The sequence below is a fragment of the Malania oleifera genome, chromosome 3, assembly GCF_029873635.1.
Source record: "Malania oleifera isolate guangnan ecotype guangnan chromosome 3, ASM2987363v1, whole genome shotgun sequence".
NCBI lineage: Eukaryota > Viridiplantae > Streptophyta > Magnoliopsida > Santalales > Ximeniaceae > Malania > Malania oleifera.
The window spans coordinates 46,597,881-46,669,969 of record NC_080419.1 but is presented as its reverse complement, the minus strand read 5'-3'; the positions used below and the strand labels follow the sequence as shown (position 1 = coordinate 46,669,969).

The window sequence follows — 72,089 nt, the reverse complement described above, 5'->3', positions numbered from 1 at the left end:
TCTTGAAAATATTTTGATGACTATTCCAGATGCTAACCCTAATCATCCTCCAAATTATAGGTCCTTCAACCTAGAGGCTAAGGTTGTGCATCATTTCATTACTTATTGTATCTTGCCTAGAGCTGGTTCTAGGGTCCATATGTCCTATTTGTACTATTTTGTCATGCGGTTTCTTTTCACCAGAAAGAAATTGGACATGCCAAGTTTGATGATTAAGTGGATGTTCCTTAGGACTATTGGTCCTAGGATTATCATGCCATATGGAGGGATATTGAACGAGGTGTTCAGGAATATGGAAATGACTAGATCAAATGTTGTTGTGCGTAAGAGAATGAGGAATGCAGACATTTTCTCCTCGGTCACTCTAAGGCTTATGGGATATGAGTTAGTTGGAAATATATGGTTAAAATTCCACAAGATCAACCACCACAGCCACCGCAGCCTCCATAGCCATCCTATGCTAATTTAATGGCTGCCATCACAAGTATTGCTTCTTCCTTCACCGAGTTCAAAGAGTCTTAATTCCTGACCACGTAGTCTCTTTAGACAGACATCAGGGAGTTGGCCTCGTCATCTCATGCTCAGTATATAGCTCTGTAGAATGAGTTCAGAGAGTTTGTTGTCTCCTCGGAGTAGAGAAACGGAGAGCTGGAGAGCATCATGGTTGTTCACTTCAACAAGTTGAACGATTGCATTCATGAGTTGAACAATGAAGGTGATGATGAGATGGACATAGCCAGAGATGAGGCGGGATCTTCTAACGATGGAGACGGTGCATAAGCCTTGGGAGAACACCATGAAGCAATTTGTTTTTCTTATCTCTTTATTTTCTAATCTTTTATCTTGATTTGTATATCTAAACATCATACATTTTCTTGTTTTCTTTCATCGATTGCACTACACATTCACCCACTATCTATTTTGCATATTTGATGGTTGGGTTATTATTGATAGCTACTGTTGATGGTTGAACTAATAATATTGATGACCATATTACTTTATCATGCATCAACTGTCACAAATATTTTTGCTTTACTGATTATATCTAGAACACCACTTGCATGGCTGATGTAGTGATGTGTAATACTAATGCATATTCTATATGATTTTATGACTTACCGATTTGGGAAATGTCCATTTTACAGATGGCATGCTGCCAAAATTTTGATAGAAATTTTCCTAAATATAAAATCTTGTGCAAAGATGATTATGTTAAAATTTATGTTAAATTATTTTTTAAAGGATGAGTGAAAACCAAATGATTAATAAACTTCATCCTCACATTATCATTGAATATTTAGGGGAGCTAAGCTCCATCCCTAGAGAAAGGAGCATAAGAGACTCACATGCATCACGTTTAGTATTTTTTTTTTTTAAATATTGAGGCTCTTCTGAAAAACACTGAACACTATAACCAGTCTATGAATTGATATGAATTGTTCAAGGTTATGAGTATCATTTCATGCCTTCGTATATATTTTCTGATGCATTTGAAGGCTCTAGGAGACTATACTGGTTGCAATGCTTGAAATGAATTAATCAATATCAAGTATAGTTATGATAAAGAAATTTTAAAAGGTTGCTTATACTTCTTGGTATGCTTGATGAATTAAAACTTGACTAGTATAAGCAATTTATTTTATCTAAGTTAGGATTCAAATCGATAGGGAGAGCATCCAAAATTAAATCCTATTTTGTTTTGCTCACCAATATATTTAGCTTAGATCTTGAATGAATTCATTGTGGCATGTGCTAAAATGTATTGACTTTATATATGTTATTTTGCCACAGTCATCTGTTTGTCATATGATCTGAACTTAAATTGCTATATTTTTCTTAGATCCATATAGTTGTTATTTGTCATATTTTATTCTGTGCCTAAAATGAACACCAGAAAAATTGTGCTTGCATAATCTTTAAAATTCTTTTTCACCAAGCACACCCCAATACTTCTTGATAATATCAAAAGGGGGATATATATTTATACACACACACACACACACACACACACACACACACACACATATATATATATATATATATATATATTAATTACTTTATTTTGCAAGAAATGGTTTTATGTTAAATTTATTTTGTTTCTTGCATATGTGCTTAAATGTTATACCTTTGTTGATCAACTTTTATATGCCCATATACTATATGATAAAGGGGGAGGAATCATTTGAGCTTAAATGCCTAATCGGGGGAAATGTTTTTCAAAGGGGGAGTTCTCTTTCGCTAAGTTTGTTTTCCATGACAATTTTTTTTTACTTATCCCTTTTTGCTGATGCCAAAAGGGGGAGAACTTTTATGAGCAAACTGTTTATGTTGCATGCATGTCTGTATTTGTACCTTATTACTAAAACTAAATGTAGATATTTTGAATTGTCTTCTTTCGTTAATATATGTGTGCTATATTGCTTAAATTTAATTTATGCATATTCTTAGGGGGTGCCTTTTTTTAGATAAATCTCATTTTACTCTGATGCGTTAGTCATCATAAAAAAGAGGGAGATTGTTGACTTTTTAAGTCTGATTCCTAGTTTCGATAATAACAAACCGCAAATTACTAATGTGTGTGTCTAAGTACTTGAATAGGTTAATCATTTCAAAACACACACATGAGAGTAATGTGGTTGCCAAAAAGACCTCAAAGAGCACATACTCCTAACATAATCCATAAGAATTTGAAGAGCAAAAGAAAGAAGAAGAAGATTTTCATTGTATTGCTTTTAGTTTTTAATTTGGTCTATAATATAATTGCATGACATGCATGATAGATTGCATAAGTTCAAAAAGACCATAGAATGACTATAGGAATTCTTCAAGTAATTAGGTTAATAACTCAAATTAATATGGATTTAACTTGGGTCTTTATTTGGGCTATATATGGTTTGTGGACAAATTCAATCAATCGAACCTTGGCAATGTTAAATGCTTTAGTCGACTGAACTGGGTGGAAGTCAACATTTTGACTTCGCTCGATCAACTGTATCATTTTGAACGTATCTTCCACAGTCGACCGAACTCACATGTGTCTGGCCCCCAAATACTTAGTTGACCAAACTTCTAATTCATTTGTGATTCAATCGACCGAACCATATGAATAGTAGATTGAATTTCAAATACAGATGAACAAACCTCGAAGGGGTCGTAAATCGCCCAGAGTCAGTCGACCGAACCTTCAGCTCAAAATAGCCACGATCAATTGAACTTCTAGAAGTAGTCGACCAAACTTAAAATATAGTCGATTGAAAACTCTCAGGTTGAACATTTTTAACTGCAGTAAAACAAGGTTAATTTTTATTAACCTTCATTAATATTTTCTAATAAGACTCCTATATCCCCCATCGATCATAATTTTGTGGATGTCTATATATACTAGTTCATTTGGAAAGATTAACAAGGGATTAGCAAACATCATTAGCCAAAATCCTCTGAATTTCCAAATACTTATATAAGCTAAAAATCCCTCTCTTACTCATCTTACTTGCTAAAATCCTTTGGTAAGAGTATTATTGAGATTGTTCATATTGGCTTACACTCTCATTGTATTTGTTTGATATTGATTTTATTGAGAGTAAGCTTGAGGGTTCCCTTATGATTTAATTCATAAGTCTTCAGTGGGAATACTCTCTAGAGCTTATGAGTCTTGCATTATTGTTGCAAGTATTCAAAGACTTGTTTTTTATGCTATTATGAAATACTTTTAAAACAAACTTGATATTCAAATATCTCTCATACTTATTTGATAAATTGTCTTTGAGATATTTTCTTGTGCTCTTGAGATCTTTGAGGATATTTCTTGTGATTGATACACGTACATATCTTGACTCATAGATTCATTTATAACACACTCTCACATACTGCTTGATAATATTGACATTATCTTGAGAGTTGTCATATTTAGACTTCACTGAACTTATACATTCATATCATATTGAAGTGCAATTTATAATTGTATTGAGCTTACTGTTGTACATCATCTGCTTAGTTTAGAAACACCTTTGTTTGTACATGAATTTGATACTACTGGTTTTATTCCTAACGGGTTGTCAGAATAGGGAGACTAGCCCTGTGAATAATCCTGAACTGGTTCAGAACCAGTTAAGAGAATTAGGTGCACCAGCCTGTGAGGTGTTGTAAACGGTGTCACTCCACTTGTTAAGTGAGCAATAGTGGTAATCCTCGGGCTTGCGAGCTGAGGCAGGGATGTAGGCAGTAATGACCGAACCCCGATGACATTTCTTATGCCTGCTTTTAATTTTCGCATTTCAAATTTTAGCACTTGAATGTTTGCGTTTAATTGTTTAAATATTTGATTGGGTTTATGATTATATAGAAAGACCCTAGGTTTGTGCAATACTGTTTGAAGAATCTAAATTGACCTTGGAGAAAGTTTTAAAATTCCAATGCAGCCCCCCTCTTGAGAATACACCAATTCCAACAAGTTATACAAAGAGAAATACAAAAGATTCGAGTGCTTTTGGGGTTCGAGAAAGAGTTCCTTTCTCTTTGGGAATTTTGAAGAGTTTACATTCATCCACTCTTCTCATCTTTGGCTTTTGGGATGTGAGTTAAGGTATAATCCCAAGAGAGGGGTGCATTAGGTATTTTAAAGTTTTATGCAGGGAAGCTTAATTAATTTTAAGACTAATTTTACATGTGCTCTGACTTCTTAATAGTAGCAGTATTCTCAAACGATAATCTTATCAATTTATATATCCTTAAGCTCTAAATAGCATGAGTTAAGATTTAAATATGAAACCAAACTACAAGATATTGACAATTCTTATAGCAGATTAATATTGATAAAAACATGCTCAACCACACAAAAGTTTATGCTATAACTTAAATGACTAATGAACCAATACAACAAAAATCCAGCAAATTAAATCAAACTTATATTCGTAACTACAACAAAGCTTAATCAATAAGAGTATTCAGAACATTCACAACATTCACAAATCAACATAAATATGCTTGAAAATAAAGTAGATAAGGGAAAGAGTGACACCAAAATTTTTTAGAAGGTTCGGCAGTCATGCCTACGTTCTATCCTCAAGCAACCAACTATGAGGATTCACTAATCCCTCCTTCAGTAGGTGGGGACACCTCTCTCCTTCAATACATAGAGAAGCCTCTCAAGCGAAGCAATCCTTCTGCTTGTCAATGACTTAATCACAGAGCCGTCATTTTACACAAACAAATAAGAATGGATTTGTACAAAGATAACTCTCCATCTAGAGTGGATTCGTACACAATAAGAACTACAATACTCTCTGAAGATATTTTCTAAGAAGCTCAAGGAGGTTTTGGGTTTTGAAAGCTTTGAACTTGAAAGAATAACTCAGAAAATCAATTTTTGCAAGAACGATGCACAACATGATTTTTCAATATAAATTGATGTGTTCTAGTTGCCCTAACATGATTAGGGTTGGCTATATATACGTAGGTTTGAATTATAGCTGTTTGTGCATGTTTTGGTGACATGATATGTAACACCCTGATTTCCATACAATTTTTTTTATAATAAATAATTAATTAAATATTCACACATCATCCATAACATTTACAAATCAGCCACGTCAACAACCTTACTACCATTCGTACGACCCGATCTGCATTGGGTACCGGGCAAAAAGTCATTTTATTTATAAAACCTAACAGCGGAAGACAATGTATTTATATCATTCAGAATATAATACCCAGAGTATCTATATACATACATATACATCACTATCACAAACTCAAAAACTACTCAACACTAAGGAAATTACACCTCCCCTAGTCCAGAAACTCACCAGATATGTCAGGGTCTCAGTTCCCAGTGGTCACAGAGCTCTATCGCCTAGCCTATCTCTATCCCCTAAAAAATTTAGATAATTTGGGTGAGACACATCTCAGTAAGAAGGAATAAATTATTCACAGTGTGTGGTCATATGAATACAATTATAATACACTTTACTTTTCAAATCATCATTTCACTTGAGAAAATACATTAGCAAATATATTCTCATAGTCATATAGATATACAACACAAGCTTTTATAAGCTTTAAAACCATTTCTCAAATTCAATGATTTTCAACACATATTTACCCACAAAGTTCCTAAGAATAGGGAAGATTACCGCCCATACAGGTAGCTTCCCTCTACCCTAACACGTTATGTAGCCGGGTATGACCACATCTGATACCTATTAGGGCACTCACCTTACTTAGTAAGCCCTTAGGCGGAGAGTTTCACTTCACCTCAATTATTTATGTCATTAACTCACACAGTTCATTTCTCATATTTAACATTCTTTATTTCTCAATTTCCATTCTTTCTTTAATTTTTCATTTTAGCCAATTTTATCTTTCTTTCACTTTCCATTTTCATTTTACTTTCTGGCTCATGAGTATCCTTAGTATCAAATACCAACATCGCGTCTGTAACTCATGGCCACCCTGAGAATCTTTCTATCCATGCCATGCTTCCCCCCATGGTCAAGGTTGTGCGGCCCGAAGGCTAGATCTAATCGCGGTTGGCCAACCCAGTTAGATCAAAGTATCATATCACATATCACGTTTGTAGTATGACTGGTCGGCCTATAACCCTGATCCAGACTCAGGGGGCCCAACAACCCTACAAAATAGCTCAGTTGACTGTCACGCCACACGCTCCAAGAGTTTGTATGGTTGCACTAACACCACTAGCAATGGTACCATGTTCAATATCATAACCATCCATCAGGGTTCACTGCCACATACCCGCAATCATTATGCGGTAGTGGCATTTCATCAATCATACTCCAGTATATCACAATTCAGTTCAATATAAATATTCTCATTATTTTTTGTACACATTTCATCATCTCATAATAACATATATTATATCTCACGTATTTTTCACATTTTCCCAAAATAGTTATATCAATAATTTGTACAAATTCGATTTCTCATGAAAATAATTTTCACTCACAAATAAATGCAACATTTCATTATTTTCCACTAATCACATCAATCATTCTCCCTTCAATATTTTCTCAGAAAATACCCATCGTTATATTTCACATTTTTCAACACATGTCATGTGCCACACAATTTTCATTTGATATTTATATCATAATAATTTTTAGGCAAAATACAATATGCTCATTTTCATATATTAATTCAAACGGTAATTCTAAAAATACTGCTATAATTTATTCCACTTACTTGACTTACTGAGAGTCTCGTTAGGACTCAAATCCTACGCCCTTGGCGCCCGAAATTCAAATCCTGAAATTTGTATTTTTTCCAGATTAATTAACCTATTTCCCCAAAATAATACTCTTCTAACATTCCCTAGACTTCATATACCTCAAATTAACATTTAAACTAATATTTAATGCCCCCACTTAATTTTCTGAATTTTACCCGTGGGTCCCAAAATTACACTCGCGACGCTCACCTAGACCCTAAATTTTGAAAATTCTACTTCAACTTTACATGCTCAACATTTTAGCATTTCTAAATTAATCCTAATTAATGAAAAATAAGCCACTTAATAACCCCCGTACCCCAAATTTGGAATTTTGCCCACGACGACCCCACGAGAATTGCGTCCCGCTAGACTTGTAAAGAATCATCCCTAGATTCTCGTGGTGGTGTCCATTCGTCAATCGGACTTATAATTTGTAAGAAATTAAAGAAAAAAGGAAAATTGGCTTACCCAAGGAGATACGTCTATGTCGCTCCTACCACTGATCCGCTCCGGTAGAAATGACGGCAGCGGAGAATGGAGTCCAATGGTATCTTCGGATTTTTGATCGGGCGAAAATCTGCCACGTAAGTGAGGAGAGAGAGAGAGAGAGAGAGAGAGAGAGAGAGAGAGAACCTGGGCTCCTGTGCAGAACAATGGAAAAATGGAAGGGGGGAGGCTTTCTAGTTGCATCCTGAAGCTTCAAGCTTCATAATGTTAAATTTATATATAATAATAATAATAATAATAATAATATTTAATTAATATTAATAATAATATATTTTATTAATAAAAATAAAAATAAATTTTCATTATTATTTTTTAAATAAATTTAATTAATTAATTTATTATTATTATTATTATTATTATTATTTCATTTTTATTTTTTTGATTTTATTTTATTTTTTTAGGAATCACCCCACTAATCTTGTATAGCCCTTTTTAGGGTTATTACATTATATTTGAAAATCAGAAAGATTTCTTGCCATTTGCTAAACGTTCCACAACACTTTGATCGACTAAACTAGTAGTTCAGTCGCTCGAACTACTTGACTTATGAATTTCAAAACTGGCAATAGTCATTCAGTACACTGAACTCTACGTTCAGTCGCTCGAACTAACACTATCTAGAACTTTAACAGTGGCAGTAGCCATTCGATCAGTCGACTGAACCTATGGTTCGGTCACCCGATCTCTCTGATGCCAAATCAATTTGTTCAAACTCTTGCATTCGATTGACTAAACATTAGCCTCAGGTGCCCAAACATACTAGTATTCAATATTATTTTATATTTTGATTCCAAAAATGATTTTTAGCCTTTTGAAATGACATTTGGACTTCAAAAAAATATTTTCCAAGAACTGAGAAGGTATTTAGGTCCAAGTAATTATCCTAAGAGCTTCATGACAAAAACCAATTGAAAAGTGCTTACATGAGACCTATTTTACAATACACATGAGAAGCTAACTAGGTCTTTATGTTCTTAAGCTTGGTCTTCATCCAAACTTTTCTTCAATAGCCATGTTTGATTTACTTGAGTGCTTCATGGCTTTCCATAATTCATCTTTCATTGTACTTTCATATAGTAATACCTGTAAATACACTTGATAGCACAATTAGATGCTTTGGTTTGTCATTATCAAAATGATATTAAGCGTGTTAGGCCAACAATCTCCCTTTTTTTGAAAATGATGAACAAATAGCAAAATGAGGTGGCCTTGATAAGGCTCCCCCTCACAATAAGCATAAACAATAGAAATAAGCAATGTAAAATTATTCATTTAAGCTCAATTGTGATTAAATTCTCCCATTTTCTAAAAAAAATAAATTCTCCCCCTTTTTACTTAGAATTCAAAAAAACATATTTGATAATTTTTTTTTTTTTTTTGCACTTTACTCAAAAATTTCTCCCCCTTTTGACATAGAAATCAAAAGTATTATTAGAAATTTCATTTTTCTTAGTATTCAAAAAAAATTTCTTCCCCTTTTGACATAGAAATCAAAAGTATTATTAGAAATTTAATTTTGCTTAGTATTCTCCCACTTTGGAGATTAGCAAAAAAAAAAAAAAAATTCAGCATTATAGTACAACCATGCAAATGAACAACAAGAGCAAACATATGTTTGCCAACAACTAGCATGTAGTTCACGAAGATATGACCACTAGCAATACGTGATAAGAATACATGAATCAGTCACAATCAGCCAATATTTAACATTGCATCACGACCAACATTTAGCAGTCAGCATGCATACACAGTCAATATTTCAACATAGAGCTCATAATGGCTGCAAATAAAGCATACATACATTAATATCAATAATCATACATGATTAAGTTGTTTTCAACCGAACAAGAAACAAAACAAGTACAATCAAGGTACAATTATTAGTTACAAAAATTGCTCTCTTTATCAAATAATTAGCAAAACTCTCATTCAGTCCTCATCGATAGGATCTCCACTGAATGAGCTCTCATCGTCCTTATCATCATCTTCATCCTCTTCACTCAAACTTGCTTCCATGGGTGCCTTCCATTTAGATGAGGATGCACCACTCGTGTTGCTTTCAATCCTTGTAAGGCGTTGATTGAAGGAGCTGAAGTTGGAGTGAATATCTTGTTGCATAGTGTCAAATTTGAAGTCCATATCTTGATGAAGATCATTAAGAGTTCCTAGGATGGAGGTATAATCAGAAGGAGTAGTAGCTGGACCAGCTTGAGCAGATAGCTCCGGATGGTGTGGTTCATCCCTACATGCATATTCAAATTCCTCTATTATGCGTACATTCACATCATCTATCAGAGGTTGACGGTATTTAGTGATCCAACCAAGTTCCCTATCCAATTCATAACCCAATTGTTTGATAGTGGTTGATAAGAATTCATCAGATGTTTTCCTTCTAACAAATAAAGTGGAAGGACATGCAACGCCAAGGTGTTCAAAAATGAGGTTTGGAGCCCCTCGATGAGGAAGAATGACTCTATGAGTTTCCTCTTTGATGATCATCCACTTTATGACGAGAAAGGGAAGATCCATACATCTTCTAGCATATAAACACCACATCACAAAATAGTCCAAGTAAGACACATGATCCCTAGACCCGGTTCTAGGAAGGATGTTTTATGTGATGAGTAGGGTATTATTTTGGCTTCAAGATTCAGATTTTTATATGAAGGAGAATGACCGAAATTATTGGTTGGCTCTATTAAAACAAGAGGCAAACATGTTTGGGGGGTGAAATCATGTTCCATTATCCAACTAGGTCCTACTCTAGGATACTTGAAAGTCTCCACAGCGAAGGTTGAACCTTGCAACAATGTTGCTAGGAGTGAGCATAAAGGTTTTGGACGTGACTTGTGTAGTATATTGGTGACATTCCCTTCCTAAATTAGCATAGAATAGGTGTACTAAGTTTGGATATACCCTTTGGGGTTGATAAGTCTCAAACCTATCCCAACCTAAATCAAAAAACCTACAAAGAATATTTAGAAAATACTCTTGCATGAATCGAATGTCAAGAATCTTACCTAGAATAGGTTCTAAAGATGGAAGATACTCATTGTATATTTTCTTAGCTCCTGGAGTCAAAAGCCATCCATGAATAAACTTAGTATCATCTTGTCCTGAGGAGGGAGTTTTTCGTGCACCGCTCTTGTTTCTAGGCATGATTTTGGAGTTTGAATAGAGAGAAAGTATGAATTTGGAGATGAAATATGAGATTATCAAGAGAAATTGGAGCTTAGATATGAGTTTAGGAAGAGAAATCGAAGTGTAGAAGGTTCGAATAGGTTGATATGCACCTTCGGGTGAGAGAGAAATAGGGTTTGGGGAACTGAAGAGGCAAAAGTTAGGGTTTTTACACACGTGAGTTTTTAAATGATTGTGGTTCCGTCGATTGAACGGACAGATCGGTTGCTCAAACATCCTGGATTTTTAAAAACACAAACACAATGGGCGTTTAGTCGACTGGACAAGGGATTCAGTCACCTAAATGCCTTGAATTTTCATATTACTTGAAATTACCCCGAAATGCTTAAGTTGATGAACTAATTCTCCTTAAACTACTCCCTAAGCATGCAATAAGCCTTTTCATGTCTTATTAAAATGAAATGATCTTCTTGAAGGGGTTTCGTGAATATATCGGCCTATTGTTCATCCGTGCTCACAAATTCAAAACTAATATCCTCCTTTTGCACATGATCTCAAAGAAAGTGATATCTTATATCTATGTGCTTTGTTCTTAAGTGTGATATTGGATTTTTAGAGATGTTTATGGCCCTGATATTATCACACTTGATTGTCATAGACTCATAATTCAATTTGTAGTCTTTAAGTTGTTACTTCATGTACAAGACTTGAGCACAACAACTATTTGCGACAATGTATTCAGTCTTAGCATTAGAAAAAGCCACAAAATTATGTTTCTTGGAAAACCAATATACCAGAGAACGTCTTAAGAAGTGACACGTACCCTTTTTACTCTTGCGGTCAATTTTACACCCGACATAGTCCACATTGGAGTAGCTGATTGTTTCAAAGGATATGTCCTTTGGATACTATAAACCTAAGTCTATGGTACCAATCAAATACCATAAAATCCTTTTAACAGATATTTGGTATTATTCCTTAGGTGAGGCTTGAAATCTAACACACGTGCAAATGCTGAATATGATATCTGGTCTACTAGCCGTTAAGTAGAGCAAACTCCTAATCATACCTCGGTAGTACTTGATATCTATTGGTTTCCCTTTGTAACGACCCAAAATTCCATACCATTTTTTTATATACTTAAAATCATACTACTTTGAAATTTTACTATAACATCTCAATCCCAAAGTGGGCATCGAGGAATACCTGTTCATAAGATAACACACCTATGCAGCAAAAAACATAAAATCATAAAACCATAATTACAATACCAAAATTCAGTATTTTCCCAAACATACATATATATATATATATATATATATATATATATATATATATATATACACATCTCTCTAGTATTCTCCACTAGGTTATCTAGGATCTGCACAAAACTACATCTCCAAGCACTTACTTACCCTACAGACAAGGCAGTACAAGATCCCCTCTATCTCCAAACCTGATTTGCTCGTCTAGTTGGATTACCTGAAATGTGTTAAATTGCTAGGATGAGACAACTCTTAGTAAGATGAAATATGTTATTACGAGTGTGTGACAACTGAGTTTACATGAACAATATACTTTTAATCAACTAAAACTAAGATATCATGTAAAATAAAATACAATATAACTCACACATATGTGGCTTAAAATACAACTATTTTTTAACTTTCTATTTAATCATACTTTTAGTATCTATAGGTATATCTGCTGTTTTTTGTAAAACTATATATATATATTACTGTGAAAACTTCCCTGGATAGAAAAGTGTAAGTCATGATTTAACCCCTCATGACAGGGTTGTACGGCCCGTGGACGGGACTAAACACTAGTTGGCCTACCAAGATAAGTCAACTGAAACCTCTGTCGTCAGATCGGCTGCCTCAACCTGGACTACCAAGGAGCTTGCAATCTCTCCTAAGGTACAATTGAATACTCATAAAATTCACACACTATCTGAGATATGTAATCGCACTCTGAACTGAAATAGCTAAGGTACCGTGCTCTAAGATCTGATCTAGTCCATCAGGGTCTAATACTATATAATACTATTATATATATATCTTATTGTTTTACCATGATTCTATTTCAACTGAATTTAACCATAACACTATAATAACTTATTTGAATAAACTGTAATATCTGAGTAAATTGTAATATCTAAATCAACAGTAATATTTGAGTGTTATGGTTCTGTAATCTGTATATCATGGTATTTGTAAATGTTGTAAGATATCTTTCTGTGTGTATACTATAAATCATGATTCTGTGAATTCTATAAAACATCTTTCTATAGACATATTGTAAATCATGATACTTTGAAAGCTGTGTAAATTCTATACTGAACTGATGTTTACTCATGCCATACAATTAAATAAATAAAACCCATGTACTGTAACCAGTATTTTCTAATAATAAAGATAATTTATAATTGGTAGAATTTCCTTGAAAATACATAATTTCATACCTTAAAACATCCATAATTCATATCCCAAAATACATATATTTTACTGGTAAAAATTCCTAAAATTACTAGCATAACATATTTCCCTTACCTAACTGACTGGAAGGCCCAACTCCAACTCTATCCTTACACCCGCGGCGTACCAAACTCAAAACCCTGAAATAATGTACATTTCCTAATTCAATCAACCCACACTCAGAATAATAACTATACTCGTTTTTTCCCCAGGGTCACATTTCTCTTTTATCCATAAAATTCTAAACAACTAATTATTTATCAATGTTACCTGAGTTCCTGAGAAAACACTCACTGGGATCCTTAACCCATACCTGTGGTGTTCGGAAACCCAAACCCTAAAATCACAACATCATAGTTTTATCAACTCAAACTTCAGTATATTTTCATCTAACACAAAATCTAGGTTTAGAAAAGCCTGATAACCATGAAAATCCTAAAATAACCTACTTACCTTGATTTTGGGATGGTGCCTAAACTTCTTAAACTAAAATTTTGCTCCAGTTAAGTTGTAGAGAATCACCCTAGGATCATCGTGGTAACTTCTGATCGTCGAAACGGGGTGAATCGGAGCGAGAAATGAAGAGAGAAGGAGGAAGATCCGAAATGTAGAGAGAGAGAGAGAGAGAAATTTTCTCACCAAAATCTGACTTTTTTCGTATTTATAGATGGCTAACCACTTGGCTTCATCGACGAGACATGTGGTCTCATCAATGAACCGAAGAAGGGAGTTCGTCGAAGAACCCATGGACCTCGTCGCTAAACCTGAATGTTCTGAAACCCTGCTCTCTATTTCTCTTCGTCAATGAGACACGTGTCCTCATCGATGGGTCAAAGAAGGTAGTTCTTCGACAAGCTCAGGGCACTCGTCAACGAAGCCCTATAGATTCCCTTTTAAAATTCATTTTTCCTTCTTTCCTCCTTTCTTTTCTTTCCTTTACTCTTTTCATTTATTAATTTCATAATTTAAATTTTCTGGGTCTCTACACCCTTGGTCATCCTTATCAAGATTAATGGAAGTGCTCATTGGTGTTCCTAATGCCTTGCCACCTTCTATATCAAATTTCTTGAGCAGGTCTTCTATATTCTGGGATTGGTTTATGAATGTGCCATTCTTGGCTTGCTTGAGTTGAAGTCCAAGAAATGTAAGCTCACCCATTATACTCATCTCAAATTTATTTTGTATACATTTAGCAAACTCTTTGCATGGATTCTCATTCATGGCACCAAATATGATATCATCAACATAAATTTGAATGATAAGAATATCATGTGCCTGGGTTTTGATAAAGAGAGTACTACCTATCTTTCCGCTCAAGAATCCATTTTCTAGTAGAAAACCACTTAGTCTTTCATACCAAGCTCTAGGAGTTTGTTTTAAACCATAGAAGGCATTTGACAATTTAAACACGTGATTTGGAAAATGAAAATCTTCAAACCTTGGGGGTTGTTTGACATAGACTTCCTCATTTATGAAACTATTTAGAAATGCACTCTTCACATATATTTGATAGAGTTTGAAGTTTTTGTGGGATGCATATGCAAGTAATATGCAAATGACTTCCATTCTGGCTACTAGTTCATAGGTTTCCTCAAAATCAATTCCTTCCTCTTGATTGAAACCTTGTGCTACTAGTCTAGCCTTATTATGGACAACAATGCCATTTTCATCATTTTTGTTCCTATATACCCATTTAGTCTTGAAATTAGGAATAGCTTCCCAAGAGGGGGGGGGGGGATGAATTGACTTTTTCAAAACTTTCTCTTTAGTTCTTTTAAAGTCCTTAACTCCTTTTAATATTTAACCAATTCATTGACTTGTTTATTTATTTTGTCAATCAAACAAGAACTTGATTTCTTTTGAACAATCAATCAACAACACAATTAAACACAATTAAACATTCAATATTCAACCACACTTTGAAAGTAAAAACAATCAAACAATTAATCACAATTTCCAAACCAACACAACCACAATTTATTTACCAAATGTAAGTTCACTGCAGCACTATTAGATTGATGAAATCATTCAAGATTTAAGACTCTTGGAATATAAAACAAATATTTATACTATCCAATCACAATCAATATAATATATGTAACTTTCAGCTTTTGATGTTTTCAGCCTTGTGGTGAATGTGAGTTTTGAACAAAGCCCTGTATATATGAAATTTCTTCTTCAATATGATGTTCAATATAAAATCCAATTACTCTTTCCAAACTTCAGAATTCAAATAAACTCTTAACTTAATTTATCTTTGGGATGTTTAGCCAAGTAACGTACTCCCGTATGGTTTCCGCAAAAAATGGTTCAACCAACGTACTCCTTTTCGGTTTCCACAACCCAAATTAAAATCAAACTTTAAGATTTACTTGATTTCCAAATATACGTAGTTTATATGATTTAAAATTTAAACCATCCAAGAAATTTAAATATGTACTAAAAATAAAGAATAGGGAAAGAGAGAGTGAGACGGAGATTTTTACAAGGTTTGGCTTATACCCAGCCTATGTCCTCGCCTTTGCCAACCACCAAAGGATTACTAAACCTGTTCCTTTAACGGGTAGAACAATACTTTTACAACACTCCTTGGGTAAGGCTAGAGCGTGGCTTCTCCAAACGATATCCCCTCGTCCGGTCACTCCTTAACTAGGCTAGAGCCCGCCCCTCCAAACGATGCACCCTCGCTTGGTCACTCCTTAACTAGGCTAGAGCTCTCCTCTCAAAGTAATATCCCCTTGCTTAGCCAATGACCCAAATAGTTCTTGGATTCATTAATCTACAAGATAAAAATCAAATAGATGTGTACATCAAACTTGCTCCTCAAAAGAGCTGTTTAGTACAGCAATTACAGCACAACTAATATACTTCAAAGTAAATAACAATATGGAAATTAACTTGAAGCTCAAGGGAGTATATCGCTGATTAATTCTTTCAATGATTGAAAGATTTAGAATTTGTAGAACAATTCCAGTGGAAGAAGATCAGCTAAAACTCAGTTGAATTTGTGCACAATATGTGAGCTTGAGAGCAAGAGAGAGCCATGAGAATTTGAGAGCAATTTGAGAGAGACTTTGAATTTTTTTAGAATTTGAATTCTTGGTTTTATTGATTCAATGATCTTTGAGGCTTATTTATAGACTTTAAAAGGTATGTAACTTGGTCCCTAAGTGGGTTGAAGTATCCCCCAAGTTTTCACAAAGTTTGAACCCCAAGCTACCTCATTTAAAAAATTTGCCCATTATGAAATTTTCAAAACATCCGCGTGGTAGATGACTATTCATTTTTGGCAGTCGTCTGTCCAGTTAAATTGTAGACACAACAGGGTGACAGTCGTTTGTCTAAACACGGACTGGCGTCTGTCAGTGCAACATTAAGCTGTCAATTTCGAGCACCCTTCAGTTTTTTTATCATAACTTTTTATGTGTAACTCCAAATTTGACATTATTGGTGTCAAATGAAAGCTAAGAAAAAATCACACAACTTTTGTGCTGAAAATATTTTAAAATAAGGAGTTTTTAATAGATAAAAATGCTCCTCAACGCGGATGTAGAAAAATTGAAAGCATTTGGAAAATCCTCTTTTTGGTGATTTTCATTCCAAAAATGATTCTAACCTTTTTGAAACAAATTTTGACCTTATAAAAATATTTTTCAAGTATGTTCAAAGGTATCTAGGTCTAATAAATTATCCTAAGAGCTTCATGCATCCATATTGAAATTCTTTGAAGTAGTTACATGAAATTTCGTAGACTTTTTCAAATTTACAATCCTTGAATTCCTTGAGGTCTTTATGCTTGCTTCATCTTTCTTTGAGCTTTCCATGTTGATCATTTGGGCTTTCATTCTTTGAAGCTATTTCTTTAATATCAATGCTCTCGTGATCTTCAGGCTTTAAACTTTAAATCCATGCTTCAAGCTTGATATAATCATCCTTCTTTGAAGTACAAGCTTTCATGAATTCTTTAACCTTGCATTCTTTATTTAGTCCTGAAAATACATCACTTAAACAAAGCATGTTAAGTTCTACTTGTTTGTTAGCATCGAAATAAGATATTAAGCCTTGTAAGGCCAACAAGTCTCAATGACTAAATGATCATCTGGTCTAGGAACTTCTAAACTTTATTTCTTTTAAATTAATTTAACTCTTCTTGCATAGCTAATGCCCATGAATCATCATTGATTGCATCACTTATGTTCTTAGGTTCCTCTTATGATAGGAATGTGAAATAATCACATAGGTTCTTAAGTGAGGATCGAGTTGACACCCCTCATGAAGGTTCACCAATAAGTTGATCCTCAGGGTGGTTCTTCATGAATTTCCATTCTTTTAGAAATTCAGTGACTTCAACTTGATTTTGAGAGTCATCATGAGATGGTTCTTTAATTTTAATACTCTTTTCTTTGTTATCATGAATTGCTAACTCTTCTAAACCTTTTCTTATCTCTAGATCTTCATCGACAATGATCTTAGAAGAGAAGAGGTTGGCTTCATCAAATGCTACCTGAATGGATTCCACGACCAACATCGTTCTTTTGTTGTATACTCTAAAGGCTTTACTATTTAGAGCATATCCTAGAAAAAATCCTTTATCGGATTTTGCATCAAATTTTCCTAGGTCACCTTTATCATTTAAAACAAAACATTTACAACCAAAGAAATGGAAGTACGAAATGTTTGGTTTCTTTCCTTTCCAAAGCTCGTAAGGGGTTTTATTCAAGTTTGCCCTAATGGAAACTCTATTCATGATATAACAGGCGGTATTTATGATTTTAGCCCAAAAGTATTTAGACAGGTTATGCTCATTTAGCATAGTCCTAGCTATTTCTTGTAAGGATCTGTTCTTTCTCTCAACAACTTCATTTTGTTAACGTGTTCAAGGTGCTGAAAAGTTGTGTGAAATGTCATTTTCATCACAAATTTCAATATCCTTATTTCTAAACTCTCCACCTTTATCACTTCGGATGTGTAAAATACCATAACCCTTTTCTTTTTGGAGTTTCTTACACAAGTTGGTAAGCATTTTACACACTTCATCTTTGGAGGCTAAGTATAACACCTAAGTGAACCTAGTGAAGTCATCTACTATGACAAATGAGCATTGTTTTCCTCCTAGAATTTGTATTTTTATAGGACTAAATAGATCTAGATGAATTAATTCCAATTGCCTACCTGTGGATATAAATTGCTTCTATTTTAAGCTTGTCTTGGCTTGCTTCCCAAGATAGCAAGCATTACAAATTTTTTCTTTTATAAATTTAGTTTTGGGTAAGCCCTTGACTAAATCCTTCTTAAAACACTTTACGTCTTGAGACACTAAGTTTTCAAAGTTAATGCAATACACGTTTTCACAATGATATGCAATAAAAAAGTGTTTTGTCTTTTAACCAATCATTATGATGTAAATACTTTCCTATTTTAACCAATCATTATGATGTAAATGCATTAAATTCGTATTCGATATATTACTAGAAATTTCATATTGGCTTGCTTCTCTACGGTTCTTAGTATATTAAAAGTGTATAGTGAATGCATATACTACGACTTGACATTTTAGGCACAAGCCACTTCCCAAGCCCTTGGTTATCACTACCGCTTTTACTTAAATACTAATCCTAGTTTCTAAGGAAGAATTATCCTAAATAATTACGTAATTCCTATTGGAGCCCATTCTACCTTTGGTTCTTGGGGTTTTGCTTCCCTAATTACCCATATCATTTTCTTGTCCATGCCTCTAGCACTTCTAAATAGACTAGTAAACCATACGTGCCTTTTTCTTTCACAATATAGGTACTCTTTATGTGCATGTGAAAAACTTTTCTTATCGATCATATTTTTACTAAATGAGGCATAAAATTTTTTATGACAATGGGATTTAAAATATGAACCCAAATCCTTCTTGAAAGATCCATTTCTGTTAATTCCAAAGGATTTATTTGGGTTATCTTTTTCACTAGTGAATTTGAAAATCATTTCAGAATAATCTTCAATTTTTCTCTCCAAACAAACGATTTTCAAGACCTTCTTAATTTTTTTTCTTTTCAAGAATAACATGATATTCCTTTAATTCTTTTAATTGTTTAGCTATCCTTTTATTCTCATTTTTCAAAAGGGTTTGCTGCTTAGACATCTGAACTAGACACTTATGCATATTAAATAGAGTCATTTCTAGTTCTTTGTGTGGTGGCATGTTTCCGTCAATAAATTCATCACAAGATTCAACATAAGATTTATCATTAAAATTATCATACGAATCATTGCATAAATTATTAATAGTATTATCACTAAATTCAAGAGATGATTCAACACTAGATTTGTCACAAGGTTCAACACAAGAATCATCACATGAATTAGTGCACACATAAATAAATGAGGTAGATTTAGAAATGTGTACCTCCTTCTCGACTAGTGCTATTAAGCCACAATTTGCCACTTTTTCATTAATTTACCTTGAAGCATCTAGAGAGGTGGCTTCCTTTTCTTTGGCTTCTCCATATCTCCTATTCAGCTCCTCCCAAATTTCTCTCGCACATTTACATGCCATGATTTCAATAAAAGTATTATAACTTAAAGCATGATATAAAATATCCATGGCTTTTGAATTTGCTTGCATCATACGAATATCATGCTCATTTAGTTCATTTTCTAGTTTGGGAATTTCAATTTTATCAACAGTTTTCATAGGCATAAAATTCCCTTTAGCAATCACTTTCCACATCCTCTAATCTATTGATTTTACAAAAATACTCATTCTTAATTTCCAAACAGTAAAATCTATACCATAAAATCATGGAGGATCTGTAAAGGATTGTCGCTCACAAAATGGGGATACACCAACAAAATGAGTCATCGTGATCTTTAACAAATGCGTTTAAACTTTTTGTAACGAGACTCTGATACTAATTAAGAGTTATGATGTATTCCCAAGAGGGGGGTGAATTGGGTATTTAAAAAATTCTTCCTAAGTCAATTTATCCCTATTTTAATTCCACAATCAGTATAACACAACCTAGGGTATTTCTAAACAAGCATGAATCCCACAAATAATAATGTATGCAAATATTTAAAATAATTATAACATTTAGCACAAATTGAACATAAGCATACAAGTGTGGAAATTAAATAGAGTAGGGAAGAGGGAGCACAAACACAAAGTTTTTAACGAGGTTCAGCAACTCCCGCCTACGGCCTCGCCTTGGGCAAACCACCCAAGGATTCCATTATCCACTCCTTAAAACTGGGATAGAGCTTCCCGTTACAATCTGCTTCTTACCAGGGCGAAGCTTCCCTTTACAATCCGCTGCTTACATGAGGCATAGCTACCTCTTCCCGGTTTACAACCCAAACCGTAAATACAAATGATATGAAATTTTGCGTATAAGTAAAATGCTTCTCAAATGAGCTGATTAGTACAAATAAAATTCTTAATGTACTCTCAAATGATTTTCAAATGAAGCTCGGTAAAGTATGATAAAATCTCTCAAAAATATTTTGCAATTAATTGACTGAGAGAATGAAAAATGATTTTCTTTTCAAATGACCTTTGATAAATCAAGAAGCCTCTCAAGCAATTAATATATGAGTTAAAATATGCTCAAGGCTTTTTGTAATACTTAACAAGAATTTTCTCCAAAAAATGATATTTCAAAGAAAGAGTAGGAGAGTAAATTTCTTCAAGATTGACCTTTGATAAGCATCAAATGGCAAGAAGGCTTTCAAGCTATATATATTGGTATAAATATATGCTCAAGCTCAAACCTTACTTGTAAACCCCAAAAATAATTCCCCCAAAAAGATTTTCAAGAAGAAGAGTAGGAGAAATAAGTCTTGATCTTCAAAAATGGAGTATAAAATATGTTTGGGAAAGAAAGAATATGCAAGAATGCTCACAAATGGTTTTTCTAACATTTTTCAAGTGATTTGAAGCTTGTATTTATAGGGAAAATCCATTACTAGCCATTTCATGGCCGTTGGGGTATTACAATATAATTTAATTTGAAAACTAGCCGTTTTTCAGTCGTTGGGGCGCTTTCTGCGTGGGCACCCTTCAGTTTTTCATACATAACATTTTTTATATAACTCCAAATTGGACGTTCTTAGTATCAACAGAAAGCTAAGAGAAAATCCACAACTTTCATGTTGAATACTTTTTAGGATAATGAGTTGTAGAAGAGAAAATTGGTCATCAATGAGAAGAAAGAAACATAAAGTGAATTTTTCTACTACGTACACCCTTTAGTATTTTGAACATAACCTTTTCTATATAACTCCAAATTGAACGTGCTTAGTATCAACAAAAAGCTAAGAAAAAAACTCATAACATTAATGTTGAACAATTTTTAAGATAAGAAGTTATTGATAGATAAAAGTGTTCATTAATGTGATGGAAAAAAACATGAAAGGGTCTTTGAAAAGCTTGCTTCGGAGTTTTTCATTTCAAAAAAGATTTTTGTACTTGAAATAATTTTTGAACATTAATAAAATGATTTTACATGAAATATAGAGTGCCTAAGGTTAGTCTAAGGTCTTAAGGTTAGTCTAAGGTCAAGTATGAGTTTCAACTTAAATCATGAGATGCATGCACAATTAAACCTAATTAATTATTACACCCAAAAATAAATAAAGTCTTCAGGCTTTCTCTCCTGATTCCCATGGAATACACCGATTGGTGCGAGTTTGAAGTGCATTTACGGCTTCCATTTTGCATCCTTCACTTGTCATTCCAGAATTATAAACCTGTGTATTCACTAAGTACATAAGTGAGATGTTGTTATTTGTCATAATCAAAATAGAGATCGGACTCAAAAAGTCAACAAAGGTTATATCTTCTTCATCCATCTCTTCATCTTTCTCATCACTCAAGCTTTCCTTGGAAGCTTTGAGTGCGATGAATTTCTTAGTTTTTCTATTTTCTGTTGGCCTTTCATTTATGACCATTTCATATATGAGAAGTGTCCCGATGAGCTCGTCTAAGGTCATTGCCTTTAAATTTCTACCCTTAGCAATTGTTGTAGCCTTAGGTTCCCATATAAATGGGAGTCCTCTAAGTGTCTTCCTAATCATCTCTTATATGGGGTAGGTCTTTCCTAGTGCGTTGAGGGAGTTTATGATGTGGGTGAACCTAGTGTACATGCTAGGTATAGATTCATCAAGGTTCAACTTAAAGGCTTCACACTCACCGGTGAGCACATCTATATGACTATCCTTTACATCTACTATTCATTCATATGTAATTTCAATTTTACCCCAAATTTCTTTGGCATTCTTACAACCCATTATCCTATTAAATTTATTTGCGTCTAATGCACAGTACATGACATACATAGCGCTAGAGTTAATCTGTATTAGTTTAATGTCGGCTTCATTTATTTCACTTTCTTCCTTAGGGACCTCTTATTATCCAATGAATTTTGTAGGCACGTAATTACCTTAGACAATAACTCTCCAAGCCCTCCAATCCATGGTTTGTACAAAATTTCTCATCCTTTGTTTCCAAAAGGTGTAGTAAACACAGCAATATATTGGAGGCCTTGTGGAGGATTGACCTTCACCAAATGAAGACACACCTAGGTTTGTCATTTGACCTTTATGCAACTACTAGTTAAGATTTACTGCAACCTGACTCTGATACCAATTGAAAGTTAAGGTGTAATTCCAAGAGGGGGGTGAATTGGGTATTTTAAAATTTTATGTGTGAAAGTTTAATCAATTTTAAAATTGATTTTACATGTGCTCTAACTTCTTAACTGTAGCAATATTCTCAAACGATAGTCTTATCAATTTATATATCCTTAAGTTCTAAAGGGCATGAGCTAAGATTTAAAATATGAAGCCAAACTACAAGATATTAACAATTCTTATAGCAGATTAATATTGATAAAAATATGCTCAGCCACACAAAGTTTATGCTATAACTTGAATGACTAATGAACCAATACAACAAAATTCAAGTAGATTAAATCAAACTTATATTCATAACTACTATAGAGTTTGATCAACAAGAGTATTCACAACATTCACAAATCAACGTAAATATTCTTGAAAATAAAGTAGATAAGGGAAAGAGTGACACCAGAATTTTTTAGAAGGTTCGACAGTCATGCCTACCTTCTTTCTTCAAGCAACTAACTATGAGGATTCACGAATCCCTCCTTCAGTAGGTGGAGACACCTCTCTCCTTCAGTAGGCGGAGAAGCCTCTCAAGAGAAAACAATCCTTCCACTTGTCAACGAATTAATCATAGAGCCGTCATTTTACACAAACAAATAAGAATGGATTTGTACAAGATAACTCTCCATCTAGAGTGGATTTGTATACAATAAGCACTATAATACTCTCTAAAGATATTTTCTAAGAAGCTCAAGAAGATTGGCTAAGTTTTTTGGGTTTTGAAAGCTTTTAACTTGAAAGAATAACTTAGAAAATTAGTTTTTGCAAGAACGACACACTGCATGATTTTTCAATGTAAATCGATGTGTTCTAGTTGCCCTAACACGATTAGGGTTGGCTATATACACGTAGGTTTCAATTATAGCCGTTTGTGCATGTTTTGGTTACATTATATTTGAAAATCAAAAAGATTTCTTGCTGTTTGTGAAACTTATCGTAGCGCTTCGATTGACTGGGCTGGTAGTTCAGTCACCCAAACCTGTTAACTTATGAATTTAAAAACTAGCAATAGCCATTCAATCAACTGAACTCTATGTTCAGTCGCCCGAACACAATTAGTCTGCTGAACTTAAGATTTGGTCACCCGAACTAACAATGTCTAGAACTTTAACAATGACAGTAGCCATTTGTTGACTGAACCTAAGGTTCAGTCGCCTAAACTCTTTGATGCTAGACCAGTTTGTTCAGACTCTTGCATTCGGTCGACTGAGCATTAGCCTCAGGTGCCTGAACATCTTAAAATTCAATAATCTTTTATATTTTGATTCCAAAAATGATTTTTATCCTTTTAAAATGACATTTGGACTTTATAAAAATATTTTCCAAGAATTGAAAGGATATCTAGGTCTAAGTAATTATCCTAAGAGTTTCATAACAAAAACCAATTGAGAAGTACTTACATGAGACCTATTTTAGAATACGCATGAGAAGCTAACTAGGTCTTCACGTACTTAAGGTTGGTCTTCATCCAAGCTTTTCTTCAATAGTCATCTTTGATTTACTTTAGTGTTTCATAACTTTCTATAATTCATCTTTCATTGTGTGTTTATATAGTAATACGTGTAAATACACTTGCTAGCACGATTAGATGCCTGGGTTTGTCATGTTAAGACAATAATATTTGATGCAAAAAGTCATTTAGGATTTGTCTAGAGTAGACTCATAGATTAACTTGCAAAAGAATTGCCTATTTTTGCTTCAAATTTACATTTTTCAAGGAGGAGATATGCACGACATCTATCGCTCTGCAGGCACAGTTGAACAGCACCTTTAACTTTTAGAAAAGTAGTCATTCACTACAAGTCAATGGATCACCTACATCCAGGTGCCATTTATTTGATTATTTTTTTGTGAACTCTCTTTGATTTTTCGTGATGTTTATAGGTTTATACATTCTATTGAGTGTTGGCCGAGTCTGAATGTTGATTTCATGATGTGGTTTCATGATTTTTTTCCATTAAAAAAAAATATTTTCTTAGGTGTTTTCTAAGGATTTCAAGAATTTTTAAGTTTCCAAACAAAAAACTTGGAGTGAATGTCCATGATGTGACTTTTTGGCATTCTCCATAGGCCTCGAGGTTTTTTAAAAACAAGTTTTCAATGTGAGTTTGTAGTTCTCCTACAAAAAAAAAAAAAACCATACTTTTTTTAAGTTTAAGAAAGTAAAATAACATTTTTATTAAAGTAATCACCCATGAAGTGGTTTGAGGGTAGAAGAATGTTACATTTTGTAACTTAAGCTTGGTTTCAAATCTTGCTTCCACAGAGGATTCATTGGAAAAAGTTCTAAAACAAAAACAAAAAAACTTCAAGCGTTTTCAAGTGATTTTAAGGGTTTCAAAAGATTCACTAAAATATTTTCTATACTAAAATTTGAAAATGATTTGATGAACTACAAATGACTTGATTCGTTTTTGGGGGATATGTAGATAATTTACAATGTAGACTCAACCATAATAATAAAAACTAGAAGTTCTTTTCTTAAGTTCTTTTCTTCTTCTTCTTCTTCTTCTTCTTTTCATTTTTCTTCTTTCTTTTGTGCATGAATGTTTATTTGTTTTGAAAGCACGTAAAGTAATAGAGACTTCACGGGGTTAAGTCCTCTGCATAGAATTTATGAAACCCTTTTCAAAAGAGGTTTAAGATATCAAAAATTTTCTACAAAAGGAACAAAGAAAGGAAAACTTACAGCATGCGGTTGACTGGTCTTTACACTCGATCAATCGACCATTGCAGCAACTTGTTTCCTTCCTTCTAAAATAACTTTTTCTTTGAAAAATTGCTTTCAAAATGTGAAACACTCACACATACACACACAACAGGGTAAGTATGGTAACAATTCTTGGAACGGGTGTAATTAGGTGTTAGGTCTTTAAATTTTATTTAAAGGAAGTTTAAAGGACTAGCTTCTTTATTCACAATGGTACTCTCGAACTTATATCTCTTTTGAAAAAGTTTTACTTTATTTTAATTTTTAAAAATTAAAATGAAAGTGACAATTCTGTTTTCTAATATAAATAAGTAAATTAGAGAACCAATGGTTTGGTTTTCTACTCTTGATTTTTGAACAGTTATGTTGACAACTAAAACAGGCTACCTAAGTCTAATGCTAACAATTTGTTATCATCAAAACCAAGTTAATAAAACATTGGGGCTAACAATGTCAAGTGATTGTTTGGTTAGATAATTAGTTTTAGGCTTGGATCTTTTGGTTGGAATTCAAAAAAATAAAAAAATAAAAACCCCTAATATGCTGTAGGCTTGGAAATTTTAATTTGGAAACGATTGAGTATTGAGAGAGCTAAGAAGCAATGTAGGATAAAAACATACTACCTCTCACCATGTAGATCAAGTTTGGTGATTGCTTTGCTTCCTATGGAAAAAAGACGAGTTCTCCATTTGCCCATTTAGGTCGAGTTGTTCCCAACCAAATGAACTAAAAATGGACCCTAAAGTTATACTTGACAAAGTAGATCTTACCGCGTGAATCATTAGGTGAGCAAATTGTAATCCATATCTAATTCAATTGCATGACAATTTGGATAAAATAATTCGTGGCAGTTGGTAGACAAGTTAAGGTGGTTGGTAGATAATTTGTCATTCATAATAGTATTTCTTTTATTTAGTTGATGACTTATTTCATAACCTAATATTGAAATTGTGTTTGAATTTATAATTTAGTATATTGCAAAACATTTATCAAATAAAGAAAATAATATTCTTAAACCTACAATCGTAAATTTAAAATCCACATAAATTTAAGTGAAAATGTAATTATTTTTATAACGTAGTTCTCAAAAAATTAACAAAGGCTCACAATTCAAAATGTAATTTTAATTTTTATATATTTTTAAACATAAAGGTATAACTATTTTAAAAACTAAGGTTACATTTGGTTTGCGGAATACCTATTTCAGGAATATATTAGTTTTAGTAGGTCAGTTATAATTATTTAGATAAAAAACTATGTTATTATTACAAAATAAATAATAATATGAAACATTTTATAAGTCCATAATAAGGAATAGATAAGGAATAATTATTTTCAAATTTCATCAAGAGGATATCTATTCCTTTCTTATTATATGTTGAATGAAATTATTAGGAATGTATAAGGAATAACTATTCAGCATCGACTTCAACGACACCCAAATTTTCTTGATTTTTTTTTTAAACACCTAGACCGAAAGTGGGGAATTGATAAAGCAACTTTTAGGAATCGATCAAAGGTCCACCGGGTAAGCGAATAGTATTACTATTACACACACACACACACGTAATCTTTCTTAGTCAGTTCGAGTTCATCAAATATGAAATTAGAAAGTAATTAGCCCATTTCAGCTAACCAAAAGAGTCATTTTAAAACAATTTGAATAATAGATATTTTTTAATTACTTTAAACTTTTAAGTTTTTATAGTTTATTATTGTTTTTGATTCATCACATCTTAACGTCTCTAAAAACTTGAGAAAACGAATTAAATTGGATGGTATGCTGCAAATTAGGCGGATAAGACACGAGTCAATTTAAGAGATTTGTGCTTGGAATAATGGATTTTTATCCATTTTCTCGGCATAACCAATGTCTAGCAGCGCCGCCCGGCGAAACTTTATCGCGCGGTTAGAATCCAAGTATATCCGTGCGCCGGATGTCTTCGCCCTCACACACTCCCCTCCCCATTGCTCACTCCATCTTGTGCTGATGTCTTCTTCCTCTCTCCCTCTCCCTCTCACCTCTCCTCCGCCATTTTTCTTCCACAAGCCTCTTGCTCCTCTTCACTTCACACTCTCCCCTTTCCCAATCTCCAAACCTTCCTCATTCTCCTTCACAGCACCTCACTCATATGCCTCTGCTTCCCCTCCAAACCCTTCCAATTTCGATCCTGAAGAGCAACGGTGGCTCCGGGAGGAGCAACGCTGGATTCGGGAGGAGCAACGATGGCTGCGGGAAGAACAGCGGTGGAACTCCGAGCGCGAGTTGCTCCTCCGTGAAATTTCAGACCTGAAGCTCAAAATTCGAGCTCTGGAGCAGCAGAATTCCGTGCAGGGAGCTTCAGTTTCTGAAACTCTGGCCAAAGTTGCGGCTCTTCTCCAGGTTCTGAAAGATTCTGACTTGGCCAAGAGCAATCGAATTGCGGAGAGCGGGTCGGGGCCTAAGCCGATTGTAATGGAGGCAGCGGAAAGCGAGGAGGTGAAGGCTGTTGTTGTTAAAGAAGTCGTTGGCGTTTCAGGCGGAGATGGAGGGGAGAAGACGGTGAAGAAGAAGAAGGCCTTGAGGAAAGGATCGGAAGGAGAGAATGTTCGAGCGATGCAGGTCTGCTTGCAATATGCATTTGTTCTCTCAAATTAGGAAAAAAAGGCGAGTTTATATTCGAATTTTGTTTGAAAATTCTTTATATAGAGTAACCATGTCCATATCATAGAGAGTTTTTCATACAAACTCATAGAATTGTATTGAATTTATAGGCAACCATGCCATCTAATACATTGCTACGTGACACTGCTCAATAGCATATAATATTTGAATTTAGTGAAACGTGCGGATATGACGTCAAACTAAGGAAAGAAAATTTAAAACTCACTTGTATTATTTCTTACCTACAATGTACATGAACTGACTTTGTATTTATACACATAAAAATGATAACTGATTAACCAAATAACTGCTAATTAGCGAGAAACTAACTCAACAGATTGGCAAACCATCGACGGTTTTAGGCAAAGAGCAAACCATCGATAAATTCCTTTATAACCGTCGACGATTTATGACTTCATCATCTTAGAGTTTAAATTTAATACTCCCCCTCAAGATGGAGTGTAAATATTTATAACAACCATTTTGGAAAGAATATTAGAGAAAATGTTGTAACCAAGGGGTTTAGTCAAAATATTAGCTAGCTGACCAGCAGAAGAAATATGTAATGTTTTCATAGTGCCTACCAATAACTTTTCTCTAACAATATAACAATCAATGTCAATATGTTTTGTACGTTCATGAAAAACTGGATTGGCGGTTATGTGCAAGGCAGCCTCATTGTCACAAAAAAGCATGGTTGGTTTATAATGGGTGACAAGTAAATCATTCAATAAATGTTGTAGCCAAGTAATTTTACATGTAATCGTTGCCATGCGTCATAAGCTAAGCTTGTTCAGGGCCTTATGCTTGCCTATGACCGCTTGTCTCGTGTGTTGGGGATGGGTTTCCATCATGTAAATATTAGTGTAGGGTTATTTTCTTCTAATAGTTTCTTTGTATGCCAAATAAGGTAGTATGACTATCTCTTTGATGTTTCCTAGTGGTAGGATGATATTTACATAAAAACCTGTTTAGGGGAGGGTGAGTGTTCATCAGTCTTGTAAAACTCACTAGCCATTGTCAATGTGTTTAGCCTACTTGCCTCCTCGCTAAACATACAATGTCAATGGAGGTGTTAATAAATTGCGTTGTTTCAATGTTTACTGTTTGCTTGCCAGTGCTTTCATGATTGTTTACTGCTTCCGCTACTATTTGATTGAATGCTAATGAAAGTGTTTTGTGGATAAATGTTGGTAAATGATAGGCCGACTAGTTAAGCAAGAGTGCTTTAGCTAGCGCTGCACGACCCTTTCACAAAGTTGTGAAAATAGTCGGCCAGTGACACTTGGTATTAGAGCAAATGTTATTTGCTATGTGAATTTAGTTACCTTCATTGTACAATTTGGAAAGTTTTGGTAAGTGACCATGACACCAAACAATGCTGAGAGAATCAACGTATTGGAAGCACAGGCTGAGGCAATAGCCAACAATGTGGCCGCAGAGGTGTCCCAACTGAGGGAACTTATTGATGAAGTGATGGGATCACAAAAGCATGAAACAAGTTTAATAGGTGAAATGTCAGAGAACGTTCACCATTCAGTGGAAACTTTGCAATCGCGGATAGCTGATTTGGATGCAAAGATGAATTTGATGGTTCTTGCTATGGGGAACTCCAACACTCCGGGAGTTAGCAAGACCAAGGTACTTGAACCCAGTACTTATGGGGGTGCCTGTGATGCTAAGGAGTTGGAGAACTTCTTACTTGATGTGGAGCAGTACTTTCGCGCTATGAGGATGACCATAGAATAGGTGAAGGTGGATACTGTGATCATGTACTTGGTTTGTGACGCCAAACTGTGGTAGCGTACCAAGTACAATGAGATTGAAAATGGATGCTGTGTAGTGGATAGTTGGGTAGATTTTAAGAGAGAGCTCAAGGCCTAATTCTTTCCTGAGAACGTTGAGTATAATGCTAGGAAAAAGTTAAGAGACCTCAAGCATACTGGGTCAATTAGGGAATATGTGAAATAATTTTCTACTTTGATGTTGGATATTAGGGACATGTCGGAGAAGGACAAGCTGTTCTATTTTCTTGAGGGGTTGAAACCGTGGGCAATAGCTGAACTTCATAGGCAAAGAGTTCAAGACTTGTTTACTACACAAGTTGCTGCGGAACGCTTGACTAACTACGCTAGTGGTATCCCCGCTTCGTCCAAAGGGTTTGGCGGAGAGGAAAATAGTGGAAAGTCTTTCAAGAAAGGCAAACCCAAGAGTGGGGGAGCCGACTATAAAACATCAACTTTTAAGGAAGTTTCATCGTCTTGTGGGTTCAAGACACCCAATGGAAAGGGGAAGAGTAAAATTTTGTGCTACTTGTGTGGAGGCCCTCATAGAGTTATTGACATTGTATTATATAATAGCTGTTACATAGCGTAACATCCATTATGTAACGGATAAATAGGTGGCCGATACCGTTACAAGCCGCATTAGTGGTGAGCAGAAAATTCATGTGCGTAACGGCTGTTACACTAACGTTATAGCACCTAACGTTCGTTACGGCACGTTATGGCCGACAGCCCTTTATAGCGTATCTTATCTCCTTGAATCTGCTCCATTTGTACGTCTCTCCTTCGTCTGATCTTGTCATTTGATGCCTATGAAGAACCGAAAAGCAGCCTCGAACCTTCGAATGAATCGAACCCTTAGATCTGTTGTCTGAGTTCCCTCTTCACTCGAATCACTCTTCGAGTCTTCGTGGAAGGAGTTTGTACAACTTCGACCTACTGATCTGAAGTTTCGAAATCATTAAAATCCCCAAAATCAGCTTCGTCTCCCTCAGTCCTTCGTCATTCGACTCCTTTGTCCGCATAAGAACCCAAAAATCAGCTTCAAATCTTCGAAGCCTTTGATTCCTCCAAAATTTGGAGGCTAAAGGTTGTAGCTGTAGCAGGTAGCAGCTCTCTTGCAAGCTTGCACTTGCAGCATCCGTGGGAGTCGGGAGTGGGTATTGGTAAGTGGTAACTGGTAGCGGGCAGTGGGTATGTGATTCTTCACTCTTCACTTAATAATTTTGTTTTATAATTTCAATTTATAATTTATATAAATTGTAAATTTTTGTTTGTTTTAAATTTCAGTTTATTTAATTAGTATAAAAATTGTAAATTTAAGTTTATTTAATTAGTATATAAATTGTAAATTTCAGTTGTAAATTTAGTTTGTTTTAGAATTTCAATTTATACTTTATATAAATTGTAAATTTCAATTTATTTAATTAGTATATAAATTGTAAATTTCGGTTTGTTTTATAATTTCACTATTTCAGTTTATAAATATAATTAGTATATAAATACAGTTTATTTATTATTTAATTAGAATATAAATTAACAATTGTAAATTAGTAATGATTGTATAAGTAGAATTTATTAATTAAAATAAAAAATTAGTATAAAATTTTTAAAATATAAAATTTATAGAGTTACTTAGACTCAGTTAGAAACTTAGAACCTAGAACTTAGAATTTAGAAACTTGGAGTACAGATTTAGTAAAAAATTATTAACTAATATTCTACATATTTATTTTTTTAATACTTTCACAATTAATAATTTAATATTAGATCTACAATTTATAATAAATTCTAATTTGTACACAATTAGTCAAGTCTCAACTCTTAAGTTACTCAAGTTCGAATATATTACCATTTAAATAATTAAATTGTTAGATTTTACAATTTCATAATTATTTTTTAAAAATTGTAAATTTTAATATAAATTATTGTATTATATATGTATAAATCAACTAAAATTTTTAATAGTTAGTAACTTGAAGTTTAAATTTAATCCGTCATTTATGTAATATTGTTATGTAATTAACTAATTAATTAATTATGTACCATTTTATTCTTAATTTATTGTATAAGGATGATAATTTTTTTTTGTTTACTTGTGTAGAAGTCATCTAATCAAGCATCAATATGCCACGTGATAGACAAGGAGCTGAAGAGCTACTTAGTGTAGACATTGGTTGACATTTTGCTACTCTAGTGGAAGGTAGTAGACATGTTGTCTTATGTAAATTATGTTGAAAGACAATTAAAGGAGGAATATGGTTATGGGTATGATATAGGAACATCATGTGTAGGGAAAACATATCCTCAAAGTCGTTATCGACTACTTGATATACCCGAAAATTATTACTTGGGTATTCCAGGTTACCAATCTTTACAACCCAGGAGAAGGAGTAGCCAACAATGAGATCGTGATTCTACTGAAGATTTATATGGTGTGGTTTGTAGTTTTGGTGACTTTGGTTTAGATGATTCATCATCACAATCATATGGATCTCATCTAGCATATCCATCATCTCATAGTGAGTCCTCTTCTACACACTACCCAAAGCCAGCCCCAGCCCCAACTTATGGACATTATTTAGGATATGATCAAAGAGGAGATTATGCACCTCCTATATCAATTGGATTTTCACCGCCAGTACATTTTGAGGAGCAACAACAAAACGACGCAAACTTGGGTTTATTCAACTATGTATTTCCGCGAGGATGGGGAGATAATTTCCAATCCCTATCTCGAGATACAGATGCAAATTATGAAGACCCTCCACGTCATTTTTTTTTTTGGTGGTGACATGTGCTATGTTATAAATTTGTAATATCGTATTCATGTGTTTTAAACTATTTATTGATAATTGATACCAATCACTTTTCAAATTCATGTTTGTGTAATTGTGTGTTGTGTATGTTGAGTATTGAGTCTATTGACTCATTTTTAGTAACTTTATGTCTTTAATTAATTGATTCTTCATTTTAATTACATTTCTACATCTTTTTACTCATTAAAGTAATGTAAATTATAAAAAATCATGTTTTTTTTTTTTTTTTTTTTTGTAAACAGTGCACTAAAATTAATATAAAAATCATAATGCCTATTAAAAAACATTTGTAAGTTGAATGAAGGCCTTTAAAATTCATTAAAAATCATGTATTAATGGATTTCATGCTTATTTTTCAGTTTTGGCGTGGTTGTGCATGTGTGAAAAAAATTCACAATCATTACGCCCACTTCCCGTTATGTAACACCCGCGTCTTGCGACGCCCGCGACCATTATGTGATGTTACCCGTGACCACGATTTTGAACCATGGTTATGGAGTGCCCACACAAGGGATCCCTCAATGCCTTACAAGCTTCCACTTCGGGACAAGTGATGGAAAGCAAGGGGGAAAAGGATGATACTCTGAGGATGGGTGCAATGCGGCAGGTGAACGCATTGGAAAAGCAGATGAAAGCACTGAAAATTACGCAAGTAAAAGGGCTAATGTTTGTAGACTTGAGGATTAATGGGAAGAGTACTCGCGCTATGGTGGATACTGGGGCTACTCATAATTTTGTTTCGTAGTTGGAAGCATGGAGACTCAACTTATCCTTGGGAAAGGATACATGACGCATGAAAGTAGTTAATTTTGTAGCCCAACCTACTCTGTGGGAGTAGCCAAGCAAGTGAATGTGAAGCTTGGATAGTGGGAAGGTCATGCGAATTTCATAGCGGTGCCATTGGATGACTTTCCAGTCATTCTAGAAATGAAATTCCTAAGGGGGACGAAGGCAGTGCTGATGCCTTCTGCTGGTTCCCTATGTCTGATGGGAGATCACTCGTGCATGGTGCAAGTCGTTGCGACGAAAGGAGACTATGGGAAGTCCCTTTCAGCCATACAACTTAAGGAGTGATTAAGAAAGGGTGAGTAGACACATCTAACCACGGTGGTGGTAGATGAAGAAGTAGGCCAAGAGCTGGTACCTACGACCATCCAAGCGGTGTTGGATGGGTATAAGGAGGTGATGCCGGATAAGCTACCTCACAACTTGCCTCCACGACGGACTGTGGAGCATGAGATCGAGTTGTCGCCAGGAGTGAAAACACCTGCTAAAGGGCCATGTCAGATGGTGCCTCTAGAGATAGCAGAGTTGGGGAAACAACTTGATGTGTTGGAAGCAGATGTGTTCGCCCTTCCAAAGCACCGTTGGGAGCATCGGTGTTGTTTTAGGGGAAACACAAAGAGCATCTACGGAAGGTGTTCGAAAGGCTGAGGGGAAACAGTCTGTATGTGAAGAAAGAGGAGCTCTTTCACTCAGTGGAGCAACAAATTCCTTGATCATGTGGTTAAACAAGGTCGTATCTACAGGGATATGGAGAAGGTAAAGATGATTCAAGAACGGAAGATCCCCACGATAGTGAAGGAGTTACGTTCCTTTCTTGGCCTTACCAGCTATTATAGGAAGTTCGTTGAGGGGTATTCGCGGAGAATGACTCTAATAACAGGACTACTGGAGCAGAGGTATTATTGGCCGCACATGTGTGATGATGTGGTTGGTTATACCCGGACTAGTCTGACTTGCCAACAAGACAAGGAAGAGCGGAAGAAGATTGAAGGGCTATGGGAGCCCTTACCAATACCGTCCAAACCGTGGGAAAGTGTCCCATTGGATTTCATCACCGACTTGCCCAGAGTGGGAGATGCAGGGTTTACACTTGTTATGTATAGGTTTTCGAAGTATGGTACGTTCATAGCTGCGCCAAAGTACTGTTCAACAGAGGAGACGACACAATTATTCGTTACGAATGTTGTGAAATATTGGGGTATTCCCCAAGATATTGTTTGTGACCGAGACTCAATATTTACTGTCAAATTCTTGACAGAAATTTTAAGGTTCGTCGGTTCACATCTTGACATCGCTTCGAGTTTTCATCGACAAACAAATGGACAAACAGATAGATTCAAAGGGCTACTAGAAAAGTAATTGCGCCATTTCGTCAATGACAACCAGAAGAATTGGGTGCAACTACTTGATGTGGTTCAATTCTGTTTCAATGCCCAAAGGAGCTAACAACCAACAAAAGCCCTTTTGAGCTTGTTACAGGCCAACAACCGCTGTTACCTCACATAGTGGGCGAGCTGTACAGAGGAAAGAGTCCTAGTGCATACATCTTCACCAGAGAATGGAGACAAAATGCAGAGATTGCCTGAGCCTATTTGGAGAAAGCTTCTAAGCAGATGAAGAAGTGGGCAGATCCGAGGGGGGGGGGGGGAGAGGCCGTAGTGCTTCAACCGGATGAAAGTGCATCATGTGTTTCATGTCAGCTGCCTGTTCAACGCCGACATTGACGATCTGAGCAGAAGTCAGTCAAATAGAGCCGAGTTGAAGACAGTGCAACCTGACATACGTGAAGTTGAAGATATCCTTGCAGACAGAGAGCTCATATCCTCAAGGAAGAAGCGGCAGGAGTTCTTAGTGAAGTGGAAGACCTTGGTGATGAAGAAATCATCTGGATTTCTACGGAAGATATGCAACCGTTCGTGGACAAAGTTGAAGTGTACTTAGCGCTAAAGTCTATGAGGACGTCGACCGCATAAGTAGGGGAGTGTCACGAGCTAAGCTTATTCAAGGCATTATGCTTGCTTGTGACTGCTTGTTTCGTGTGCTGGGGATGAGTTTTTATAATGTAAATACTATTGCAGGGTTATTTTCTGCTAGTAGTTTCTTTGTATGCCAAATAAGGCAGTATGACTCCTCTGTCACTTTGATGTTTCCTAGTGTTAGGATGATATTTACATAAAAACCTCTTTAGGGGAGGATGAGTGTTCATCACTATTGTAAAACTCACTAGCTATTGTCAACGTGTTTAGCCTACTTGCTTCCCTCGCTAAACACACAATGTCAACGAAGGTGTTGTTAATGAATGCGTTGCTTCAATGTTTACTGCTTGCTTGCCAGTGCTTTCATGATTGCTTACTGCTTCCATTGCTATTTGATTGAATGCTAATGAAAGTGTTTCGTGGATGAATGTTGGTAAACGATAGGCTGGCTAGTGAAGCAAGAGTGCTTTAGCAGTCGGCCCGTGACACCATGGCACGATATTCAGCCTCTGCTGTAGACCTAGACACCGTATTTTGCTTCTTGGATTTCCATGAAATAAGGGATTGTCCAAGAAATACACAAAAACCAGTAATGGATTTTCTAGTGTCTCTACATGCAGCCCAATTTGCATCACAAAATGCTTTCAACTGTTAAGTCATTTGTTGATGGAAAGAATAACCTTTGACCAAGATTGCTTTTAATGTATCTCAAAACACGATGAGTAGCAGCCAAATGAGCTTAAGTTGGATTTGCCACATACTGACTTAATATTTGAATAGAAAATGACAAGTTAGGTCTCGTAATGGTCAAGTAGTGTAGTCTACCCGCTAATCTTTTGTAACAAAGCGGATTTGAGAGAGGCTGTCCTTCTGTTTTAGATAATCTCAAGTTCTGGTCCGTAGGAAATGAAGCTGGTTTACATGCCAAATACCCTAACCAGACAATATTTCAATAGCATACTTTCTTTGTGAAATCGCAATGCCTTTTGTGGAATGAGCAATCTCAAGACCAAGAAAGAATTTCAGAGGCCCGAGATCTTTGAGCTTAAACTGAGAATGGAGATACTTTTTAAATCAGCTACAGCCTACAACATCATCCTCATTACTGGTAATGATGATATCATCTACATATACTAGCAATGCAATGAACGAATTATTTTTTTGTTGAGTGAACAATGTGTGATCAACTGAAGATTGAACAAAACCATGAGCTAGCAAGGCAGTTGAAAACTTGGAGAACCACTGTCTTGATGCTTGCGTAAGACCATACAAAGATTTATGTGGTCTACACACAAGTTGAGACTTAGTAGAATCAGTTTGAGCAAACAGTAAAAACTCCCCCTAAGTAGATGATCCCTTTGAATTGTAATGCAAACCAAGAGGTAAGGACATGTACACCTCCTCTTCCAAGTCTCCATGCAAAAATGCATTATTGACTTCTAGTTGATGCAAAGACCAATTCTTGGAAGCAGCTATGGTTAACAAGACTCATACAGTAACTAACTTGGCAACTGGTGAAAAAGTTTTCAAGTAATCCAATCCTTCTTGTTGTGTATAACCCTTAGCAACTAAACATGCCTTGTATCTTTCCACAGAATCATTAGAGTTATATTTAATCTTGTACACCCATTTACATCCAACAACTTGTTTGTTAGGAGGTAAATGAGTTATAGTCCAAGTTTTATTACCTTCCAAAGCTTGAATTTCATCAGCCATGGCATTACACACCATTGAGTGTGTTGAATGGTTTGTTGAAAAAGTGTTGGTTCTTTTTGCAGAGAAATAGAAAGTGTGAATGCTTTATGAGAACAAGAAAGATTAAAATATGACAGAAATTTAGAAATTGGATATTGAATACCCGAAAGAAGACCATTACTCATAAAATCAGATGATGAAGTGGCATTTGCAATATTAGCTAAGTTGCAATGATAATTTGCATGATATGAAGGGATTTTGTGAATTCTAGTGGATTTTCTAATCTTATGTTGCGAAGTAGTAGAGTCAAAATTTTGATGAGAAGTAGTTGGAGCTGAAATATTTACTGGTTCATTGATGGAGGTGGAAATGGTATCAACCAGAGCTGAAGGAATGTTTTGAGTAGTCTGAGTTATAGGATGCGTGAATATATCAATTGGAATGAGATCATTTGCTTGAGGAATTGAAGTGACTACTGACAGAGTGGAAAAATCATTGCCAGTTTTGAATGGAAATATAGATTCTTGAAAAATTACATCTCTGGATAAGAAAATAACATTGGTTTCTAAATCATAGAGTTTGTATCCCATGGTGCCATAAGGATATCCAAGAAAAACACAAGGACGAGCTCTAGGTGCAAATTTAGAAACAATTATGAGATATAGTAGATGCAAAACAAAGACAACCAAAAACTCTAAGATGAGTATAAATTGGTGGTTTTGAGAATAACACCTCGTATGGTGTTTTATCAAACAAAAGAGGACGAGGACTTCTGTTGATTAAGTAACTATTGTGAGAACACAGAACACATTCACTCCAGAAAACAAGGGGTAAATTTGCATGGAATCTAAGAGATGTTGTCACATTTAATAGATGTTGATGCTTACGCTCAACTACACCATTTTTTTGAGGTGTAGCAACACATGTTTGGTGATGCAAGATTCCTTTGGAAGAGTAGAATTTAGGCATATCAAACTCAGCCCCTCTATTAGTCCTTATGGTTTTGATATGAATATCAAATTGTGTCTCCATGAGCTTAAAAAATTACTAAACTAGAGAGCGAGTTTCAGATTTATTTTTCATTAGATATACCCAAGTACAACATGAATGATCATCCACAATTGTAAGAAAATATTTAAAACCAGTAATTGACTCAATAGAGAAAGGACCCCAGATATCACAATGTATCAAATCAGAAATTTTATTTCTAATGGAATGACTAGCATTGAATGACAATCTTTTATGTTTCGCCAATGGACAAACATTACAATTGAAATCTGAAGACGTATGTATATTAGGCAACATCTTTTGTAGTATTTGAATCTTATGAAGAGAAGGATGATCTAATCTTAAATGCCAAAGATCAAAAGAAGAAAGATTTACAGTGGAAGTGAAATTTACAGCAGGAAAAACACAAGAATTTACAATAAATGATTGCAGCAAATATAATCCAGCTACTTGGTTAGCCACTCCAATAGTCTTCCATGAGTGTAGGTCCTGTATAAAACAAGAATTAGAAAGAAACAACAAACAACAAGAATTTTCTGTTAGTCTTTTGACTGAAATGAGGTTAAAGGAAAAAGATGGAACATATAGGACATTATGAAGGACTAATGAATACAAAATTTTCACAGTTCCAATGTGTAACCGGAACACATGTTCCATTAGGCATTTTAACTGATATGTTTATAACAGAGGTAATTGTAGTGAGATGCAAAATAGAACTAACCATGTGATTAGTAGCACCACTATCAATTATCCATGAATTTGATTGTTTGGAAACAAAATCATGTAGATTAATCATATTTGATAAACTCAAGCAGTTTGACATGGCAGATGGTTTGCTCATAGCATTCATGGCTGTGGGTTGAGGGGTCTGTGAAGATGATTGCAGAAAAGAAAGAAGTTGTTGACACTGTTCTTTGGTGAAAGGAAACTGAGGATTTGTGGAAGAAAAATTTGGGTCATTTGAAGATAATGAAACTTGATGAGCAGAAGATGCTTTGGTTCTTGGATTCTGGTGATATCCAGTTGGATATCCTTGTAACTTGTAGCATCTGTCAACCGTATGCCCAGTGAGACCACAATGAGTACAAACTGGCCTGGGACGTTGCTTCTGATGATTCTTGGCCATTGTTCCTAGAACATTCTTACTGAATAAAGCAGTAGTCTCAGTCATCAAAGATGATCCCACCACCTTTCTTTGCTTTTCTTCTTGTAAAGTGAGAGATAAAACTCTATCAATGGATGGCATTGGATCCATGAGTAGAATTTTTCCTCGAATATGTGTAAAAGAATCATTAAGACGCATCAAAAATTGAACAACATATTCTTTTTGATGTTGCACAATTACTGTTTTTAAAGCTCCACAAGAACATCCTGGATTACAAGAACAGAAGAATGAGTTTCACAGTAGAAAATTCATCCCATACAGCTTTCAACTTTGTATAATAAGAACTAACAGAAGATTGATCTTGAACTAATGAAGCAAGATCTTTCTTGAGTTGAAATAAGTTGGGACCATTACCTTGTGTGAATCTAATTTTCAGATTCCTCCAAACTTCTTCATCAATTGAAGTGTTGATGATATTGGCAGCAATTTCTCGAGTGAGAGAATTCAAGATCCATGAAAGGATCATGTTGTTGCACCAGAACCATAAAATGTACAACGGATCAGACTGATCTTCAGGTCGAGAAAATGTTCCATCCACAAAACCTGTCTTGTTCTTGGCATTAAGAGCTGTCAACATTGATATGATCCTTGTATAGTAATTCTCACCATTGAAAGGCTGAGAAACCAAGATTGAACTAGGACTTTCTCCATGATGAAGAAAATATGGATTGGAAAAATCTTCAATCAAAAAACGAGAACCTTACTCTGATACCATGTCAAAATAAGAATAGTATATTGCCAGAAACAAAGAAGGAAATAATGCAGAATCTTGGAGAGAAAATTTAATACTCTCACTTGTATTATTTCTTACACACAATGTACATCAACTGACTTCGTATATATACACATAAAAATGATAACTGATTAACCAAATAACTGCTAATTAACGAGAAACTAACTCAACTGATTGGCAAACCGTCGACGGTTACAGGCAAACCATCGATAAATTCATTCGTAACCGTCGACGGTTTGTGATATAGTTTCAGGTAGAGAGCAAACTGTCTATAAAATCCTTTATAACCGTCAACGGTTTGTGAATTCACCATCGTGGAGTGTAAATTTAATATATGATTATTGTCTTTACTTTGTTGATGCCCGTTTTACCAAAGTGACACCCATTGAATGCCAATTGATGTGATTGGGATTATTTGTACTTGTAGAGAAGAAAACTGACATATGATTGATGAAAATGCCTTGTAGGCAAAGTGGGTTACTAACTATGCATAAAATGCTTATAAGAATGTAACTTTGAGCTGCCAAATTGGATCATAGTCAACAATATTGATACGTGTGGACTCAAGCTCCAAGTCTCAAGAAGAGAAGCATTTGCAAGGACTTAAAGATGCTTGGTGAATTTTCTAGCTCTATTTGGTATCATTTTTGTTTTTGGTTTTTGTTGTTGTACAATCCAGAAAAAAATTACAAAAATATGTTTGTTTGTGTTGCCAGTGTTTTTGTTGTTAGTTTTCAATTGTTTGCAAAAAAATGGAAACTAAATTTTATGATTTTTCAATTGTTTTAGCAAGCTACTGGTAGAATATTTTAATATCCAAAATTAATTTTTTTTGGATTAAATCATTCATTTTATACAAACGTTTTAATTAAAATGAAATGATCATATGAATTTAGAATATAATTAAAATAAAAATGTCCTTAAATTTTCAAAAAATTCTAAAAATAATAAAATCCATGTATAAAATATTTTTACTATTGCACAATTTCATTTACAATAAGATTTGTATTGTAAAGTAAATTGTGAAATATAATAATTAAGTAAAATAGTTATAATAATTTTTATTTTTATTATAGTATTTTTAATTTGCATTATTTTTGTTTTTTATTATTTAATCATAATTTTTAATTTTAATTTGATACAAGGACAAATATGAACGTTTGTTTAATCATGTTTTTAATTTATTTTAGTTTTAGAAATATTGGCCAAACAGGTTGTTGGTTTCAGTTTTTAGTTTTTTTTTTTTAATTTTTAGTTTTCATTTTCTTAAATTTTTTTCAGTGATACCAAATGGCCCCTTAGATATTTTTGAAATGGGATATAAGCGAGGTCTTAAATTTTGATTTCGACTCAAATTTTGAAGCTCCAAAAGTACGGAAATTTCGACAGAAATTTTGATTTCGATGTCAATTTCAATTTCGATTTGAAAAAATAACGGAAATTAGTAGTAAAGCATGGAATTCTTTGTGAAACTTTAGAAATGATTAACAAACATAAAAATATAAGTTTTAAGACTAATATATTACAAATTAAATACATCTATGTTTTGTATGAGGTGGAAAAGTTGTAAAATAGTATGTGTATCAAACATGTTTGTAAGATAATGTACATTAAAAATATTCTGTTAATGCAAATGAAATTCATAAATCATTTAAAATTATTTATTATACAAATATTGATAATTTAGACATGAATGGTTAAGTAAAATATCACTATAAGTTTATTTTTTCATATAATTTCAAAAGTACTTGTGATAACCTTTTGTTTCAATAAAATAAATTAAAAGAGAAATTTCACTTCACTCTCGAGGTTTCGATAAATTTCGACCAATTTTGCTAAAATTTCGAGGTTTCAATAAATTTCAGATGATTCGTTGAGATTTCGACGGAAATTATGCAAGACGGAAATCGACTGCCATTTCGATTTCGAAGGTGACAGAAATCAGAAATTTCGACAGTTTCGTGAAAATTTAAGACCATGGATATAAGTAATCTTTTAGCTTTTGATGGTTAGAAACAGACAAAGACTGTTTCTTGATGAAGAAATATTTAGGATATTCAGCTGTAAGTACTTTTCCAGTTATCCTCAATTATGCTGTGCATTGCCTTAGCATTAGCAGTGTCAATTTCACTATTGTAGGTTTTGATCGTTAGTGGAGAAAATATCTTTCAGGCAGGAGGGCATGTCAAAATAGTTGCAGAAACCCAAAAAGTTATGATATTGAGGGATATATTGTGGAAGTTGTGTGTGAACTTGTCTATGCATTTACCCAATGTTTTAAAAGGAGGGGTTTGGACTTTAACCCTTAAAGAGGCCAAGCCTAAGCCTTAAGGCGTAAGCCTTTTGAGAATTTTTTTTAGATAAAACTACATAAATAAATTATACAGATTTTAAAAATAAAAAAAAATTAAAAAATTCACAAATATAATGTAAAAAAAGTTAACTATACTTTACATGGTACTTGTTGGCCATTCAAAAATTGATAACTCGAATTCATGATGTAAATCATAAGAAGAGGTAGCTATACTATTACAAAGGTCAAATTATTTCATAATCTAAGATACAAATCTTAGTTATTTTGGAAAGGTTGAGGTTCAAGTTCAAGAGTTTTAGAAATCAACTCATATTATGATATTCCTTTTATATAAACATGCGATTAAAATTTTCTAGCTGAATCTAACTTGAGAATCACACACTCAAAATGCATAAGCCTCAATTAAAAAGGCACAAAGGGCATGCCTTTTGTACAAATGTGTAAGCCTCAGCATGTTATGCGTTTGCTTTTTTGAAATTTGAAATTTTAGATTGAGCCTCAAGGCGTTTTAGGCATGTTTTGCTTTGAGGCTCACCTCGATTGAGTTTTTTAAAACATTGCATTTACCAATAAAAAGAATTATTTGCTGAAGTTCCTAAGGCTGAACTGCTTTGATATGACATGAGATTGATAGTCAATTGCAAGAAAAAGCAGCACATAGAAGCAGCCTTAATTGTCTTCTATTGAAAAGAAAGTAGCCTTAGCAGAAAGAGGCATGAATGCAAGAGAAAACTAAGAGGCACATGTGGCATTCTGTGTTATTTCTCTAGGAATATATTAAACATCCTCTTTTGAGTCCCAAATTATTTTCTCTAATTAGGGGTAAATTTTTTCCCTCTCCGGCATTATCCACATATTGTGTTGCGTTATCTATGGATGAACATTTAGTGGAAAATCTCAAAATTTCCACTTTCAAAGTTATTGTTCTTTGATATGTGCATGCATGTTTTGTGTTTTCTCATTTTCTCATATGTTCAAATGATTGCTTGTTGATAGTAATGGTAATTCCAAATGTTGACTTGATTTTAATTATGTGTGATCAAGACAGGAAGCATTGCAAAGATTGGGATTTTATTCAGGTGAGGAAGATATGGAATATTCTAGCTTTTCAAGCGGGACAGAGCGTGCTGTAAAGACTTGGCAAGTAAGTTGTGTATTATCTTACCCTGTGTGGGCAAAAATCCATAAAATCATCATGGTATGGGAAAAATGTGATCATTTTCACGGGAAAGCATCCAAATGTGAAGAAAAAACACATTGTAAGGAGGGGGTGTTTGGGAAAGACACAACGCACACAACCTTACCTCCATGTTTTGGAGAGGTTGCATCTAGGAATTGAACTTGATTCCTATAGATCTGTATGTAACACTGTTATCATGGCTCAGCCTGAAGGCATCCCAATGCTTGGAGGAGTGATGATGAGAACAATCTGTTTGTTTATGGTTGTTTTCCATCTTTTGTGTATTGATTTTAATTATTATGTCATCTTGTATGACAGTCTACATTAGGTGCCCCTGAGGATGGGATTATGACTGCAGAGCTGCTAGAAAGATTGTTTATGGGCCAGCAAGGTCCAATTGTTCTGCAGAAGGTATGTTCAAATGATTTTATATACACTGCCCTAATAATAATTTCTGTTTCTGCTCACCCTGATTATTAGGTCCCAATCCATCACCTATATGTTACCCCTTCAATTTGCATTTAGCTGTACAATAATCCATCTAGAACAGCTGGATTTCAGGAATGGTCTTAATTTACTTAACGGAAATTGTGTAGTCTTGGTTTTCCAAGCAGGTCCTTAGTAGGAATGACCTGGACACAGTTGTCAATTTTGCAACATTTTCACATGGAGTAGCTGCTCTCAAGACCAAACCTTTTGTTTGGCCACAACCCAAAACTTTTTGCTGCAGCGCTACATGGCAGCAGTGCTCTTGGTTTACCGCAGTTATGTTATACCTTATTTAGTCACCAATTCCCATTGAGGATATTCAGTTTGTTTGAGGAGTGATTAACATTTTTCTAACTTGTAGAATTGTGAATGCTTGAAATTTAATTGGTCCATATAATTGAACCTTTCCCTTGATGAGCCATAGACTGGTAATCTCTAAAGAATGCGATGGTATGAACTTACACATAGGGAATAATCTAGCTATAGTACCCTTAGTGTTACTTTTTGGAAGTTTCTAGAAGAACATGTTGAATTTAGGTGCTTGAATAATTTGAGGATTCGTCAGCATGTGGTGATCATGGCTGAAGATGAAAAGATGTAGCAGATGGCTATGGATTTTGCGTCAAGCTTCTGGAGTACACTAGGATATATTGCCCCCACTGTGTCTGACTTCCTATGTAATCTTTTCCAGTTCAACTCAACTCCTTGAAGCCCTACATCCCAATCAATTGTGTTGGCTTAAAGAAATTTTTTTCCCATTTTTTTTTTTTTTAAAAAAGAAAAACTTCGAGGTTTAGTTATAGCTAGCTTGATACTGCATGAAAAATGAGGCTGGCAATTCAAATTCTAGAAATTTGGGATTTTTGAGATTTTAAAATATTATTTTAAGTTTTATTTTTCTATATTCATGATATTTTTTCTGACAGTCTTTTATCATAGGTTTGTAGATTTATTATTTGTTTCCTTTTAATTATGTAATTAGGTGAGAGTACAAAACAGGTCTTTTTTGACATGGAGACAATTGTGCCTTGCCTAACAAGAAAATGATGATATGCCATTAAAAACTTTATGCACCATCTCATCTTGTTGAAGCCAGACAGCGAATCGCTTGTTCCTGTTGCCCAAAAAATTAGGCCGGTGCGTACTTAATGCATGCGCTTCTAGGTTGCAACATCTATATTTGGCCAAGACACTTTGAAAGTTAAATGAACAATGAGAGCAATTTTTTAACTCAAAAGAATGAAGATTAGACAATGTAAACAAGTGCTAAATTTTAATTATTTTTTTTCAAGGAAATTCTGTATGTTGAACTCAGTCTTCCAAGATTCAGTGTTTTCTGTGTGGAGCTTTAAATGGGATGTTCTTGCCTCATGTTTTAATAGGCCGATAGGCTTTGATCCTCCCGCAATTTGAAACTCAAGGGTGAGTTTCTTCTAGCCGCAGGAGAATCATACAGTATGCGAAATGAGGGCTAACAACTCAAATTCAAGACATTTGGAATTTTTGAAAATTTTAATATTATTGCAATTTTTATATTTTTCATATATATATATATATATATATATTTTATTAGTTCATAATTTAGTAAATTTGAGGGTTTTATTTGTTAGGAAAGTATTATCCTAGTATTTTTTGGTTTCTTATTTTTATTTCTTGGTTCCCAACCATGTTAGGCCTATAAATATTACTATTATGTAATTGATTGGTAATTCTGTACGACTTATGTTGAGTTATTGAAGAATTTTCTTCTCTATCCCTTATTTTGGCTTGATTTCTTTCATACCCTGTGTTCCTTTCTCATTTCCTTGATGACTCTTTTGGGATTTCACTTCCCTTTACTTGGTGGGTTTTGATTGGATCTTGGTCATGTATGGATCTGGACATGTCCTTACCATGCGCTGAACATTTTGAATGAAATTTTGGCAGTTGTGTGCAATGGTCTAAAATTTTCAGAAGAATCCACTTGATAACTTAACAAAAAAGTTGGAGTATGAGGGGGTTTCTTGTTTGACTTGTTATTTATTTATTATTTTATTTTAGTTTTGAAGATTGATTGTCATCTTATACATTGTAATTATTACAAAAAAAAAAAAAAAAACAAGAAGTTCAACTGGGATTCATTGTATTTAAATTGTAAGCATTCTCCAAAGGAACCCCATTCCACATGCATACTTTTTTTTGAGATTTCTACATTCATGCAATTAAACTGTTAATCTCACAGGTGCAAAATACAGAAGAAAATAGAAAGAACATGCAGCTTTATAACAGCATGCGCATGGATGTGATCTAGTTTACTTTGTTTTTAATCCTGATACAATGCTGACAATACATTTATTACATGATGTTTTGCTAGTAGTTTCCGTTTATTGTGTGTAGATTGATTATTGGGCAATTTTTCTTGTGCAGTCGTATCATCAGATATTGGGTTATGCTTTTGTTATGTTGACATGTTGTAGATTGGTTGCTACTACTGCAGCACACTCTGTCATGGTGATATAATCCTCAATTGATCATGCTCTTTCTCTCTCTCGGTTGCTGGCATTATGCCCTGTTGATGCGAGAAAGCTAATAATATGCTTATGAAGAATTAAAATATATAGCTACCAGGAAAAAGAAGAGGAAAGAAATAATTGGAGCGCATATCGTACAACCTTGGACTTTAGATGTTTAAATACCAGTTCCTAAGTCGCTTAACTATGTGTGGCTAAAGTTTATAATTGAGTGGGCCATGTGGTGTTTTAGGATGGTGCAAATGGAGCTCCAGTTGCTTCAGTAGAAATCTCTGAAATTCAGCAGACTATTGTAGAAGAAAAAGGTGTTACTGAAGTTGAGGTATCCCAACAGCGGGTCTTTCTTCTTGGAGAAAACCGGTGGGAAGAACCGTCAAGGCTTGTTGGCAGGGATCAGCAAGTTGCTGGCAGCAAGACTACGAAATGCGTAGCTTGCCGTGGGGAAGGGCGCTTATTGTGCATGGGTATGTGTTCACTTTATATTATGCTATCCTGGTTTGAGTTTATTATGAACAGATTTTGTGGCACAAACCTTTGTACTGAAGAATGAGTCAGATGGAAAGCTGCTCCTAATGCCACAAAACTTGATGCACTAAAACTGATTCTGGTGTTTATGCAACTTGGTAACATTGCACGTGTTAGATTACACTTCACCTAAAAGCTTAAGCTATTAGGTTGTGAGCCAAATGTATATCAAACTTTAACACTCCCCCGCACGTGCAGAACAAATAACACCCATTACAGGGAATACAATAATTTTTTAAACATCACACAATAGACACAGACAATGAGACTAGAACCCAGGACTTATTGGTAGCCAGTTTTGATACCATGTTAGATTACCACTTCACCTAAAAGCTTAAGATACTAGGTTATGGGCCTACAATGTATATCAAGCTTTAACAACATGAGATTCTTAGAAAACAGGATGTGAGATGGTAGCACAAATGCTCACATGATGGTATCTTAAATTTTCAAGATTAAGAGGTTTACTAGTTCTCTTTTAAGTTTGTTCATGTGGCTTAGAAACTTAACTATACAAGTTAAGTGCTGTAATACTTGAACTTTTTTTATGTTGACTTGAAAAACATATGTTTTGAACACAACATTATCTTTCTTTGACTTTTTGATGATTTGCAACTGCCAACCTCATTTGACAATGATTTTTCCTTAGTGCATGCATTTCATTATCCAATATTGTATTTTTTGGGGCACCGGAAGCATCAGTTTTGCCACTTAATATCCACCGAAATATTAGAATACCCAAGTCTTGACAGAATTTGCACCAATTTTTTAATTCTTAATGTAAAAGAAGTAAACCCATATAAAAATCAAGTGCTATCATTGATGCATTAGCAACTTAAGGGATCATTTGGGACCACATGGAAAAAGCACTCATTTGAAAAAGTACTTTTCTAAAAGTAGTCTACAATTACTTATTATAGGTACTTTTCAGATCATTTCTTTTTTCAAGAAAATATTTTTTATTTTGAAAATGTTTATTTTCCTAAAAGAAAAAAAAGTAGTTTGGAAAAGTATTTTTTGAAATAAGTACTTATTTAAGTGTAAACCAAACATTATTGATTGACACGAGTACTTATAAAAAGTACTTTTCTGAAAAAGTAATTAGTTTTAAGACATTCCAAACAGGCGCTAAATTCTAAGAGTAAAAAATTTCCTGATATTGCATTAGAACATTTCTTTTTCCTAAATCCATTTACATTAGTCATTACCAAGGCCTAACCTATACTGTTTGGTTCTAAATAAAAAATTCTATTTATGTGAGTAATTAAATTGATGAAGATTCCATTTTTTTTTAATGTTGTGCTTTAAACAACTATTGCTTTTATCAAAGAAAAATACACTGAATCATATATGTTTGCATGTGTGGCTAGGGGTGTACCTAATAGTGTGAAACGAATAGCCTTTTATAGGTCGTGGACTCTAGTGTGTGCGCGTGCACCCTTGTGCATGTGTTGTGTGTGTTGTTTATAAATTCTCCTCGTCTTGTCTCTAGCTATAATCTTCCCTTTTTGTTTGTAATATTTAATTTTATACCATAGCACCTGATATTTCCATTTTCAGCTTGTGTACAATTCTGAAATTTGAAAAATACTTTACTGTCTATGCTTAAAATTTTGGCTGATATACCTATGCTCAGAACATGTTTAGAATTTTGGAGGCATATACTCTTGGATATGGACAGAATTCCTCTATCCATGTATCTATTCTATTTAGATGAAGAAGTAAAAATACAAAACATTAGTTTCTTTTTGCTGATTCTTGATTTAAAGAGGGAAAAATGGTTAATTCCTCACTTCCCCATGAGGTCTTTGAAGTACAACAGGGGTTGTGTGCTTTTAGCCAAATGCTCGTCACATTTGTTTCATCTTCCAAGACAACCAATGAAAGGATGTTTAGGTGAAAAAATAATTGGATATTATAACATGAGGAACTAGTCTAGATATTGTTTCTGGTTAGGAAAATCTGCATTGAGGACTTTCATGTGAATGGTTCCAGCTGACACCAGTGCCAAAAAAGAAAAAAACGTTATATTCAAAGAGCAATTGGTCTGGTCTTGGTGACACGAATAGTTACAACTGTCTTGGTTTAGTGGATTTTTAGCTAAATATTGTCAGAGTGAGTTTTGATAGGATGCAAGATGATGGTTTGAGCACTTTGAACACCAACCTGGATTTTAAGTATTCTGTTGCATAGGTATATCATTAGCTGGCCTTTGGCCATAGTAGTTATACTTGTTTTGTTGCCATTGTTGAATACCACTTTTCTTCTTTTCCTATAGAAAAAAGATGTTTGGAACTTGAAAGGCAAATGCCTCCATTTGAGTCTAGGCATTCACTTGGATTTTGGACTTTAATAGAATTAATATTGATGATTGTTAAAAGTGGAAAGCCTTACAAGGCACATAGTCATTGCTTAACAATTGTAGACTAAATTGTTTGTGGTCCTTAGTGAGATATAGGTTTATTGAGCTACTACGAGGCTACTATGGGAGATATTATGCCAATGAAGATTTGGTGTTCCGATGGCAGTAAACATCAGAAACTCATGGCGATGTGCTTGTTTCTATATTATTTGGGTGCTTTGGAAGGAAGCTAACTAAATACTTTTTGTGATTGATTTACATCATTGAATTTCTTAGTGCTTTTCCTTGCATCATATCGGGCTTTAACTTCAAAGGTTTTAGGGGAATTTCTTTGGATGACAAGCAAAGGAATTGGACGGCTCTCCTTGATGAAGTGTGTAAGTAAAATGGTAATGTCGGAGTGGTATTTATGTCCACTGTATGTATCGTTCTATTGAATGAGAGGCAACCTCACAAGTTTGATCTACACGATAATTCATTTTTTGCTCTCCTTTCTCTCTCTCCCACCCCCACCCCCACCCCAGCTGTAAATTGTAATGTCGTATTTGAGCAAGCTTTGATTGTCCATGATCGAGTCCTTTTTTTCACTGTCTACAATTATTCTTTATTGCTACTCTATGCACTGTCCACCAACGTTGACAGTCACTCTTCGTCTCTACTGTTCACACACTATTGATTGCTATTGTGCACTATCAGAGTGGTAGCTCATGATGTCATATATTGGTGGACCTCCCTTTGGGCAAGCAAAACTCCTTAAGAAATTTGGTATATGATGTTCTTAGGAATGTTAGTTGGAATAAACCATGCAAAATGGTTATGTTCATGTCTCCTTCCCAAAATACATGGAATCTACATTAGACTCAACTTCCCCACATGTCTTTCCTACCATGATGATTCAACCTCATCAAAATTCATCAACACCACTAGGAGAACAAAGGGTGATGATCAAGCCATCCACTAGTGCTATAAATTTGATATTTTTGACTGATCCAACATCTTTAAAATCTCAAGACCCAGTCTCATACTTCAAAGGAGATGGTATTTCTGTCTATAATCCCATGACTAGAAATGACCATAAATGGTTTGATGTTGGTTGCATATATGATGAATGCCTTAAGGACCCCATCTATGATTTTGAAAAAGAAAAGGACGTCTTTCTTTTTTAAGAGTTGATAAAGAGGTGTTGGGTAGACGGTTAGCTTTGGGACAAAATGTAACACGTAATTGACTATACCTAGAAATTGCTGCAGTGGCTTTGTTCATCATTTTAGAGCCCCTAGTTGATAAATTGAGGAAAAAGATAGTGGGTTGGAAATTTAAGCTTTTATCTCAAGGGGGTCGCCTAATTTTAATTAAGCATGTATTGTCATCAATGGCGGTTCATCAATTGGCGGTATTAGACATTCCAAATACTGTCTTCACAAAGATAAATTCTATGTTATCGAATTTTTTTGGAGTGGAGTAAATGACAAAAGGAAGATGAATTGGTGTTCCAGGTCTAATATATGTAAGCCTGTTGGTGAGGGTGGTTTGGGCATTAGGGATTTGAACGAGGTAAAAAAATCATTGCATATGAAGTTTGTGTGGAGATTGTTAACTGTGGATAATCTGTGGACTTAATTTTTTAAAGCCAAGTATTTGTATAAGAAACACCACTTGATAAAAATGAAACTAGATAAAGGAACTAGATTTTGGAGATCGATTGTTCGTGTGATTCCTGAAGTTTTAGAGCATGTCCGTGTTCGAATTAAAGAAGGGTCGGCTGCTTTCTGGTTCGATCGATGGTTAGTCTCCGGTCCTCTTTGTGCTAAGGTTTAGGAAATCAGTAACCATAAGCTTCGAACACGAGATTATTGGGATAGAGATGGGTGGAATGTTGATTTATTAGTGGATCTGTTGGATGAAAATCAGGCTGAGAAGGTAATGAACTCTGCTATTTCTTGCAAGGAGGGTCCAGATACAGTAATTTGGGAACCTTCAACAGATGGGAAATTCACCACGACAAGTGCTTGGGAAATTATAAGGAAGTGTAAAGAGGAATTCTCAATTGCAAAATGGATCTGGCATCCTATGTTGCCCAAAAGGGTGTGAATTTGTATGTGGAAGTCTTAGTTCGCTTGTCTTCTAGTTGATACTCGTATTAAAGAAGTAGGTGTTCAGATGGCCTCTCGATGTAATTGTTGTTCAAATGCCAAGATTGAATCTCTAAATCATGTGTTTTGCACTGGATCTTTTGCCCAGGAGGTATGGAAACAAGCAGCAGTGGCGTTGGGTGTTAGTTGTATGGCAACGAGTACTTGGAAAGGTAGAGTTAATGTATGGTTTAGTTGTGCAAGACGGGCCTCACAGTTAGGCATTTTGGTAGGTCTCATACCTAGTCTCATCATTTGGAGACTTTAGACTCGTCGATGTAGAGTCAGGATGGAATCAATTCATGATTCGGTGAGAACTATGTGGCTTGATATTAAATATTGGCTGAGATCCATTTTCGACAAGTTAAACAAATGTGCACCTGCTTCTTGCATGGATATTGCAATCGTTCGTGCTTTGGATATTCAAGTGAAAAATGTGGGGTTTGTCTTCCTCGTGTAGTCAAATGGTGTAAACCTGGGATAGGTTGGGTTAAGTTGAATGTGGATGGGAGTTGTAGAGGTAACCTAGGTAATTGTGGTGGTGGAGGCGTAATAAAAGATGAAAAAGGTTTAGTTAAAGCAGCTTTTTCCTCATTATTGGGTTAGGGAACAAATAACATGGCTGAATTGAAAGCGATTTTTAGGGATTAATTTATGGAAAGAACTCGGATTTGATCAAGTGGAGATTGCATGTGACTCTGCTTTGTTGATTTAGTGGATAAATTCTGGGAAGTGCTCGGTTTGGAAATTATGTGATTTGTGGGAAGGGCTTATGCTAGCATTGAGAGGCATACAGTTTAAAGTGGATCATGTTTACAGGCAGGCGAATAAAAGTGCAGATTTCTTTGCCAAACAGGGTGAATCTGGTATTTCTCAATCATATAGTTGTCAGGATGATCTTCCACAGCAAGTCACGGGAATGATTCGATTGGATTTGTTGGGATTTCCTTCTTTGCGCTCATAATGTTTTGTGTTTATCTTTCGGAGTTTTGTTTGTTTTCCACTTTATAGTTGTTTAGTTTTTTAGTTTTTGATTGGTTGCTGGTCTTTGGTTTATTGGTTTTGATTATGTTGGTTAAGTTAGTTTTAGGGTCTTGGAGTTTGTTTTTGATGTCACAAAGTCTCAAGATTGGAACTACGGTATTCCTCCGCCATAAGTGAGGGGTTTTCTAATAAAACTAGGAGGTGCCGCCCTTTTTTTTGAAAAAAAGAAAAAAAGAAAAAAGAAAAAAAAAGGAAAAAAAAAATGATCTTGATGTGGAAAATCCAAATGAGCTGTGGGAACCACGGGGCATTTTGAATGAGAACAAAAACCTCTGTTGTGAGCAAGGAAATCCATCACTCATAATGGTCTATAGACCCCAAAATCATTCCTTTGATTTGACAACTCCTCGAGAAAACCAAGATGCTATTTTTGTTAATTATGATACCTCCCTTGTTTCGAGCCACGTCCATATTCTGAGGTAGTTACCTAGGGAAGAGCTATTCAAGCTCCTTCCAAAATCCTATATCACAAAGTATGGACAACTACACCACATTCCCAAACCAGTCATACTTTATGAATCGTTTGTAAAACCATGCAAAATGGTGATGAACCAAGTGTCCCTTAGCCCTCCTTAAGAAGTTTGCTACAATACCACTGTCCCAAGAGGTGTTAAGGAGATTATCCAAGCCTCAACCTTTGATTCTCACCATCTTATGGTGTCTAAAGTAGAATAGTATGTTACCTTGGAGTTTCCTCTAGATCTTCCATGGAGGTTCCTCAACTAGGGATACACCCATCTTCATATAGGTGCAGTCAAGCTATACCTTGCCTTATATGGGAGAAAATGTCTCACAGTCTGCTCTAGAATTATGCTCCATAACTCGAAGTTTTGCAAGTATGAGCATGCTTGTATTGCCATCATGCGAACAACACTAAATGCAAGGACAATTAGCTTCACGATCTTCCCTAACTTGATTCAAAGTAGCAAATGGAGAACATTTTGAGGTCAATTTAAAAAGTGTCCTAGTTTTACATTAAGCTTTATCTAGGATACTTAATTAAAGCCACATTGTTTGGATCAAATCTCCATGACAAGGATCTACTTATTGGGTTTGATATCATCCAACACTTGAACAAAGTCTAGTGGACGAGACAAGGGCTGTCTTGCAGTGGACCAAAACTCCATATCTCTTCCACATCACCCATTCCTTGGAAGAAACAAAAACCCAACTAATCCACATGAGCTGTGCAAATAGTCCCAACAAATTCCTAAAGAAGTGTTCAAAGTCGTTATGGAAGAACCTAGAGTTCTTTGTTAGCCTTTCATTCAAGAAAAATGAGGACATCAATCCAACAAGGCGAGTCACAAAGGAATGAATTCGGAACGCTACTCATTGACCGAAAATAAATTATCCTAGCTGCAAGAAGAGGGATTAATTGAGCCCACCGGGTCATAATGGGCTTGTGAGGCTTTCTATGTCAACAAGAGGGTCGAGAAAAGAAGAGGTAAAATCAAACTTAATATCAACCTCTTAACCACTTCATTGCAGATGATAAATTTCCAGTGCCAATCGGGCCAGTTTATCCTGAAAACTATCGGAGCCCTATATCTTCTTAAAGTTTGATTTCAAAGCAGGCTTCTAGCAGTTGGGTATCCATCCAGAGGATCAACCCAAGATAGCATTTTGTATCCCCAACTTCCATTATCAATGGACAATCATGCCATTTGGGCTTAAAGTGGCCCCATCTATCTTCTAGAAACCAATGATCAAGATATTCTAGCCTATCTTTCATCATGCCTTGATTTACATTGATGGCATCCTCTTTTTTCCAAAGGATATGACATCCTATGAAGAACTCTTAAATCAATTTAAGGAGATAATCACACTATAGATTATGTTGTTTGAAAAGAAGATAATAATTGAGGTGGAAGTTATTAATTTCCTTGGAATGAAAATTAGCTAAGGAAAACATGAATTATAGGCACACATTGCGACACAATTTAGCACCTTCCTGAATGACAAAGCAATTCTCGTAGTTTCTCGGTATAGTCAATCACCTTTTAGATTTTGTTCCAAAGCTGGCAATTTACACAGCACTGCTCCATCAACTCTTAAAATAGAAAAACGTCCCCCTTTGGGAACCCAAATGCACACAAATGGTAGTCACGTAAAGATATGACTATGAAGTTGCCACCACTCTAGATTCCCGACAAAGGCAAAATAATCTTGCAAACTAACGCAAGTGGTAATTACTGGGGTGCAACTTTAATTGAAGAAAAGGATGACCAGACTAGACATTTTTGTGGCTACAAGAGTGAAGCATTTAAAGAGTATGAATTACATTATCACTCTTATACTTGGAGATCTTGGCGGGAAAAAAAGGAATTGAAAAGTTTGAATTCCATATGATTGGATGCATATTTACAGTTGAGATGGACATGTCATCTTTTCCAAAGATGTTATAATTCAAACAAAACATCCTCTTGCAGGGAGTTCTAAGATGAATGAACTAGTTCTCGCAGTTAAATTCGAGGTGAAACACATCAAGGGAAAACACAACGTCCTTAGTGACTTTCTCTCAAGGCCAACCAAATTTTCAAGTCCATTCTGTTATGACATCCTCATCCTCTTCAATTTCACCTTATTTCACAAAGTAGGTCTAGAGCCTTCCTAGTGAGATTCAAGACAACATCCTTTGCCACACCATTCAAAAAGGGAACAGAAAAATGATCCAAGATCTCCAATCCATCCTTCTTTCCAAATGCGGATTGGTTGATCCCCCATTGAAATATTTGAACTGGCATCCACTTTGCACTACCAAGCATCTGGGACCGAATTGCCTCAAACTCGGATTTCAAACTTGCTAGAGCCCAAAGAATTTTCATCTACTCCTTCTTTTGCATCTCGTGAAAATAAATAGTTATAGGTTGCATGATGTTAAGCTCCTCATGAATATGATTCATCTCTACAAAATACTTTGTAACACTTCTATCTCCCTATTGTAACTTGAAGTACTTCAGGGATAAGTAGTACATATGTGTAAAGTTACTAAAATAGTAGAATACAAAATCTTGACAGAATTCCAAATCTCCTTGCATGCGTCTAGATGCATATAAATCTATGCAGTCTGGGGTTCCATCAAGTCCACAAGAGGGAAACATTCAAAGCATCTTTTTGAATCCACACATCTTTTCTTTTCTCATCAAAGGACCTAGATTGGAAAATGTGATGAAATTTTCCTAACCCCACTAAATTCCTTCCATCCAACTATTTGGTTGTTATCTCTAGCAATGATGAAGGAAACATATTTTTTGGGATTCATAGACTCCATCTCAACACTCACAAACTAGACCACTATCAAACAAGAGTAACAATTGGACTAACCGAAACAACCACGAACATGGTCAACCCCCAAAACAGTCACAGACAAATCACTAACAAACTAATATAACACTGCCACAGTCCCACAAAATGAATGTATGATTGTTGCCATTGCTCCAAGAGATGGCCTTTACTAATACTGAACAACAAGTACCAAAACGCCACGAGTACGTGGAAGAAAACAGAGTATGTAAACTCAAGAAGTCCCTGCATGAACTCAAGCAATTTCCTAGAGCATGGTTCGACAAATTTGCGAAGGTGATAAAGAACCAAGGATATCGACAAGGGCAATCAAATCACACTATGTTTTTCCAACAGTCTGAAAGTGGGAAGAAAACAATTCTGATTGTGTATGTTGATGATATAATCCTAACTGGAGATGATACAATGGAGATGGAAAGATTGAAGAAAGTCCTAGCTGTTGAGTTTGAAGTTAAAGACTTGGGACAAATGCAGTCCTTCTTGGGAATGGAAGTTGCTAGATCAAAAAAGGGTATTAGTGTCTCTTAGCGAAAGTATATCCTTGATCTTCTAACTGAAACTGGCATATTTGGATGCAAACCTAGTGAAACCCCCATTGAAGCAGTAAAGAGAGTTGAAGACTGCAGAATATCGGTTGAAAAGGAGAGGTATCAGAGATTGGTTGGTAAACTAATCTATCACATACCAAACCCGACATCGCATTTGCAGTAAGTGTGGTAAGCCAACACATGCATTCACCAAAGGAGACTTACCTAGAGGTTGTGTACAAGATTCTCAGGTATCTCAAGGGTTCTCCGGGTAAAGGATTCTTTTTCAAGAAGCGTGAAAGCAAGGAAATAGAAGTTTTCATAGATGTCGATTGGGTAGGATTAGTGGAAGATAGAAGGTCTACCACTGGATATTGCACCTTTGTATGGGAAAATTTAGTGACTTGGAGGAGTTAAAATAGAATGTAGTGGCTCGAAGTAGTGCTGAAGCTGAGTTCAGGGTAGTTGCACAAGGGATATGTGAATGACTGTGGTTATGCAAACTTTTGGAAGAACTACAGATCACGGTGAAATTCCCTATCAAACTCTACTATGATAACAAAGTAGTCATCCGTATCTCTCTTAATCCAGTTCAACATGATCGGATTAAGCATGTAGAAGTGGACCGACACTTTATCAAAGAAAAGGTTGAAGAAGGAACCATTTGTATGACTTATGTTCCTACCAAGGAACAAATAGTAGACATCTTTACCAAAGGGTTAGCCTGACAGAGTTTTGATGATTTCATTTGCAAGTTGGATATGATCAATATCTATGATCCAACTTGAGGGGGAGTGTAGAAATCCCGAGTGTCTTGTAGTGATTTAGGTTTGTAGAGAATTGTCTATTATTGAGAGAGATTATTTTTGGAGATTGTTTCCATCTTTAGCATACCTGATTGTATTATAAGTATAATGTATCGGCTTGTACAAGTATTATTTATTCAAGAAATATAGAAAATCTATTCTAATTTCATATAATGTAGCAATTGCACATAAATGTTGATTACACAATAAATGGAAAGAATTAGCTAAACAAGCTCCTATAATTGAGGGTCAATGGATGCACATTTGGAAGGCCTTAGATTAAGGTAGAGGATCCTCAAACACCCCCCCCCCCCGGCGCAGGCATAAGTTAAGCGTCGGATTTGAATAAACGTGGAGCTTGGATCGAAAAAATTGAAAGAGAGGCCTAGGCACACTTTTGGTGAAGATATTGGCTACCAGTAAGTGAGAGGGCATTGTGTGCGAAGTTTGCCAGTGACAACAAGTTTGCGAAGAAAGTGGTAGTCTAAGTCAATATGCTTGGCTCGCTTGTGAGAAACGTGGTTGGAGCTAAAAAAAAAAATTGTACTTTTGTTGTCACATAATAGAATAGGTCGTTGTGGAAGAGAAACTTTGAGGTCATGTAGGAGATGTGTGAGCCAAAGAACTTCGGCGCCAGTGAGAGCAAGGGCATGATACTCAAACTCATGGCTTGAATGAGAAATAGTAGGTTGCTTCTTGGCACTCCAGGAAACCAAATTGTCACTAAGGTAAATAGAATAACTGGAGGTAGAGTGACGAGTGTCATAACAGCCTACCCAGTTGGCATTAGAGTAAGCAACTAAAGCACGAGGAGCAGTGGATGGATGAAAAGTGAGGCCAAAATGCAGCGTGCCCTTAAAATAACGAATAATGCGCTTGATTGCAAGAAAGTGGTCTTCAGTCGGTGCATGTAGAAATTGACTGATAGAGTTTACAACATGAGCAATATCGGGACGCATGATAGTCAAATGCTGGAGAGCACAAACAAGAGTGTAAAGAGTGGGATCCGAAAACAAAGGACCATCAGAAGACAAGTGCTGGAAAACAACCATGAGGGTGTGAACAGACTTGTTGTCAAGTAATTGAGCTTGCGTGAGAATAGACCATGCATATTTCAGCTGACGGATAAAAAGACCATTAGTGGTGGGTGTAGCTTCAAGACCAAGAAAGTAACTGAGAGAACCTAAATATTTTCTAGCGAACTCAAAATTGAGCTTACAAGTAAAGCTGTCAAGAAGAGATGAGTTGTTGCCTGTAATAATGATGTCGTCAACATAAAGAAGCAAATAAATAATTTCAGACTGCCTGTGAAGGACAAAGAGTGATATGTCTGCACGACTACAATAAAAATCAAGGTGAATGAGGAAAGAGTTGAATCGCTGAAACTAGGCACGAGGGGCTTGTTTTAGGTCATAAAGAACTTTCTTCAACTGACAAACATGATTAGGGAAGCGAGGGTCAATGTACTTAGGAGGCTGTTCCATATAGACTTGTTTAGTAAGATGACCATTGAGAAACACATTCTTGACATCAAGTTGGTAGAGAGGCCATTTGTTGGTCACAGCAAGAGATGGTAGGCTCGTCATGGCTTAGGTTCTTAACTACCAAAAATAATATTTATAAACCTAACTTAATCCCAAGTTCAGTAGAAAGTGGGGGAAGTCGGATATCAATCCACGGAGATTAGAGTGCAGTTATCAACCTTTTCTAAATTAGTTTATTACAACTTTGTATAAAAAGAAGTGAAAAAGGAAAGAAGAGTAAAGGTGGTGTTTTTCTAACAATCCTATTGAAAGCATGTAAAAATCTAAGTTAACCCTACTCCTACAAAGCAGTGCTTAATCATGAATCTGACCTCGGATGTCTTGTGCGTAATCAAAGTTCGGTCAGTTTACCGTATTAAGCTAATTGAAAATCGATTAAACGGTTCAAGGAGCCATTCGATGGCATAGGGTAGCAAGGATGCGCCAACCTTTCGGAGCGCGGTTGGGAACCAAAGTATATTCTATCACAATGATCACGAGAACCTCTATGGGAAACTGTAGCATACTACATGTACCTGACTAAATCTATGGAAGTGCTATCCTATCTCTCAGGGCATGATCACAATCAAAGCAATAAATAAAAGCAGTAAATCAAAGCATGTAAATGAAAGCAGTAAAGAGAAAGCATATAAAAATCAATCCTTTGTATTCAAGTCGTCTCTCACAAACGCCTGTCCCTACAAGTGAATAATTTTCTTGTCTATGAAAGCATGTAAAAATCACTCCTTTGGATTCGAGTCGTCTGTCACTAACGACTATCCCTGAAACTGAGTGATCAACTAATCTAAGGTTGGTTCTCAATGGTGTTTTAGGTCTGTCACTAACCCAAAATCGACCAAAGAGGAACCCATAGCTCATTGTCGAAGCTATTATTTATACCCACTAGGGTTTACAAAGTTTGAAATCCAAATTAGGAAAGTTTGCAAGAAATCTCGCGCAACAGATATTCTCTGTCAACCAAGTCACTCCCATGTTTCCCCTGATCTCGCCGTGGTCGAATCTCCTAGGAAAGCAAGAGTTTGAACTTTAACCTCTACAACTTAGTTGCTCAGATGGGTCTTGCAATTCGAGTTGATGGTCAAGACTTGCAGGATCTCGATCTTCAAGAAATCTTAGGAACTCGACATAGTCACCCCTCATGGTCTCTTGGTCGACCACTTGGTCGTTGCTCTTGTTATTTCTTGGCTCAGTAGGCTTTTGTACCTCGCCTTAGTCACCCTTGAGGGTCATATGGTCGAACACTTCGTCGAACCTTACAGCATTTCAATCTCAGTCTAAACCTTGGAGTCTGCAGTGGATGACTTGGTTGCCCCTTGTGTTGTTGGTTGCATCCCTTGGTCGAGCATAGTCTTCTTTTCCTTTGTTGCTTTGAGACTCTCAGGAGTGGGTTGAACGTCTGATTTGAGCTTGAATTGTCCCAAATTCTCTCTTGGCTTCTCATATCCCTTAACTCCTTGGTTTTAACCTGTTTTTCCTGAAACACGAACAAACCTTGCATAACTCCGAACGATGATAACAAAGGGCATATACATAATAAAAGAAGACAAAACAAAGGTAAATGGGGGGCCTAAAATAGTACATTTTAGGAATACATCACAACCCCCAACTTACACTTTGCTAGTCTTCGAGCAAAGCAAAAGCTAAGAAAATTAAGAAAAACTAGAAAATCCTATCTACCTCCTATTTCATGGGAAACACGGTTGCATTTACCATATGCAACAAGGCTTTAAACCTCTAGGTTGATCCTAGTGGACGAGTTGTAGTCTCGTGAGGGTTTCCAGGGCGACACCCACAAACACCACTATTAGTGAGCATTAGATAAGATTAGCATGAAACATAATTATACCATTTCACATACAGATATATAACCTAGTTACATACATGCATTTTCATACATGACTCCATTATGCACACACTCTGTAGCAATTTACTCACGCAAATCTCTACAGTACATAGCCATAAAAAACAATACACTCATAGAGAATCACCCAACAATTGTAATTCAGAGCTAATATTATCATGTAAATTCAGTATGGAATAGGTTACATCTCAAGGCATGTGTAAAGAGTATAATCTGTCACACTCAAGATATCTCTTGGACACCTACAAATTGGTCGCCTTAACTCAGCCTCATTGATATTCTCTCAAAAATCATTTAAGAAAATGGGTTCACTCTCCATATGTGAGGAAGAATGTCATGATCAAGCATCCCACATATGTTAAAGCTAAAGTATGGAGTGAACTAGTCTCATAAGGAAAGGATCTAGCCTATGAATGAGGTGTCGGGTCCTTCACCCTAGCATCTTCTCACCTGCTCTCCACATCCAATCAAGACCACCCTAGAATGACTAACTCATAGACCGGGTGTGAATACATCTAATGCATCGGACATCCAAAGAATCTTTATACTTGGTAGAACATGTGTTGTGTCCCTAGCTTGACCTATTTATAATTGGAGCAGGTATTCTTCATATTTTCATTTCTTTCTACTTTCTTTTGCTCATACTTTTATCATTTTATTTTCATGGTCATCTAGGACAATTTTCACAACTCTTTGTGGTCTTCATAGTTTCGAAAGGGAAATTAAACTCAAAATGGAGTCCATGAAATAAGTCTAAATCTAAGGGTGGCTCAATTTTCATGTCTTGAGTAAATTACAAGACTTAGGTTTATATCTCCCCACTAGATATCATCTTTAGGCTAGCAAATGCAAGAACCGAGACTAGTAAGCAAAGAAAAACCAAAAAAAGGAAGTTGAGTCCCATGAACCCAAAGTTTGTCGTCATAAACTCAAGAAAAACGAAATGCTCAACAGTACCTCACAAGGTATCATAGTCGTCACGTTTGTTCTCTCAGTGCTCTCAAGGAACCTTAAGTGTTACAAATCATGTGAAAGTTTGTTTTTAGCCTCGTGAATTACCATGTGAATACAAGATTTTACATAACCATATTAACATAAATGAATCACTAGTTAATCTACCTAGAGTGGCATATCATTGCATAGGCTATGTTATGTGAAACTACGCACAAATAATTCACTACTTCATTAGTGAGCATAACAAAGTCATATAATTGATAAGCCTATGCATGTAACATGTAGGTGATATAAGAGTATGCACAGTGTTATCATGGCATAAATAGATATAAAAAATTGTGTCATTTTTGTGCTTGAAATGTGCCATGTAGTGGTTTCCTACTCCCTACTCCCAACTTAAAAGTTCAATGTCTTCACTGAGGTGTGGAAAGAAAGAACCTGGATAATGGGAGAGGAAACACTGCATGGTAATATGAAATCAACCAGTGTACCTGCATAAGGAATAGTAGAAAATGCAAAAATAGAAAGAGCATGGTGAGAGACAATGAACAAAATATAAAAGAAAAGAAAAGAAAGAAAAACAACAAAAGTGTGCCTCAGTAGCACAATGCATAAGTAGAGAACGCATAATGGATCCTAAAGCAGCTAGCCTATCCTACAGTGTACAACCTAAAGACACGAGGACTAAAGAAAATAAGAAAAACAAGTGGGTTGCCTCCCCAAAGCACTAAGTTTATCGTCTTTAGCCAAACGCACTGAATGCTCGCGTCGGATTCAACTGGGATCGATAATAAGAACCTTCTCCACTAATCCCTCACTTGCCTACTTTACACATATCCAAGGCCTTCTCTCTAGACTAGAGGTCGAGTCACAAACAGCATAAATGTTCTCATACGGGTCCTCTAAGCCTGAGGTGAAAGGGCTATTAAGCTGAAGCTTATTGCGTCTGCGAGAGGACGGTCAACCTTAACTTGGTTAAATGTGTCCATTAGCTTCCTTCTTAGACTTGGGGTTCGAGTGAAGATTTGCGTGATATGGCACTGCAGGGGTATAGTGGGGCAATACTCCATCATTGGAGGAGGTGGGCATCATGAGATTACTCACTGGATTGGAGAAAACAGGGTTGCATGGTTCAACATTGGGCTCTATCCCCATCTTCTCCTTACGCATACTTACATCCAATCTCTTCTCGACTTTGTTGTCTACCTCCCTACCCACTTCTAAGGGTGGTTGCAACTTGGGTTTGCTCATGTATGTCAAATTGCTGGAAACCGGATCACTCTCTAACCCTTGTTGTCCTTTTGGGTCGACGAGGGACTGATTCAGCAACTTCTCCTTCTCCCGCCTACTCAAGGATATAGTTAGTTGGCCTATGGTGGCCTCAAGCTTCGCTATGTACTGCAAGTGGGAATGGAGCAATTGCTGATTAATCTGACGATCAGCCTCGATGCCCTCAAGGGCCTTCAATATCGTCTTCTGGAAAGAATCATATTGGGGTTAAGGAGGAGATGGATGTTGATATGATGAAGGTCTAGGGGCAGGAACGAGATGGTTTTGGAAGTTTTGATATGGCCAAGGAGGTGGAGCATAAGGGGCTTGTTGAGGTCTTTGGGCTTGAAAACCTGGAGTTTGTGGCCTCCAAGAGAAGTTAGGGTGTTGTTTCCACTTAGGATTGTATGTGTTGGAATATGGGTCGTTTGAAAACCTATCATACTAATTGTGGGTAGCCTTCACTTCTTCCTGCACAAACTTAGGCTAGAATGGCGCATGTGGGCAATTGTAGTAAGAATGGGAAGGATCAGAACAAATGGTGCGCACCTCTGCACATGCTACATGTTGTGGTTGTTGTCCTGAGGACAAGAACCAATCTAGCTTTTGAACTATTATGTGCAGGGTGGGCGCAAGGTCATGGCCCGCAGCTAACTCGTAGACTCTCCTTGGTTTGGAAGTAGAAGGTTGTGATGGTCTACCAGCAGCAACCATATGCTGTTAAAAATTTTCAGCGAGGTTCTCAAAGAGAATCCAAACCTCATTCTTGTGTCCTATCTCTCTCAGCCAACCCTTTGTAGAAGGTCTGAACCAATTGCCACTTAGGGACTTGATGGTGTGGGCATTTATGTAAAAGGTCCCTAAAACGTTCCCAAGTCTCGAAGAATAGTTCTCCATCCAACTGAGAAAAGCTGGTGATGGCCCTTTGCAGTTGGGTAGTCTTCCCAATTGGGAAGTACTTCTTTAAGAACTCGTGTTGCATGGTGGCCCAAGTGGTTACCAAGTTTGGCTCTAAGGAAGTTAGCCAATATTAAGCCTTATCCTTCTTGAGAGAACGAGAAAAGCCTTAAGCGAAGGGCATCATCATGAAAATTATAGATGTGGATGGTGGAACATATCTCGAGAAATTTATCTAGATGCTGATAAGGATTTTCAGAAGAATTCCCATGGAAGGTGGGCAGCATAGAGATGATGAAAGTTTTGATCTCAAAATGCGCTACTTGGACATCCGGAAATCGGATGCAAGATGGTAAGGTGTATGTGTCGGGTACAAAGTAGTCCCGAAGAGGCCTAAGTGGTTGCCCTCCCACCATAGGTAGGTAGGGAGCTTGGGGTTTCGGAATTTGGTCAACAAGAATTGGTGGACATTCGACCATTGCTTTAAGTTCGGACAACTCAACAGGCTTGAGATTCAAAGTTGGCTTCCTAAGGGACCTACAAGATCTCTCAATCTTGGGGTCAGTGGGAATCAGCTCTGGATCCAAAAATCGCAAACCCAACATACACACACTATAGCATACAGATTCAAAACTTTGGAGCAACAAAACAAAAGCAACAACAAAAATAATAAAAATAAAAGAAAAGGAGAGCAAAGAACAAAAACAAAGCAATGACACACTAAAATAGAAATTAGCTAATAATCGTGACTTAATCCCGGCAACGGCGCCAAAATTTGGTAGGCTCGCCAAGGCTTGGGTCCTTAACTATTAAAAATAATATTTATAAACCTAACTTAATCCCAAGTTCAGTAGAAAGTGGGGGAAGTTGGGTATCGACCAACGGAGATTAGAGTGTAGTTATCAACCTTTTCTAAATTAGTTTATAACGACTTTGTATAAAAAGAAGTGAAAAAGGAAAGAAGAGTAAAGGTGGTATTTTTCTAACAATTCTACTGAAAGCATGTAAAATTTAAGTTAACCCTACTCCTACAAAGCAGTGCTCAATCATGAATCTGACCTAGGATGTTGTCTGCGTAATCTAAGTTCGGTCAGTTTACCGTATTAAGCTAACCGAAAATCGGCTAAACGGTTCAAGGAACCATTCGATGACATAGGATAGCAAGGGTGCACCAACCGTTTGGAGCACGGTCGAGAATCAGAGTATACTCTATCATAACGATCACGAGAACTTCTGTGGGAAACCGTAGCCTACTACGTGTACCTGACGGAATCTATAGAAGTGCTATCCTATCTCTAATGGCATGATCACAATCAAAGCAATAAATGAAAGCAGTAAATCAAAGCATGTAAATGAAAGCGATTAAAAGAAAGTAGAAAAGAGAAAGCATATAAAAATCAATCCTTTGTATTCGAGTCGTTTCTCACAAACGCTTGTCCCTACAAGTGAATAATTGTCTAATTCTATGAAAGCATGTAAAAATCACTCCTTTGGATTTGAGCTGTCTATCACTAACGACTGTCCCTACAACTGAGTGATTAACTAATCTAAGGTTGGTTTTCAATGGTGTTTTAGGTTTGTCACTAACCCAAAATCGGCCAAAGAGGAACCCAAAGCTCATCTTCGAAGCTATTATTTATACCCACTAGGGTTTACAAAGTTTGAAATCCAAATTAGGAAAGTTTGCTAGAAATCTCGCGTAGTAGATTGTCTCTGTTGACCAAGTCGCTCCCATGTTTCCCCTGATCGCGCCATGGTCGAATCTCCCGGGAAAGCAAGATTTTGAACTTTAACCTCTTCAACTCAGTCTCTCTGATGGGTCTTGCTAGTCGAGTTGATGGTTGAGACTTGCAGGATCTCGATCTTTAGGAAATCTCAAGAACTCGACACAGTCGCTCCTCAAGGTCTCTTGGTCAACCACTTGGTTGATGCTTTTGGTATTTCTTGGCTCAGTAGGCTTCAGCACCTTGCCTTAGTCGCCCTTGAGGGTCACATGGTCGAACACTTGGTCGAACCTTACAGCATTTCGATCTCAGTCTGAACCTTGGAGTCTGTAGTGGATGACTTGGTCGCCCCTTGTGTTGTTGGTCGCATCACTTGGTCGAGCATTGTCTTCTTTTCCTTTGATGCTTTGAGGCTCTCAAGAGTGGGTTGAACATCTTATTTGAGCTTGAATTGTCCCAAATTCTCCCTTGGCTTCTCATATCCCTTAACTCCTTGGTTTTAACTTGTTTTTCCTGAAACACGGACAAACCTTGCATAACTTCGAACGATGATAACAAAGAGCATATACATAATGAAAAAGACAAAAAAAAAAAAGAAAAAAGTAAATAGGGGCCAAAAATAGTACATTTTAGGAACACATCAAGAGAGTACAACACAAACAGTGGTTAGCCTTGATGATAAGGCTAAAAGTGTCAGTGTAGTTGAGACTAGGTACTTGTGTATAGCCCTTAGCAACAAGGTACGCTTTGAGATGCTCGATAGATCCATAGGGCAAGTATTTGGACTGAAACACCCATTTGGAAACCACAATGTTGGTGTTGGTAGGTTGAGGGACCAAAATCTAGGTACAATTATTTTATAGGGCTTGAACTTCTTCATCCATGGTGTCTAGCCAAGCAGGATTCTTAGCAGCAGATTTGAATCCTTTAGGTTCAGTGGATGCAAGGAGAGCAGAGAGAAGATTAGGGGATCCCAAGAGAGCAAGATTTATCGGGTGGCAAGTTTTGAAAATAATAGCTTTGGCTCGTGTGAGCATAAGATGAGAACCCCTCGGAATAGCCGCTGCAGGAGCAGTGGTAGGCAACTCAGTGGTGGGCTTAAGAGAAGCTGGGCTAGGATTTGAGTGTTGCAAAGATGGACATGCAAGAGAATCATCGGCCTGCAAAGACTCATCCATTGGATCAGTACAAATAACACACGGGCTAAATCCAGATTGAGCAATGTGTCGGGAAAGTGGCATAGGGAAAGATGGGGGCATTTCTTTATGGGGAAGACTTGGTTCTAGAAAATTTGAAAATTTGTGGGAGGATATAGGTTGAGCCTGGGAGGTTTCTAGGAAGGGAAAGTGATCCTCATCAAATTGAGCATGTCGGGTGATGTATAGCCTAGAGGTGGTGCGGTCAAGACAACGGAACCCTTTATAAGAGGAGCTGTAACCCAAAAAAATGCAAGGAATACTACGGGAGGAAAATTGTTAGGCATATAATCACGTAAACAAGGATAAACACGACAACCAAAAGGATGAAAATTTTCATAATTTGGATAGGAACCATATAGAAGCTCAAAGGGGGACTTACCTCCAAGTGGGGTGGGCAAATAATTGATGATGATGTAAGCTGCAGTGCTAAAGTTGTCAACCCAGAAGCGAGGATAAGTGTGGGAATGGAATAGCAGGGCCAAGTCGGTCTCAGTCACATGACGGTGTTTTCTTTCAACGCGACTGTTTTGGGCGGGAGTATACAAACAAGTGAGTTGATGATGAATGCCAGAAGTACGAAGGTGAGCTTTAAAGCGGTTGCTAGTAAATTATGCACCACCGTCACTTTGAAGAATTTTGATACGAGTAGAATGTTGATTTTCCACAAATTTTTGAACTTGAATAAAGGTATCATAGAAGTCAGATTTCGATTTCAATGGATAAAGCCAAGTGAAACGAGAATAATCATCAACGAATAAAGCATAGTCGACAAAACCCAAATTTGATTTTACGGGTGAAGGGCCCCGTATATCGCAATGAATAAGATCTAACACATTAGACGACCTATGTTCATTACGAAAATAAGGCAAATGGTGATTGCTTCGTCTTTCTTGTATTTTTCCTCTTCCCCTTGGGGTTTGTTTGGAACTTGGAAAGCATTAAAGAAAAATGGGGAAAAAAAAAAAAACTTTAAATAATTCTATTCTTCATGTTTGGTTATCAAGAAAAGTGAGAACAAAAAAAAGAATTATATCAAATTAATAAATAAAAATTTGATTGCTTTTGATTTTTCTTAATTTTTAATTAAATTAGAATAAATTTCTAGTTTTAATAATATTTAATAGTGAGAAACTATGATACAAAATGACTTTTTGCTTGTGTTTCTTTTCATTCCTTCCCATAAGGTAAAGTAGTATATATATTAAGAAGAGAAAGGTGTGATTTATTGTCTTCAAAAGCGTATATTGACTGTCACACTTGAATTGGTGCAGAATGCGATGGAACAGGCGAACCAAATATTGAGCCACAGGTAAAGCGAATAGAGATTTGACTTCTCTTCCCCCAGTATAGCTTGTGTTTCTTGCAATCTGTTAAATTATGTATATCCTGTAAATATGAGGATGCTTAATTATGTTATAATTTTGGTAATTCTGTGGGTGCAGTTTATGGAATGGGTAGATGAAGGAATGAAGTGTCCGTACTGTGAGGGTTGTGGTTATACAGTTTGTGATGTATGTGATGGGAAAAAAATAGTAGTTTAGGTGTGTATACTTTGATGAGAATGTCAATTGTGGGAAGTAATAATTAAGTATATGTAACATATTATTATTATTATTATCGAGTACAGTGACACAGCTTTGCAATATGTATATATATCAGTCGTGCACACGGAATATATATGATTGCTGCTTTATATTTTTAATTTAATGTTAGGATCCATTTGGATGAAGAATTTTATGTGAAAAAGGAAAGGAAAATAAGTAGGAAATATATTTTTTTGTTTTTGGGTTCACATGGTTGTAATGTTCCTCATCCATTCCGAATCCGTGATTCTTAAATTAGAACTTGTTGCCTCTGATTTTTCTTTACTCTTAACAAAACAATCCAATCCAATCCATTCAATCGAAGCGTAATACATTAAACCACATCTCAGGACATGCGTTTGCTACTAACAAATTGATATTCAGAACACTCATCTACCCATTACCATATGCCCATTAAAGACGCAGTCGGAACATGTAGATGTTGGGGTTATTAACTGCCCCAAAGGGTGTATCTGAACAATCAATTATAAAATTGTTCTACTCAAATGTTGAGTTTGAAACCTGAATTAAACTTCATCCATTATAAAATTGTTCAATCAAACTCAATTAATTTATAAGTTCTTAAAATTTGAACTCTATCAATTAGGCTTAATTTGATTGTAAGTTAAGGTAATATTGTGTGTGTATAATGTTAAATATTGATATAGATATAAATTATGACTTATATAATGTAAAAATAGTCATTACAGAAGCTTGATTAGTTTTACAAGTAGTACTAAAAAATTCAAATTTGACTTAACAAAATACTTGTGTATTTTGAATTCGATTTGAATTCAAGTAGGGTCGAGTCGAATTATATAGTGGATTGAGCCTACGTAGCTTGCAAGTAAATTTTACTCATTTACGTTTCTATCTGAACTAATAAAATTTGATAAATTTAGTTTAAGTGTAGGTTTGATTTAATTTATTTTTGTTTTTAGTTCTCAAATTGGTCAAACTTTTTTTTTTTAACGATAATGGATGAGACCCTTTGGACACTTGACTAATCTATCAGGATAATGAGCTCGCTCCTCTACCTTTTTCTACTTAGATATCAATGTATTATCTCAAATGGAAAGTTATAACCCCCAAGATTCGAATCCTAGTCATTTAACCGGAAGAGTCTTGATTTACATTAGGTTAATTGATCACATTATAATTCATCAATAATTAAATAAGAATAATCAAAAGGTAGCTCTTTTAATTTGAATACTTGGCCCTTTCCCTAAAAAATGAAGAAACCTTAAGTCTTAGTTCACAATCCCACATCAAATGTGTACTAAAAGAAAAAAAAAATTGAGCTTACGAGGATGGTTTAAGCTCCAACCATGTAAGCTACCTTTCATAGTGAATAATACCACATTGGAGTTTGGTTCGAGGACATATCATTTATCATTGCAGCCACATTAAGGGTACTACTATCATGTTGTATCCATGCACAAGGATACTTTGACGAGGGCGTCAAAGAATGGACGAAAAGAATATCATAGTTCCACATTAGATGTGGACTAGGAAAATTTTAGACTTCTAAGCTCCAACTATGTGAGGCATACCTTACTGGAGTTCAGCTTGAGACCATGACACTAGTCCTAGTAGTTCCAGCTTCCACCTTGGAAGACCAATGTTGGGTTGTTGGTTGGCCGAGCTTGGTATCATCCTTATAACGCCTCTGAAGACCTCGCACACTCTCATTTGCTTTGCTCCTCTTATTTCTCTAAGATTTCTCATCAATCTATGAATCCACTATGCAGATATTAATGGTCTCAAGCATGATATATCAGTATATCCTTGAGGAGATATTTGTTTTGCAACATCTTTTAACATTTATTGGAGTTTATGCTTATGACAACTCAATAATATTTTTGTTTGAGAACTAAAATCTGACGAACATCTTTATATTATTGGGAATTCAAGATTTGCATAAACATAAGCATCCCGTTCTGGTCTTTCTCTATGAATAAATTTTATGATAATCCTACTTTTAAGATCAAATTGTACTCACCATTTCCTCTTCCGCTTGAATAATGGATCTAAGAAATCGAAACCTTCTAATGATATTAATTTCTTGATTATCAAGTTTGTTTTATCTCCAATACTCCCCCTTGCGTTATTGAAATTACATTTCATATACTCTATCTTATTCCTACTTATCCTAAAACCTTTAGACTTTAAAACGGTTCTCTAAAGTCCTAACTTGGATTCCTCACCACTCATACTTTCATCGATCAAGACAATATCATCTGCAAACAATGTATATCAAGGGAATTTATTTTGGATATTTCTAATTAATTTATCAAATACTAGAGCAAAAAGATAAGAATTCAAAGTAGAAATTTAATGTACACCTATTGTGATTAGAAATTCTCTAGATTCCTCTCATACAACCCTAATGCTAGTCACTACTCTATTATATGTGTCCATAATGTCTTCAATATATCTATTGTAGACTCCATTCTTTTCTAGAACCCAGCAAAGAACTTCCCTATAGGCCTTTTTTAGGTTAATAAAAATCATATGCAAGTCCCCTTCTTTTTCCCAAAATTCTCCATTAATCTTCTTAAAAGATAAATAGCTTATATTATCAATCTCTCAAGTATAAAACCAAATTGATTCTCTAAAATTCTCATTTCTAATCTTATTCTTTGTTTAATACTATTTTTCATAGTTTCATCGTATAACTCATTATCTTAATTTCGTGATAGTTACTACAATTTTGAATATCACTATTATTTTTGTATAAATGTATTAGCATGTTTTTTCCTCCACTCATATGACATTTTCATAGTTTTTTATAATAGTGTTGAATATATTAGTTAACCATATACTTCCTTTATCTCCTAAACATTTCCAAACTTTAATTGGTATGTTATCTGATCCTATCCACTTTTCATCTTTTTTAAAATTATCTTAACTTCCAGAACTCTAATTTTGTGAATAAAACTCATATTTTAGTATTTATCTCATTTGTCACTTTTAAGCTCAAGTTTTCAGTTTAGTTTTCATCAAACAACTTATTAAAGTGTCCCCGCCACCTCTCTTTTATGTCTTCTTCTTTGAAAAGACATTATCATTCTTGTCCTTTATACATTTTATATTACTTAGATTTTTGCATTTTCTTTCTTTAACTCTAGCAAGTTTATGAATGTCTTTTTTTTTTTTTTGTATCTAATCTAGTATATAAAGTATCATAACCTCTATGTTTAGCTTCAGTATAATTTTTTTGTATACATTTTTCTTGTCTCTTTATATTTTTCGATGTTTTTTTTTTTGTCTTTTTTATATTTTTACAACTTTACCATCTTTTATACCTGTTTCTTTTTCTTTTTCTTTATGCATCCCACTACCAACTTTCTTTACCGCTCGAGTATCTTTCTTTGGATTCACTTTAAAACCTTTTTTGCTATCTTTATGATAGAGTTAGTCATTCTATTCCATATAGTGTTTGTATTTATCTTATCTATTGTTGTCCAATCACTCTCTTTAATCATTTTACCTTTGAGTTTTACTATATTTCTTCCTTC

General features: G+C 35.5%; 1 protein-coding gene across 1 annotated transcript; it reads left to right on the top strand.

Annotated features, from left to right (window-relative positions):
* The first annotated feature begins 27,572 nt into the window (after window positions 1-27,572).
* LOC131152261 (protein disulfide isomerase pTAC5, chloroplastic) lies at window positions 27,573-68,714 on the top strand. The gene is made up of 6 exons (XM_058104033.1): window positions 27,573-28,334; window positions 43,705-43,800; window positions 44,155-44,247; window positions 47,068-47,299; window positions 68,257-68,294; window positions 68,428-68,714. The coding sequence occupies exons 1-6, from the start codon at window positions 27,603-27,605 to the stop codon at window positions 68,524-68,526; spliced, it is 1,290 nt and encodes a 429-aa protein (XP_057960016.1). The 5' UTR covers window positions 27,573-27,602; the 3' UTR covers window positions 68,527-68,714.
* Window positions 68,715-72,089: the final 3,375 nt, after the last annotated feature.

Coding starts and splice junctions, on each gene's coding strand:
- LOC131152261 (XM_058104033.1), top strand. CDS start 27,603: ATGTCTAGCAGCGCCGCCCGGCGAAACTTTATCGCGCGGTTAGAATCC. Junction 43,801..44,154: donor GTGCTGTAAAGACTTGGCAA/GTAAGTTGTGTA, acceptor CTTGTATGACAG/TCTACATTAGGTGCCCCTGA. Junction 68,295..68,427: donor AACCAAATATTGAGCCACAG/GTAAAGCGAATA, acceptor CTGTGGGTGCAG/TTTATGGAATGGGTAGATGA.